General features: G+C 44.0%; 1 protein-coding gene, 1 long non-coding RNA gene and 1 other non-coding gene across 3 annotated transcripts; all 3 read right to left on the minus strand.

The window, feature by feature from the left end:
• Window positions 1–11,159: 11,159 nt before the first annotated feature.
• TRNAI-AAU (transfer RNA isoleucine (anticodon AAU)) lies at window positions 11,160–11,233 on the minus strand. Its single transcript has one exon. It is a non-coding gene; the product is annotated as a tRNA-Ile (tRNA).
• A 16,678-nt stretch (window positions 11,234–27,911) lies between these two features.
• Window positions 27,912–38,369, minus strand: LOC135984075 (SRRM2 protein homolog rsr-2-like). The gene is made up of 3 exons (XM_065598516.1): window positions 37,424–38,369; window positions 36,113–36,355; window positions 27,912–28,138 (listed from the first exon to the last, which is right to left on the minus strand). The coding sequence occupies exons 1-3, from the start codon at window positions 37,968–37,970 to the stop codon at window positions 27,912–27,914; spliced, it is 1,017 nt and encodes a 338-aa protein (XP_065454588.1). The 5' UTR covers window positions 37,971–38,369.
• Window positions 38,370–53,945: 15,576 nt separating this feature from the next.
• Window positions 53,946–66,623, minus strand: LOC135983772 (uncharacterized). Its single transcript, XR_010601550.1, has 3 exons — window positions 65,654–66,623; window positions 55,676–55,888; window positions 53,946–54,818 (listed from the first exon to the last, which is right to left on the minus strand). It is a non-coding gene; the product is annotated as an uncharacterized LOC135983772 (long non-coding RNA).
• Between the last annotated feature and the right edge of the window lie 5,466 nt (window positions 66,624–72,089).

A 72,089-nucleotide genomic window follows, 5' to 3' on the forward strand; every position in this document is an offset into this window, starting at 1 on the left:
ATAAGCAGCTATTGTGACTGGCCCTGTGCAGGTGAGTAAAGGAGCAGGGAGGAAAGGATTAAAAGTTCCTCCCCAGATAGGGTTTGATTAGAAATCCAGTCTTTGTGCTCCTCTGACAGCTCCTCCAAGTGAGCACTGCAGACTAGTGCTGCTAGCCATGCTAACCACCCCATGAAGGGGTGGAATTATCACTCTGACTTCTTCACTGGCTGATCACGCGTGAGAGCACATGATGAGTCTCCCACCCCTTCAGGAACGACTCAATGGTCCCCATTGTTGACACATCTTGCGATTTTATCACAAGTCTCTCAATATTTGGCATTTTTCTTAAAGCCCCCAGTTCATGGTATTCTGGTTCTGTCAATAAGACACAGAAGTCCCTGAGGCTTCACAGTAACAGACCTTGATTTCACATATCTGAGACGTTACAAACAGGGCTGCAGCACTGACTGATTCCTTATCTTTTGTCACTGTGATCTGCCCTGTGACCCGGTGCTGACTAGTCTACATAGGATGTCTCATAGCTCGGGCCCTTGGAGGTTCTAGCTGCAGCTCCTTCTCGTGGGTAGGAAGCTGTCTCTCGTAACCTCCTCTTAGTCTTATTTGTTTAGGACAGTAAGAAGATGTGGTTCTGTAATAAAACAATAAATACTAAAATGGTACTTCACAGAATTTATGCAACAACTGGTACGGTTTGGGAGGGTTAATGGTTTACCAATCAGTCAGGTCAAAGTCTTTGTACATGGAAGGTGGTTTAATGTCATTTCATGTGTGAATACTTCTCATGGTACCAGAAAAGGCTACTGTATTTAACTTGTCATTGGTTCCACCTCTGGGGTGTGTGTGCGTGTGCGTGCGTGTGCGTGCGTGTGTGTGTGTGTGTGTGTTAGGCAGTGAATTCATTTTATTCCATGTATCATTGTAAGGAGGATCTTGCAGTTCCTCTTCACCCTCTATGTGGTTTCCATTGGCTGTAGGATATTGTATGGGATGGATTAATTTACAGTTCCAGCAATATGTATGTCCACCAACTGCAACAGTACAGGAGCGGGGATTTATCTGCTTCAGGCATGTTGCCCTTTTCCATGTGAGGGACCTGTCCTGAAGAAATACTCACACTCTTACTGGTTCTCCAGATTGTATCTCTGGAAGGCCTTTGGCCTGACAGTCATAGTAGGCTTTAAAACTTTGTTGCACTTCTCCTCTACTTGACCTGTGACTCCTTCCACTGCTTCAGGTTTTAATAGTACATGGTTATCTACAGCCAATGGGTGTGGGTGTCTGGACATTAGATATTGCACAGGTCATGCCTTCAGTAGAGTATTTCTCCACACCAGAATGGCTTGCCACTTGTTTTACTTGTTCTTTAAGGTTTTCTTTAAGAGAGTTTTTGCAATTTTGACGTCTGATTCAGCTTTGCCATTGGACTGACTGTTGTAGGGAGAGGCTGCAATCTTTGACAAAGTGTGCAAATTCCTTGCTGATGAACTGTGGTCCATTATATGAGCATGCTGTGCCTACTGAAGTTGCTATAGTGGTGTTTGATAGTTCATTTCATTCCCAAAATTCAGAGTAGTAAATCAAGTATGATGAGGTAGTAAGTGTTGTTTACAACAAAAAAGGTCAATTATCTCCTTGCCCCAGGGTCTGCTGGGAATGCTATGTATCTTCAAAGTTTCCTTCTGCTGACTTGCTTGAGATTTTGCACATGTGTTGCAGTTCCTTATCAGATCTTTAATTTCACTGATATTTGGCCTGTATACTACATCCCTAGCTTCTGTAGACACACTTCTATCCCACAGTGGCTGCGATGTATTCAAGATAAGGCTTTAAGAAAAGAGACCTTAGGTACACGTTTTTGTTGCCTTTGAATGTAATGTTGTCCTGCACACTGAGTTCACCACAATAGTTCCAAGTATTCACAAGTGGCCTCTGGTGCCTCTTCACGTGTTCAGCCATCCTGTTAAAATAACAGATGTCAGAATTTGTAGCTTTTTATTCTGTAGCATATGCTCACAGACTTTCTGTAGTCCTTGCTGGGAAACAAAGTGTTAATTAAATCAGCTATATTCCTATTTCTTTGCGGATTTTGTTTAAATTAAGTAAAGGATTTCATCATTTTGTTCAGATGTTTCAGATTCTTGTGCTCTGGATGTTTATATACATTTTGGTTCCTTTTTCATAGCATACATATAGGTAGAGCCCTACCAAATTCGCAGCCATGAAAAACATGCCACGGACCGTGAAATCTGGTCTCCCACCATAAAATTTGGTCTTGTGTGCTTTTACCCTATACTATACAGATTTCACAGTGAAAACCAGCATTTCTCAAATTGGGGGTTGCAAGGTTACTTTAGGGGAGTCATGGTATTGCCAACCTTACTTGTGCGCTGCCTTCAGAGCTTGGCAGCTGGAGAGCAGCAGCTGTTGGCCGGGAGCCCAGCTCTGAAGGCAGCACCCTGCTAGCAGCAGCACAGAAGTAAGAGTGGCAATACCATACCATGCCATTCTTACTTCTGCGCTGCTGCCTTCAGAGCTAGGTGGCTGGACAGTGGCAGCTGCTGACTGAGGGCCCAGCTCTGCAGGCAGCAGGGCAGAAGTATAGGTGGCAATATCATACCATGCATCCTTACTTCTGCACAGCTACTGGCGGTGGCTCTGCCTTCAGAGCTGGGCTCCCAGCCAGCAGCCGCCACTCTCCAGCTGCTCAGCTCTGAAGGCAGCACTGCCACCAGCAGCAGCACAGAAGTAAAGGTAGCAGTATCACAACCTCCCTACAATAACCTTGTGAGACACCCCCCACCCTCCCGCACAACTCCTTTTTGGGTCAGGACCCCTACAATTACAACACCGTGAAATTTCAGATTTAAAATAGCTGAAATCATGACATTTACAATTTTTAAAATCCTATGACTGCGAATTTGGTAGGGCCCTACATATAGGTGATAACATTGTACTCTTAATAGCATATGTTGGAGGCTTTTTGGAGTTGTTAGCAGTGGTTTCTTGAAAGTGACTTCAGGTGGCTTGCAGTCACTTTCAATATGCATGGATTTTTGACCTCATATGTACTGATCAAATTTTTTACAAGCAAATACAATTTCTAGATGTTCTTTTTCATTTTGAGCATATTGTCTTTCTGTGGGAGATAAGGACCTTAATGCAAAGGCTAACAGTTGTGTGTTTTGCAGGAGGGCTGCTCCAAGTCCAGTTTCACTGGCATCCTGCTGTATGGTAACTGTTCTTTCACATCATCATGTTTTAGCACAGGGTGTATGGTGACCAAGACTTTAATGCGGTTGAAAAACTGTGTCATATGGGGGTAGCCAGTTCCACATTGCACCTATATCTAATAAGCATCTAAGAGGTTCAAATCACATATGTCTGAGAGACAAGGTAGGGATTTGGTCAGGTAATTTACAAATCCTAATACCATTGCAGAGGCTTGGCATTAAAAGGTTTGGGAATTTGTTGTGTTACTTTTACCTTTTCTGGATCTGGGTGCAGGTCTTGTGAGGTCAGCAAGTGTTCCATGTAAGGTACTTCAGTGAGTTGCAGTCATATCTTTTGCTTGTTCTGTTTTAGGTTGACCTCCCTGGCCCTTTCTAGGAGATTAGTGAGACTACACTCATGATCTGATATTGCCTTTTCCATTGTATCACCACACCATTCACTAAAATGTCATCAGCTATTACGCTAATCCTCTTGATAGCTTGCTGGCGGCAGTGATATTCTTCTGCAAACGGTTTGATTCCAAATGGTATTCTCAGCCATCTGTATTTGCCTACTGGTGTCCTGAAGGTGGTAAGAACTGCTTTGTTAATCTAATAGGACTCACCAGGATCCATCTTTTGCATCTACCACTGAAAATATCTTTGCTTTAGCAAGGTCAGGTAGGATTTCTTCTATTTTAGGTATCTGGTAATGAGCCCTCAATAGTGCCTAGTTTAAATTGCTTAAATCCCACTCTCACACCATGTTCTGATTCTGTCAATAAGACACAGAAATCTCTGAAGCTTCACAGTAACAGACCTTGATTTCATATATCTGAGATGTTACAAACAGGGCAGCTCTGACTGCTTCCTTATCTTTTGTCACTGTGATCTGCCTTCTGACCTGTCTCCAGCTATTCTATAGCCTGTCATACAAGATGTTGCACAACTCAGGCCCCGGGAGGTTCTAGCTGCAGCTCCCTTTTGTGAGTAGGAAGCTCTCTCTCATAACACTTGGAGTCGTGAATACATGAGACTCTCCGCTTTCTTTTTTTTTTTTAAGTAAGTTTCTAGGCCCTCATCGCTGCAGAGAAAAGACTTAAAAACCATGACCTGAGTACACCCTAAAGGCTCGATAGAAAATTAAAAGAACTTAAATGTATTGGTTTTACTATGAATTTTAAGACAATCTCATGATTTTTAGAGGGGTGACTTTGAATGCTTGATGTTGGCAACATGAGTGGGATCTCCCATTGCTTTTACTACTGCAGTGGGACATCAAACAGAAACTGCTGCTTCCCTGTGTAACCTAGCTGTGATGCTCAGGCACATGTTGATGAGCTGTTAGTGACCCCTGAATGCAAGAAGTTAAAGCAGGAGATGAATCTTGATTTGAAAAACCTGCTTTAGATGGTGACGGTGGTCAGGGGAAGGGGGACCCTCTCTCTTGTGTACATAAGCCCACTTCACATGTTCTACTGAGCCTATTTGAATAGCTTTCTTAATGAACAAGTCATTCTGGTTCACGCTGTAAGAGAGAACAGCAGCAAAGAACGACTACAGTGGGAAGAGAGAGCCGGGAGTAGCAATTTAAAGCTGACTTTTCCTGGCCACTTTCAATTCACATTCCTATTATATTATCCGGTAATTGTCAGTGTTCCCAGTTTTGTTTCCATAATAGGAAGTTTGAAGTGACTACTGGGAGGATGGAAAGAGGGAGAAGAGACTCATAAGACCAGAAAATTGGTTCAACAACAACACCACCCAAAAAACTCCACACTAAATATTTTACAATCTATACAGTAAAAATTGTGGAGAAATGGGATGCTAATGCCCTGCACCATGTAAATAGTCATTTACATGGGCAAAGTGGATGCAAAATGCGATCCCCTTTTGATTTGACAGGATTGTATTCTCCCTCCCCGCAACTTCACAGAGGTGTATTAGGGCCTGGTGTTTACAGTTTTCTCCCTACATTTTGTCTTAATCTTCCCCCCTCCATGAATTACATTGTCTAGCAGAATGATATGCTGCAGAAAGTGTCTGTTTACTATTTTTTAAACTATGAAATAAGGACCCAATTCTCTACTCTGGTACACCATTGGTGAACTCTGTTGATTTCAGTGGGGTCACACCAGCATGAAACCAATGTAACAGTTAAGTGTTTTTAAAATATAAAAAACACTATTAATTTTATATTTTTTTAATTCATGACGAGAGTCTCAGCTGTTACTAATTTAAATCAGTGAAGTTCAGCTGGCATGAATCAATGTAAAAGCTGTTCTTGACATTTTAAACCAATAGCAATGAGCCACTTGAAGGTGTACATTAGATGGTTGTTGCTGTGCTTCTTGGGTGGCTAAATGCACTTTAGCTTTATCCCTTATAGTGCACCTGAGGCATTCACCCATAGCCTACTAATGCATCCCTGGTGTAACTTATTGCAATAGTCATCTAGCTACTGCATAATGGGATATTTCTTGGGAAAAATCTTTTTAGATCTTGCCAAAATTCAACTTCTGTCCCCACAGCCTTCTGTTTGTGGAGTCCCCTCTTATCACTGTCAATTCCCTCACCTGCAACTCTAGGAATGACTTCAGATCAAATCAAATTTCTTCAAGGCAGTTGGTGTATAGCATTTGGAAGGGGTTTTCATGTATGCAGCACAGCATGAAGTATGTTGTAATATAATTACAATTATATTTTAGTCCAACTCCTTATAATGTAGTTCTAGGGAATTCTCCATACAAGCTCTCTCATTACACTGGCTGTTCAATCACAATATACTTTTGTTGCTATTACAAATCAAATGCATTTAAAACAACTTACCAAGATTTGCTGAGCATCCACCTTCTAAAAACCAGGCCCCATTAAGGTACCTCAAGTTACTGCTGAAATTTTTGGCTGTGTGTTTTTTTTTTTTTTTTTTAAACTAGGCAAATTCTTCTATAAATGTGACCAAACCAAACCTTAGTGGGTGGAGGAAGATTAGAATATTGTACAGGAAGAACTGGATGACCTAGAGGATTGGAGTGATAGAAATGGGATGAAATTTTATTGTACAAGGTCATGCACTTAGGGACTAACAACAAGAATTCCTGCTAGAAACCAGGGTTTCATCAGCTGGTAACAGCAAAGGAAGAGACTGACCTGGATGCAAACACCAATGTAATGCAGCTGTAAAAAAAGGGAAATAAATATGTCAGGTGAGATAGGGAAGATACTATTGTAAAAGACACTGGTAAGATATCATCTGGAATACTGTGTACAATTCTGGTCAATTCTGTGTTCAAGAAAGATGAATTCAAACTGGGACTGCGGCAGGTACAGAAAAGGGCTACAAGGATGATAAGGGGAATGGAGGGCCTGTCTTAGCAGAGGAGACTAAAAGAGCTTGGCCATTAGTAAAATGAAGGGGAGGGAGGAGAGGGGGAGATGATTGCTCTCTGTAAATATGCCAGAGGGTTAAGCGAAGGAGAGAGAAGAGCTATTTAAGCTAAATGACAATGCTGGCACAAGGACAAATGGGTACCAATTGGCCATGTATAAATTAGAAGAAAGTTCTAACAAAAATGGACCAAAGCCACTGTTGTTTCCTTACTATCAGCTAATGGCTTGATTTGCTCCAGTGATAGCTCCTGAGATGGCAAGGAGGCATGGGGAAGACAGCAAAGGCTGTGCAGCTCATATTTCTTCCTGGGAGTAAGTGATTGGGAAATGGACAGAAAGAGACAAAGAATTGATAGAGCCATGGCTCTGTCCCCATAATATACACAGCAGCTAGTGAAGCTTGCTGACTACAAACAGGGGAATATATTGTGCCCTGAAGAGTGCTGTAGTAAAGTAGTCCTCAAAACAATCCACCAAAGCAGAAGAGGATGGAGGGCATAATTGCACCCTGGAGCTGTTCAACTAGCCAATGCCCTTAGCTGAGCCTAAGGCCTCAAGCTAGCCATAAGTGAATGTTTGTAAGAAGGACCCGTATGTGTCTCCAGTCTCCAGCGAGTTAAAGTAAGAATGCAATTATGTTGCTTTTGGAGGAAAGGTGTTAAAAAGAAAGCTGTCCCTTCAACCCAATTGGAAACTGCAGCCACTTTGTTTTTCCTTAGAATAATAGTTCTCATGACACACATTTGGAATGGGAGACTGGAGTGTTGCTCAAAGTCAAAACATCAAGTTGTAGAGTGCTGTGGAGAAAGGTACTATAGAGAGAGAGAGAGAGAGAGAGAGAGAGAGAGAGAGAGATACCTATCTCATAGAACTGGAAGGGACCCTGAAAGGTCATTGAGTCCAGCCCCCTGCCTTCACTAACAGGACCAAGTACTGATTTTTGCCCCAGATCCCTAAGTGGCCCCCGTTGAGCTCACAACCCTGGATTTAGCAGGCCAATGCTCAAACCACTGAACTATCCCCCGCACCCAAGACAGAGGCCCCTTTGCTCAATTAAAAGTTCAGACCAGTCTCTATCCCAAAGTATCAGAAATTAGTTCTTCTAAGATATTGCTGCTTTATTTGCTTTTTAATAACAAAGAGAAATCACCAAGCAGAAAGGACAAATAGTTAGGAAAAATACTTTTCCTCCCCTTTTCTTTTCAAACAGACTAAGGCAATAGAATGAACATTTTCTGTGGGACACAGACTACAGCACTGACGAAAATTGTTTCTGCTACTTTGTCAGCAGGTTGAAGGCAAAGCTGTGGAAAAAACAGATTTTGCTGAACAAACCTTGAAGCATGAAAAATCAGATTCTGGGACCATTGCTCACCCCAAGTAGTATTCTACACCCATGAGTAGTTCTATCAAAGTCAATGGGCCAGATCCTCATATAGCTCTATTGACTGCAGTGGACCTAGGACAATATACATCGCCTGAGGATCTGGTCTTATAGGACTAATTGTGCAGTAAGCTGCTTTTTGATGAGACTAAGAGGATCATCATCATAATTTGTCTTGAAAAAAACATTTTTTCTAGTGCAAACTTTTGCAGTTTCAATGAAGCCAAGATTTGTAAATTTCACAATCTGGGTCTGTCTTGTGGGTTTTCTGGTACCTGTTATCAAGTTGTGGTCTTTTAATTTTTATATATAAAACTTTCAAAATGCTTTACACATTGTTGTTACCTAGCAGCTCTGTGTTCTTGGGCAACCAGGCTGCAGTACCCAGCCTGTCCGACTCACAAAAGACCCTCCCCCCCAGCCTCTGCTTGAACCAAAACTCGATCAGAAGAAAGACTTACAAAAAGCAATGAAAAGTCCGTGGGAGACACACCTGAATCCTTGGGATAAGGATGACAGGATTAAGGAAACTCCCCTAGCCTCATTTGCATTGAAGATGAGACAAGGAGGCATCGCCATTAGCATACAGAATGGAGAACACAGATTCCAAGACAAGAACCGCACGGAACTCTGGGACCAGGAAAGCAGGGAAGTACTGCATGATGGGGGAATCTCTGCTCCAGATGTTAATGAACCCGCGCCTGTACACACCTAGCTCAGTAGTTATCAGACCAATTCTAGTAATAAATCCTTTTGGTATACAAAATACTGAAGCTGCCTAATTGCATTGTGAGCTTCCTCGAAGGAACACCGCCCATAGCTAGGAATGATCAGCTCCCATTGTCTAGCCTGAAAAAAACAACTTTGGTATACTCTCTTGAGCCATCAGTTTACACATAAACAAATCTAGTGTTCTCCCTTGAACCATTGTTCTTTCCCTACATAACCCCTACCCATGCTCAAGTAAGTGTTCTGATGCCTGGTTCCAAAATCTGTATCAATTCCACTGGGACTTCATCTTCTCCTGACTGATCGTGCTGGGGGCTCTGCCTGTCTCCAGCACTCCGGACCCTCAGCTACCACCACCACCTGGGATCCCTGATCGATTCAAGTTTCACGGAGTGGTGAGAATCTCTCTCTTTCACTTTCTGACTCTAACTTGTGTGATCAGTTATAGTTTTCTAAACCTGACTTTTATAATCAAGTTTAACTTAGATTTAATATTATAACTGTTTTGTTTGTTTGGCTCCCCTATGGTTACTACTTGGCAATAAATAACTTTCATGATTAAGCTGGTTGCTTCTCTCTCCCTCCCTTCTCCCCCGCCCCCATGGGTGTTTTTTGGTTTCCTCATTTGCTCTGCAACAACGCTCCTCATACCTAAGCTAAAAGATCGCTGCATGGTCCAAAAATCCTGTGGGGTTTGCTCATCAAGTGGATTACTACCAAAACAATTATAATGTGAAAGTGGGGATAGGAATGTGCTGAACCTGGGACATATGACGGTGACAGCTTGGAAGTGCTGCTCGACCCAGCCCACTGAGTCCAGGGACATATAAGGGGTCAGCCTGGGAGTGCTGATTAACCTGGTTCTCTCAGACACGCTCTGTTAAAGTGTGTGTGCGTGTGTGTGTGTGTGTGTGTGTGTGTGTTCATCTGAGTTTGGGGCTGGAAGAACCTAGCCTTGGGGAACCTAGGTCCTGCAGGGTAGCTCCATTGGGAGGAAACTTGCAGCAGGGAGAAGTAGAGTTCTGTATGAGAACACAAGTGACACAAGCAGTACATTAATAGAAGTACAGAATGCCCCCTGAAGAGTAACCCTAATAAATGAGCATACCCTAAAGTAACAGGCAAAGCTGATAACATTATGCAAACACTTACAAAACTGCCTTTAAAAAAAAAGTGCAGCAAAAAGTCAGACTTCCCCAGTGTTTGCTTTTGGTGCCAAAGTTCCAGTTGAATGAGATATGAACTTTCTCCAAACACCTCACTTAGTGTTCCTTGATTTTCTTTTCTGAAGATTTCTTGTTTTTGAATTGTAAGCAGTAAAACTGTATCTGGAAGGTCACCTAATTAGCTTTGACAATCATGTATTATCTTTGACGTAAATATGATGCTATTCCACTTTGTTTATATTACAGTGGTGGTTTTTTTTTTTTTTTTGGCATTGACACCATAAAGAATAGCTACTTTGGAAGAGAATCAATTAAAGATTCCAATAGAAATTCTATGAGACATAGGGTTTATCCTGAGAAAAAGAAGGTACAGTATGTGCCATAGATAAATTAATCAGGATTTCTGCCAACTATGAGCAAGTGAAAGCCGTATCTGACAGATCAAGTCTGCTAGAGAAATTGAGAGAAACACACAGGTGTAGACTGAGACCAAGAATAACATGAGCAGAGCAGAAAAAAAAAAGATATTAAGGAAGTGTCCTATGCTCCCAGTGCAGGAAACCAGTAGCTCAAATTGGAGTTAACTGGTATAATTGACAGATATGGCCTTAAGAGATTAGAAAACTAAAAGGAGCAAAAGGAAAGGAGCAAAAGGAAACAAGCAAAAGCAGCTTTCTTAGAAATGAGGCCAGTACCACCAGAACACCCACAATTAAATCCAGAGACTGAACAGCTGGTTGAGAATATGAAGTAAGATGTAGAATCATAGAATATCAGGGTTGGAAGGGACCTCAGGAGGTCATCTAGTCCAACCCCCTGCTCAGAGCTGGACCAATCCCCAAATAAAACTTCCCAGCCAGGGCTTTGTCAAGCCTGACCTTAAAAACCTCTAAGGAAGGAGACTCCACCACCTCCCTAGGTAACCCATTACAGTGCTTCACCACCCTCCTAGTGAAAAAGTTTTTCCTAATATCCAACCTAAACCTCCCCTACTGCAACTTGAGACCATTACTCCTTGTTCTGTCATCTGCCACCACTGAGAACAGCTGAGCTCTATCCTCTTTGGAACCTCCTTTTAGGTAGTTGAAAGCAGCTATCAAATCCCCCCTCATTCTTCTCTTCTGCAGGCTAAACAATCCCAGTTCCCTCAGCCTCTCCTCATAAGTCATGTGCTCCAGCCCCCTAATCATTTTTGTTGCCCTCCGCTGGACTCATTCCAATGTTTCCACATCCCCCCCTCAAAGAGCAGGAGTCACCCTCTCATTTCCACACATGGAGTGGCCAGCATGGGGCTTGAACCCATGACCTTTTCATTATTAGCACCACGCTCTAACCAGCTGAGCTAGCTGGCCCAAAAGGGGGTACATATTTTGGATTCCATTCATGACATTTGATCTTTATTAAAGAAAATTGTATCTGAACAGGAGTGGATCAGTTTCACTAGGGATGCTGGGGGGCTTACAGACAGGCCTCCAACCTGAAGCAAATACTTATCAGCAACTACACACCACACAACAAAAACACCAACCCAGGAACCAAACCCTGCAACAAACCCCAGTGCCAACTCTGTCCACACAGCTATTCAAGGGACACCATTCATAGGATCTAATCACATCAGCCACACCATCAGGGGCTCATTTACTGGCACATCTACCAATGTGATATATGCCATCATGCGCCAGCAATGCCCCTCTGGTACATTGGCCAAACCGGACAGTCTTTATGCAAAAGAATAAATGGACACAAATCTGACATCAGGAAGCATAACATTCAAAAACCAGTAGGAGAACCATCTCCTGGTCCCTCAATAACAGACCTAAAAGTGTCAATTCTTCAACAAAAAAACCTTCAAAAACAGACTCCAATGTGAAACTGCAGAACTGGAATTAATTTGCAAACTGGACACCATCAGATTAGGCCTGAATAAAGACTGGGAGGGTTGGGTCATTACAAAACCTAAACCTATTTTCCCCAATACTAATTTCCCCCTACTGTTACTCACACCTTCTTGTCAACTGTCTGAAATGGACCACTCTCATTACCACTTCAAAAGTTACCTTCCCTCCCTTGGTATCCTGTTGTTAAGTGAATTGTCTCGTTAGACTGACCTCACACTTGGTAAGGCAACTCCTATCCTTTCATATATTTATACCTGCTACTGTATTTTCCATTTCATGCATCTGATGAAGGGGGTTTTAGCCCACGAAAGCTTACGCCCAAATAAATTTGTTAGTCTTTAAGGTGCCACAAGGACTCCTCGGTTTTTTTGGATAAAACATGCAGACAGGATTTAAACTAGGTCACGAGAAGAGTTACATTAGAGGTTGCCACAACAGCTATAATCAGCTGGGGAAAGGGCGGCAAGCTATATGGTCCCATGGTGCCTGGGCTCCAGCAATATTCAGGGCCCAGATTCACCAATGTTTGGGGCCAGGTCTCTCCCCTGGCCCCACCTGCCATCCCCGCATGCCTTCCCTGAGTGTTCCCTGGCCCCCACTTGCTGCCCCCGCACGCTGGCTCTAGAGCGTCCCTGCTTCAAGCTGGTGGCTGCCCCCTGCAGCTCCGCGCTGCACTCCGCTCTGCTGGCTCCCGGCATCAACTGCCGCCGCAGGTTCCTAGTACCCCCTCATCCTCTAGTGCCAGGGCAGGCTGACCCTGACCCTGCCCTTCCGACTCGGACCCTTCCCTTTTCCAGCGGGACCCTCCACCAGCACAGGAGCCTCCCCGCTGCAGTCACCACTCCTGCCCCATGCTGGGCAAGGGGCAGTCCCACCCTCCACCCCCAGTGAAGCTACAGTGAGGAGCAGCAGCAGGGGAGGAGGTGCACATGTGATGGCATGCCCCCCAGCATCCAGCACAGGGGAGGTGAGGGGGCTTCCTGGCCTGAGAGGGGCCTTAGGAGCACATGCAGTGACAGTGGTGTGAGGTGAGTGCTGGTGTGGGGGGGGGAGGGTCCCTCCCCCAGAGAGGGCTGGGTGCAGTCCTCCTCTCTGGCCCCAGTCCCGGGTTAGCCTGCAAGCACCCCAAACTCCTCATACCCAGAGCCCGCACCCCCAGCCAGAGCCCTCATCCCCCACACCCAAACCCTCTGCCCTAGCCCTGAGCCCCCTCCTGCATCATGTACCCCTCAACCCCGTCCCCACCCACAGCCCTCTCCTCCTCACCGCAACCCTCTGGCTGAGCCCCTACCACTCCCCAAACCCCTCATCACCAGCCCGACCCCAGAGCCCTCACATTTTTACAATATTTAAAAATATATATATTGGTTTACAAGGCAGATGTCGGGGGGCAGGACTTGGACCTATTCTGGGCACCACCAAAAATTATAGAAACCTGCTGCCCCTGAGCTGGGGCACTTTTGCTAGCAGTCCCTCAATTTGAGTGCTTGAGGAATGGAGACAGGGCATTCCTTGACTGAGAATGCTCGACTGAAATTTGCTTCTACCTCAGACCCAATAGATCTATTAGAACCCAAAGGCCTGATGCAGTTAAGAAACTATCTGGATTTGATTTTTATGGGTGCACTTAGCACTTGTTGGATAAGCATGTTTTAACATTTAAAATATAAATGTGTATATATATATATATATATATATAAGTGTATTATTCTCTTCTAGGGTCAATAATTCCATATTTTCCTGCATTGTACCTGAATTAATGGTTGTACTTCTGTATCGTGCTTGGAGTTCAATTTTATGTTGAATTGCTGGGGAGCTAACCAGTAAAATGACTGTTCTTAACTGTTTTTCCATATGTCTGGTGTTTTCTTACAGTCAGATTCTCACCCCATTAAAGTCAATGGGAGTTTTACCAGGGACTTCAAAGGAAATAGAATTTGGTCCTAAAACAAAGAGTTTCTATTTTTTAACTGACTGGATTTACTCAACTACACATGTGTGGTTATGCCCATAGCTCTTTCATTGTTAAAAGAATTACATAATTATGTTTCTGTGATGCTCATAATCTGGCTCTGTCAGGTGTTAAGGCATTCCAGCCATCTCAAAAAAAGCTGAGCTCCATTATAAAACTCCTGCAGTCATCACTTCGGTAGAGCAATCCTCTCAGACTGTTTAGCATATCAAGATGTAGTTATACAGAGGAGACTAAATATTGATGTGATGCTGCACCCTATATTCTTCATAAAACTATTGTTAAAATATGAATATGGCATAACTAAGATATGTTTCATGCAAGATGGGTCATGTGAGATATCATTGGAAAGGTTATGATTTACTGAATGTGATTATCCAATTTGTATGCATGTATCATTTCTGTATCTAAAGTTAGGAATATTGACTATGTATCAATTACAACTGTGTGTGTACTTGGGGGAACACCCACCAGATAGAAGGCAATCAGCCTTCATGGGCCATTAAGAAAGACAATGGGACTTTGAAGATACTAATCTCCCACCTTCCTGAGAAGCTTCTTGGGATGCTGCTTGGACACTACAAGGTCATGTGATCATGTCACCTGGTATAGGGTCCCCATCTTGAGCTAGTATTTTTCCACTGAAAGGGAGTGGGCTAGGGAACAAAAGATTCCCACTATATATAAATCCTACTTAAGTCTGGGGAGTGAGTTAATCTCTGGGTTCTTCTTCACTGCCTCCCTGCCCAAGAAGGAAGACTGTTGAAAACACCTGAAGAAGAAAGGAACTAAGCTGGGGGCAGGGGGCTGAGTCCAGGTGAGACAGATCAGCCCATAAAAGGAATCCCTAGAGATTTAAGATGCAAGCAGTGCAGTTTACCTTCAAGAAACTCTGCAACCTGTTTGAAACAACATTTAGGGTGAGAAATTACTATTTGTAGCCAATTTCTTTAATGTATCCAGCTTAGTTGGTGTGTTTTGTTTTATTTGCTCAGTAATCTGCTTTGTTGTGTTTGCTCTATCTTATAGTCACTTAACATTTACCTTTTGTAGTTAATAAACTTGTTCTTTGTTTATTCCAAAACCCAGTTTGTGCAATTCATAACTGGGAAGAGGGGGGCAAAAGCTGTGCATATCTTCCTCCACATTAAGGCCTGGTCTACACTAGGAGTTTATGTCGAATTTAGCAGCGTTAAATCGAATTAACTCTGCACCCGTCCACACAACAAAGCTATTTAGTTCGACATAGAGGTCTCTTAAATTCGACTTCTGTACTCCTCCCCAACGAGGGGAGTAGCGCTAAATTCGACATGGCCAGGTCGAATTAGGGTAGGTGTGGATGGAAATCGACGCTAATAGCTCCGGGAGCTATCCCACAGTGCACTACTCTGTTGACGCGCTGGACAGCAGTCCAAGCTCGGATGCTCTGACCAGCCACACAGGAAAAGCCCCGGGAAAATTTGAATTCCTTTTCCTGTCTGGGCAGTTTGAATCTCATTTCCTGTTTGGACATCGTGGCGAGCTCAGCAGCACTGGCAACGATGCAGAGCTCTCCAGCAGAGATGGCCATGCAATCTCAGAATAGAAAGAGGGCCCCAGCATGGACTGATCGGGAAGTCTTGGATCTGATCGCTGTGTGGGGCGATGAGTCCGTGCTTTCGGAGCTGCGATCGAAAAGACGGAATGCAAAGATCTACGAGAAGATCTCCAAAGCCATGACAGAGAGAGGATACAGCCGGGATGCAATGCAGTGCCGTGTGAAAATCAAGAAGCTGAGACAAGGGTACCAGAAGACCAAAGAGGCAAACGAAGGCTCCGGATCCCAGCCCCAGACATGCCGTTTCTACGAGGCACTGCATTCCATCCTAGGTGCGGCCGCCACCACTACCCCACCACTGACCGTGGACTCTGAGGATGGGATATTGTCGATGCCCGCTTCCTCGGAGATGGTAGTGGACGGGGAAGATGAGGAAGGAGATGAGGAGGATGAGGCAGTCGACAGCGCTTACAACGCTGATTTCCCAGACAGCCAGGATCTCTTCATCACCCTCACAGAGATCCCCTACCAACCGTCCCCAGGCATTAACCCGGACCCAGAATCAGGGGAAGGATCAGCCGGTAAGTGTTTTAAACATGTAAACATTTATTTAGAACAGAACATTAATATTAACTGTGGGTTTTTCATGATTAGATTGTCCTAGGCACTTAAAGTTTTAGTCTTGGGCAGTGCAACTGCTTCAAAAAAATCTAACAATGTCCGGTATATCTTGATTGGTTTGCCCTAGGCGCTCTACTGTTTAGTCCTTGCCAGTGCAGCTACAGTAAAATTCGGTCTATATGTCCGGGGATAGAGCAGAAATCCTCATGGGACATCTCCATGAAGCTCTCCTGGAGGTAATTGGAAAGCCTTTGCATGAGGTTCCTTGGGAGAGCGGCCTTGTTGTGTCCTCCGTAGTATGAAACGTTTCCGCGCCAGGCTATCATCAAGTACTCAGGTATCATTGCCTTGCACAGCATGGTGGCATACGGCCCTGGTCTTTGCAGGCTTTCACGAAACATGCGTTCTTTGTCGCTGTCTGAAATCCGCATCAGAGTGATGTCGCTCATGGTGACCTGCTTTGAATTAGGGGAATGTTAGTATTGGGACTGCTTGCCTGTTCCTTTACAGAACTGTAACTGGTGGTTTACAGCCATGCGGTGGAGGCGGGAGAGGGGCAGCATAGAGGGATCTTTCCCGGGGACAGCCGCGAGGGGTTGGGACAGGGGCAGAGTTCATGCTTGCCGGATTGCTGGCAGCAGGAACTGGCCAACGCTAAGAGCATTGCTTTGAACGTGAAAGTAGGGCAGTGCTATTAGTAAAGTTTTAAGGTGCCACAAATCTACAGCTTACCATGTCAGCTTGCTACCCAAATTCTGCTGACCTGTTCCGCTTCTGTGATCTGCACTGCAAGACCCCAGGGATTGAATGCGAAGGCCGAAAATTCGACCTTGTCCTGAGTGCGCATGTGATAGGTGCTGTGAATGGTCTTGTTCACATAGAAATACTATTTTCTTTGTTCACCAAAAAATTTATCTTTCTGAGGAATTCACTCCCTTTTTCCCATCCCACAGCTGTGACTGTCTCCCGACCTACCTGGTCATCAGACTCCCAGAGGCTGGCTCAGATTAGGCGTAGAAAGAAAAGGACACGGGACGACATGTTCTCAGAACTTATGGGCTGCTCCCGAGCCGAGGCAAACCTGCAGACTCAGTGGAGGGAGAACATGTCCCAATACCAGCGAGCACACAGCAAACGGGAGGAGAGGTGGCAGCAGGAAGACCAGCAGGCGACTCAAACGCTGCTTGGACTAATGAGGGAGCAAACGGACACGCTCCGGCGCCTTGTGGATGTTCTGCAGGACCGGAGGCAGGAGGACAGAGCTCCGTAGAGTGACCAGATATCCCAATTTTATAGGGACAGTCCCGATTTCTGGGTCTTTTTCTTATATAGGTTCCTATTACCCCCCACCCCCGTCCCGATTTTTCACACTTGCTGTCTGGTCACCCTAGAGCCCCGCTGCAGTCTATCTGTAACCACCGTCCCCCGCCACAAAGTCCCATACCCCCCTCACCCAAAGTAACAAGAAGGAGGGGCTGCAGAGTCCGTGAAAACTGTCACTCTACCCCTGCAGACTGCTCAAGTGGCAGAAGGCTGTCATTCCCCAAAATTTGATAAGTCCTTTCCTTCCCACCTCACCCAAGCCCCCATCCCAGTTTCATCCCCTAACTGTCTAGTTGCTAATAAAAAATATGTTTCTGTTAATTACTGTTTCCATCATGTTTTTTTAGAGGACAGTCTGTTTGAAGGGGGGGAAGGGGGTTGGTACAGACACGGGGGCAGGTTCAGCAGCAGGTCACACACACAGTGCAGTCACTAGGCACCCTGGTCAGTCTGGGAGGTGGTTTTCAGTTTCGGGGGGGGGGGGGGGGGCTATGTAACTTTGTGGCGGGGGAGGGCGGTTAGAGATCTTATGCAGCGGTCCTTATCCTGGATCACAGAGCCACGCAGCAGCGGATCTGTAACCGTCCTCCCCCTGCCACAAAGTCACATAGCCCCGACACACAGAGTCCCGAACAGGAGGGGTGGCAGGCTCCGTTGAAACAATCAGTCCACCAGTGTGGACCACTGTAGAAGCAGGAGCCTGTCATTCCTCGAGTTTAGAAGCGTCCTTTGCATCATTACAGTACACCCGCTCCCCACCACAGTCTGCGTCCCAGTTTCAACACTTTACCGCGAAAACAGTAATAAAGAAAACGTTGTTCATTAACAAATTTTCAGTGATTTTATTTTTAAACGTGGGTTTGAAGGGGGTGAACGGGGTGAACGGGGTATGAAACTGGAGAGGATAGTCAACATTCACTGGGTAAAGAAATAGGGGCAGGTTCAGCTTCTCTGTAAACAAACTAAATAGTCAGAGGTTACCCTGCTCACTCAGGAACCTAGCTTTCAAAGCCTCCCGGATGCACAGCGCGTCCCGCTGGGCTCTTCTAATCACATGGCTGTCTGGCTGGGCGTAATCAGCAGCCAGGCGACTTGCCTCAACCTCCCACCCCGCCATAAACCTCTCCCCCTTGCTCTCACAGAGATTGTGGAGCACACAGCAAGCTGCAATAACAATGGGGATATTGGTTTCGCTGAGATCAGAGCGAGTCAGTAAGCTTCTCCATCTCCCCTTGAGATGTCCAAAAGCACACTCCACCACCATTCTGCACTTGCTCAGACGGTAGTTGAAGAGTTCCTTTTCACTGTCCAGGCCGCCTGTATAGGGCTTCATGAGCCAGGGCATTAGCGGGTAGGCTGGGTCCCCGAGGATCACTATAGGCATCTCCACATCCCCAACAGTTATTTTGTGGTCTGGGAAGTAAATACCTTCCTGCAGCCATCTAAACAGACCAGAGTTCCTGAAAACACGAGCGTCATGAACCTTGCCCGGCCATCCGACGTTGATGTTGGTAAAACGTCCCCTATGGTCCACCAGTGCTTGCAGCACCATTGAAAAGTAGCCCTTTTGGTTAATGTACTGGCTGGCCTGGTGCTCTGGTCCCAGGATAGGGATATGAGTTCCATCTATAGCCCCACCGCAGTTTGGGAATCCCATCGCGGCGAAGCCATCTATGATGACCTCCACGTTTCCCAGGGTCACTACCTTTGACAGTAGTACATCAATGATTGCGTTGGCTACTTGCATCACAACAACCCCCACGGTAGATTTGCCCACGCCAAAGTGGTTCGTGACTGACCGGTAGCTGTCTGGCGTTGCAAGCTTCCAGAGGGCTATGGCCACTCACTTCTGGACAGTCAGGGCTGCTCGCATCCGGGTGTCCTTGCGCTTCAGGGCAGGGGACAGCAGCTCACAAAGTTCAAGGAAAGTTCCCTTCCGCATGCGAAAGTTTCTCAGCCACTGTGATTCATCCCAGACCTGCAGCACTATGCGGTCCCACCAGTCCGTGCTTGTTTCACGTGCCCAGAATCGGCATTCCATGGCATCAACATGACCCAGTGCCACCATGATGTCTACGGCGCGGGGTCCCATGCTTTGTGACAGGTCTGTGCCACTCTCAGACTTCATGTCCTCATCGCGCTGCCGTAGCCTCCTCGCCCGATTTCTCAGCATCTGCCTCTGGAAAATGTGGCTGATAAGGTGCAAGGTGTTGACAACGGCCATAACTGCAGCGATGGTCACAGCAGGCTCCATGCTCGCAGTGCTGTGGCGTCCGCGCTGTCACTCAGCAGAAAAGTGCGCGAACTGATTGCCGCCGGCGCTTTCAGGGAGGGAGGGCGGGAGTGACGGTTGGATGACGACAGTTACCCAAAACCACCCTCGACACATTTTTTTCCCCAGCAGGCATTGGGGGCTCGACCCAGAATTCCAATGGGCAGCGGAGACTGCGGGAACTGTGGGATAGCTGCCTACAGTGCACCGCTTCCAATGTCGACGCTTGCCCCGTTAGTGTGGACTCACACAGGAATTACTGTCCTTAGTGTGGATACACACGTTTGACTTTGTAATATCGATTCCACATATTCGATTTAAGTGAAATCGAACTACTCTCGTAGTGTAGACATACCCTAAGGGAGGAGGCAATTTTCATGAGCTTACACTGTATAGATCTCTACAGTATATAGCGCCAGACAATACAATTTTGGGTTTACACTCCAGAGGGTTTGTGCACCACAGTGCTGGGCAATTCCTCGAGCTGATCTCTCCCACCCAGAGCTGATTGCAGACTCTGTGTGATTCTATAGCTGGGCATGTCCCTACTTGTGTATGTGCTAGAAAGGGGGCTCGAGAGCTGACACAGCAGCACAGAGTGGGGGGGAACCAGGCTGGTGGGACAGGTAGTCTTAGTGGGACCCCAGCATATCAGGTGGCACCCCAGAAAGGGGGTCCAACCCATCACAATTGGTATTTAAACAAGAACATACACTATGTATGACAAAGGGGTTTGCTATCAATTAGTCGACTAATGCCGCTGAATGACTTTGAAGATTAAAAGCACTTTATAAATATTAAGCATAGTAATTATTATCATAATTTATTTTCACAAGCTAGGAATGACAAATTTGCAAGAGAAGCAGAATAGCAGATGGGTTAAGGAAAGCCATCTTTAATGAGTGACTATGTCTCCAATAGCATAGCCTCCTTTATTAATTGTGCTTTCATGTCCATTAGCTTAAAATAGTAGACTTTTAGCACTATTGCTACCCACAAAGATGCCCATCCTTTGCTCAGCCAAGGAGCAACTCAGGGTAGAGTGGTATAAAGGTATCTCTAATTTGCATGGACTACTAGTGATCCCAGAGGGCCAGCACAGCAACCAGGGGCCTGGGCATCAGGGAGACCAGCCCATGCTCCCTTTTGTCTAGCCGCACCCTGATGTTGACTGCAGAGAAGGGGGGCTTGTTACAGGAGCTGGCGAACTGCTATGGTGTTAGTGCTATGCCATTCGCCTATACTGGTAATCTTCTGGTGTTCCAGTAAACTCATCTATTTTTAAATGGAGAATGTTTCACTTTGGAATAACTACTACACCTCTATCCTGATATAACGTGACCCGATTTAACACAAATTCTGATATAAAACGGTAAAGCAGTGCTCCGGGGGGGTGGGGCTGCACACTCCAGCGGATCAAAGCAAGTTCGATATGACGCGGTTTCACCTATAACGCGGTAAGATTTTTTGGCTCCCGAGGACAGCGTTATACCGAGGTAGAGGTGTAATAATCCTGGATTGTGACTGACTAAGGTGAACCTGGTGTGTGATCACAGAACCTGATCCTGCAAATATTTAGTACCAGTGCTTCCTACTGAGAGTAGTCCCATTGAATTCATATTAGTAAGCATAACTCCTGAGTTCAGCTGAATTACTTGTGATAATAAACACCCAAACTGTCAAAAGCACCTAAATCACTTAGGTGCTTAAGTCCTGTTTTCAAAACTGACAGTTGGGCCCAGATCCTCAAAGGTATTTAGGTGCCTAACTCCCATTAAAATTCCTTTGAGGTTCTTGGTCTTAGGACCAGATTTTCAAAGGGATTTATGGACCTGAAGCTGCAGACAGGCACCTAATGGTGTATGACAGTTCCAAAAATTTGAAAAAAAAAAAAAAATCCACCCTGTTTCAGGTGAAACTAAAGATTTCATGTTGATTTAGAGCATTTAAAGTTTTTATTTTTTTTAAATAAAATGTTATGGAAATATTGAAACAAAGTTGTTTCAAACAAAAAACATCAAAATGGGTGGTTTGTTTTGAAAATGTTAAAACAAAACACTGATTATTTTCCCCAACAATTCAGTGAAAAATGACATGATTTGGTAAAAAGTTTTGGTGAAATCAAATCTGCCATTCCTCCTCCCTCCCCCGACCCCCCCCCCCCCCCAAAAAAAAGTTTTGGCCTAAAAATGTCACCAGTTCTGGTGCTGGGATCCCATGTAAAACAATGGGAGTCAGATATCTCTAAGAATTATTTTGAGGAATAATGGCCTGGGTTATATAGGAAGTCAGACAGGATGATCACAGTGGTCTCTTCTGGCCTTGGAATTCATGTATCTATTAACCTAATCTTCTGCGGTGCTTTTAAAAAGCCCACTAGGTGCCTATCTGCATCTTTTGGTACCTAAATGCCTTCAAATATAAAGCCCTTCGGCACATTTGCAAGTGTTACCTCAAGTCTGGTTGTATGGGTTTGCATGATCAGCCCTACTATTTGCAGAGGTGCTAGAACAATTTTTATAGTGGGGGTGCTGGAGCCATTGAAACAAACTGTAAATACTGTATATAATGGAAATCAGTTCAAGCCAGGTGGTGTGACAACACCCCCTGCACCCCCAGGTCTAGCACCTATGACTATTTGTTACCCTAAGAGGAAATAAGTGAATTTTATTTCAATGGAATGGTGTCCACTTTTGCAAGGGCTGAATCTAGCCCTTTGGCTTTTAAAATGTTCATATAAAATAAATGTTTAGGTTAAAAGTTTTGATGGATCATCTCAAGTGTGTTTATATTTTCTACAACAGCATTAATTTGTGTACCTAATTTGCATATGGAAACAGATATTTTCATACACAATTTCCCTCTGTATGTGAGTACGCATTTGGAACACAATTAAGGAAAGTTGCTTTAGAATCTTCTACAAGCATGTATGTACAGCTATTTATTCTTGGTAAATATACAGTATAGTTTGATAATACAGCTCTGAAAGAGAAGAAAGCAATGAGTGTGTGTGGGCGGAAACAGACAATCACTCCAAGTAATCCTGTCTTAGGTCAAAATTTTAGGTTGCTGTGTGCTATAAATTCATGAGCGGGAGGAATTTTGTGACAGGCCAGAGGCTTTAGACCTTCATTAATGTCATGGAAATGATAGATTAGCAGTGCACTTGTTTTATTTCATACAAATGACTCTCTCATTCACCTTTGTTACCTATTAACTGCTGTGCATTAAAAACCATAGCAGCCATAGACATGACATTATAATCCTTAAGAAGATATTGTAGGTTATCATTTTCAAAGCTCTCCTTAAGGAGATTTAAGTATCCAAATCCCAGCAATGGTTTCATTAGATATCACTGAAAATCCCAGCTGTAGTGCTTTGTTTATTCTAGGTTGCATTGGATCATTTTAAGGAATAGCAGAATTACTAGCATTAAAATTAGAGCTGTGTGAATAACTGATTTTTGGTTCACTGGCAGTTCCAAAAAGACGAAAACTTGCTTCGACTTGACCTGAAAAACTAAATTTTTTTCAATAAACTAAACAGTCAGAAAAAAATGGTTTTAAGTCAAACAAAATATTTTTTTTTTTTTACTTTAGAGCTTTTAAAATATTTTTAAATAAAAAAAATGTGAAGGACATTTCAACACAAAAGTGGTTTTGAATCAAAATATTTCATTTCAAAAATGTCAAAATGAATGATTTTTTTCAGATTGTATGTTTGTTTTTTCAATAGAAACAATTCAGTGCACAAATTTGGGAAATGTTTTAATGAACCTGAATCTTCATTTATTTTTTGAAAAATTTTGATCAGATCTAATTAAAATACAGCCAGATTTCTAATTGTGGGAAATACATGATCTTCGGCTGGCTTCGGCAGTCTTTGATTTTTCTGATTCCCTCAACTGACTGAGCACTTAGTCAGGAAACCATGTCTCTTTGGCCTTCCTGTTTGTAAATTACTTTTATTGACAGTATGTTATTCAAGGAGGTGAGAGAGCTTTTATCAGTAAACAACGTAGGTTTGTTTCCCATTGTTCTGCCTTCATGCCAGCTAAAAGAAAGTATAAATGAGATGGGGTAGTCAGTAGATCTAGCTGAAACCTGTGCAGTAGAAGCTGAAACCAGAAAGTGAACTTCTGGCCAGGTTATTGTCATGAACTTGGACTGATTTTGAGCTTGACTGCAATAGCATCTAAGCTGGGTAGCAACCCCACTCAGCTTGGATATTACATCTCCTTCCAACTCCCCTGCCCCTTGGTCACTTAGGCTATGTCTACACTACGGGCCTTACGGTGCCACAAATGTACTGCTTCACCTGTGCGGCAGTAAGGTCTCCTGTGTAGCTCTCCTGCCAGCATAATTAAACCACTCCCCAAGGAGAAGTGTTAGCTGTGTCCTGCTGACATAGCACTGACCACACCAGCATTTTTGCGGGTGAAACTTATGTCGGTCAGGCGAGTGTTTTTTCATATACCCCTGACCAACAAAAGTTTTACTGACAAAAGTATTAGTGTAGACAAAGCTTTAGCCTCTGGCTTTTAAGCCCTTTTCTCCTAGGTCAGCTCTTTCCCCCACCTCATTAGTCACACAGAGGGAAGGTGATCACAAGGCTGCTCAATGATCAAGGGAACAAAGGCTTAAACAGGCCCCAAACAAACAATCCCAACTGACACAGTAACTTAAGGGCTTGTCTACACTGGCACTTTACAGCGCTGCAACTTTATCACTTAGGGGTGTGAAAAAGCACTGCTGGTAGCTACTCCCCTGTTGGAGATGGTTTATTTATAGCGCTGGGAGAGTCACTTTCTTTCAGTGCCGTGACTACAAAGCCACATTAAAGTGCTGGCGTGGCAGTGCTTTAATGTTGCTAGTGAAGACATACACCTGGTAACCTGAAAGAGGAAAAATAAAAACAAAACAAACAAGCTCACTCGTCCCAAGATTCATACTCACACATTGTTTATTCAGGGGGCTCTCCTCCTCAAACTCCCCTCTTTGCAGTCCCATGGTCACTTAGGGCATGGCTACATTTGCGAGTTAGGGTGCATTAAAGCAGCTCAGTGCGCTCTAACTCACGACGCGTCCACACTGGCAAGGCATGTAGAGTGCACTGACTCCGTGGCTAGAGCGCTCCTGGTTCTCCACCTCGGCGAGTGGAATAACATTTGATGCACCCCCGCTGGAGCGTCATGGCACCAATGTGGATGCCCTAGTCTGTTAATGCGCTCTGATCGGCGTCCAGAAGTGTCCCGCAATGCCTGTTCGAGTCACTCTGGTCATCAGTTTGAACACTACTGCCCAACCATCAGACCTGCCCTTTAAATTCTCTGGGAATTTTGAAAATTCCCTTCCTGTTTGCTCAGCCAGGCGTGGAGTGCTCTCAGCGAATCTTTCCAGGTGACCATGCCTCCTCGCACCAGGTGATTCCCCAGGATGGAGCAATGGCGAGGTCCTGGACCTCATCAGTGTTTGGGGGAAGGAAGCTTTCCAATCCCAGCTGCGCTCCAGCTGTAGGAATTACGATACCTTCAGGCTATATCAAGGGACATGATGGAAAGGGGCTATGACCGGGATGCACGCAGTGCAGGTTTAAAGTGAAGGAGCTGTGGAATGCCTAATGCAAAGCCCACAAGGCAAACAGCCACTCTGGTGCTGCCCCCGCGACCTGCCATTTTTACAAAGAGCTGGATGCAATACTTGGGGGCGACCCCACCTCCACTTCGAGTACCACCATGGACACTTCAGAGCCCAGTCCAACAAGGCAGGAGGAGGAGGAGCAAAGCGGGAGCAAGGGTGCTGAGGACGAGGAAGACACCCTGGCATCCCTAGATGCACGCAGCCAGGAGCTGTTCTCAAGCCAGGAGGAAGGTAGCCAGTCGCAGCGGCTGGTGCTTGGGGAAGGACAAACACCAGAGGAGGTTCCCGGTAAGCGGCTTTATTTTGGGAAGGAAGTTATTCAGTGCAGGCTCTTGGGGCAAGGAAGGTTAGGCTGCATGAATGTGTAGATGCAGAATAGGGCATTGATGTGCTCGCTCACATCGTGGTAATTGGCCTCAGTGATGTCTTTGAAGGTCTCAGACAGAACTTGGGCAATGCGCTTGGCAGGTTTTGTGGGAGAGCCAATGTGGTCCTTGTCCCAGTCAGGCTTACATGTCCGCGCCACTGTGCCGTGAGCGGAGGGGGGACCAGTGCTGCACACAGGCAAGCTACATATGGGCCAGGGCGGAAGCCGCATTGTAGTAGAAGCCCTCCCTTGCTTCCCAGGTCACCCTCAGCTGGGAGATATCTTCCAGGACGAACTCCTTTGGAAAATGTGGGGACAGTGTTCAGTATAGGGGCCCCCTGTAGCTGTTGGCTCTCCCCAAGGCACAGAAACCCAGAGGACAGTACAGCTATGAAACAATCATTCCCCCGGGACCCTGTGCTTACTCACCATTTTGGGGTTCCCGTGGGTTATGTGCGCTCGCTTTGGGACGGGCAAATTATTCTATTGTGTAGACTGTGCTTGCCCTCCTTAAGTACGGGGGAATCATTGCTCTGTCTGGTGTGAACAATGCTGCCTCTGTTAAGTGTTACATTTTGCCTTTACAGATGCAGCCTTGAGATCTCAGCTGTCCGTGTTATCAACAGCCGAGAGACTGCAAAGACTCAGGAAGAAGCCATGGAGAAGCAAAGAAGACATGCTGCATGAAGTAATGCAGCAGTCACTTAATGAGAATCTAAAAGAGCAGAAGTGGGGGGAGAGTGAAAGGAGGATCGCCAGCAGAATGCGGATTGCTGGCACAAAAGCACAGAGCTCCAGCAGCAAAGCACAGATCAGATGATAAGCATCATGGAGTGCCAAGCAGACTCGATCCAGGCGCTCGTAGCCATGCAGGTGGAGCACTACTGCATTTGCCCCACCTTGCCCCCATGTCACCTCCAACCCACTTTCCCCAACATCCAGGTTCTTATCCCCACCAGCTGCCTCCAACACCTGTAGCTTCACCACCCAGCCCTGAAAACTACGACCCTTACCCACTGCACTCAACCCCCATCATCATGCAGTACAGCCATCCTGAAGTGCAGCACTCATTACACAGCATTCCAGACAGGAAGGCTGAGTATGATAACAGGACATATGCAAATCTGTGATTGTACCATTCCCTTCCCCACCGCCTTGCCCTTTCTGTTTCCCAAGCAGTTGTGTTTCTTTTCAATAAATGATTTTTCTTTTTAATAAATGGACTTTTTGGCTTTGGAAACATTCTTTATTATTGCATAAAGTAAAAGATACCTTAGCCCAGGAAAGCTCAGGCACTGCAAGTCAGTGTAGCGAACACAGATTCCTACTAACATTGGAACCACTGCACTTCGCTCTCATGCAGGGCACCAGACATTACTGGTGGCTTTCAGCCTCATATTGCTCCCTCCAGGCATCCCTAATCCTTGCAGCCCCACGCTGGGCCCCTCTAATAGCCCTGCTCACTGGCTGTTCAAATTCAGCCTCCAGGTGTTGAACCTCTGAGGTCCATGCCTGAGTGAAGCTTTTACCCTTCCCCTCACAGATGTTATGGAGGGTACAGCACGTGGATATAACCGCGGGGATGCTGTCATCGGCCAGGTCCAGCTTCCCATACAGAGAATGCCAGCGGCCCTTTAAATGGTCAAAAGCACACTCCACAATCATTCTGCACCAGCTTAGCCTGTTGCTGAACTGCTCCTTGCTGCTGTCAAGGCTCCCTGTGTAGGGTTTCATGAGCCACGGCATTAAAGGGTAAACGGGGTCTCCAAGGATCACAATGGGCATTTCGACTTCACCTATGGTGATCTTCTGGTCTGGGAAAAAGGTTCCTGCTTGCAGCTTCCTGAACAGACCAGTGTTCCGAAAGATGTGTGTGCATTATGCACCTTTCCGGGCCCGCCTGAGTTAATGTCAGTGAAACGCCCATGGTGATCCACAAGCACTTGGAGAACCATAGAGAAATACCCCTTCTGATTAACGTACTCTGAGGCTAGGTGGGGTGGTGCCAGAATTGGAATATGCGTCCCATCTATCACCCCTCCGCAGTTAGGGAAACCCATCTGTGCAAAGCCAGCCACAATGTCATGCACGTTACCCAGAGTCACTGTTCTTCTGAACAGAATGTGAGTAATGGCTCTGCAAGCTTGCATGAACATGATTCCAACTGTCGACTTCTCCACTCCAAACTGGTTAGTGACAGATTGGCAGCTGTCTGGAGTTGCCAGTTTCCAGATTTCAATAGTCATCCACTTCTCCACTGTCAGGGCAACTCTCAGTCTCGTGTCCTGGCACCACAGGGTGGGGCGAGCTCATTACACAGTCCCATGAAAGTGGCTTTTCTCATCTGAAAGTTCTGTAGCCACTGCTCATCATCCCAGATTTGCACGATGATGTGATCCCACTACTCAGTGCTTGTTTCCCGAGCCCCAAAATGGCGTTCCACGGTCGTGAGCAAGTCCATGAATGTCACAAGCAATCTTGTGTCGTATGCGTTACTTGAATCGATATCATCATTGTAGTCCTCACTGTCAATTTGGATCTTGAGGAGTAACTTGACTACCAAACGTGACGTGCTGGCAAAACTCATCAGCATATTCCTCAGTAGTTCAGGCTCCATTCCCCGGAGACCTAAAGGGAAGACAGAGCACGCAGCACAAAAAACGTTGCAAGATGATACCAAATGTGGACGGAAGCAGAGGGATTGCTGGGATGTGAACCGATACATCATGGGGCATTGGGACAGGACCCAGAATGTCCCGCATCCTGCGCTCCCTTCCCACAAGCCACAGTGCCAGAATGGGAAGAGGTGCTCTGTGGGATAGCTGTCCATAATGCACTGCTCCCAATGCTGCTGCAAGTGCCACAAATGTGGTCACACCAGTGCGCTTGCAGCTGTCAGTGTGGCCAGACTGCAGCGCTTTCCCTACTGCGCTCTCCGAAGGCTGGTTTAACTCAAAGTGCTCTATATCTGCAAGTATAGCCATACCTTAGCCTCTGGCTTTTAAGCCCTTCTCTCCTAAATCAGTCCTACCCTCTGTTAATCACACAGAGGGAGGGTGATCACAAGGCTGATCAAGAATATGCCCCTGCTGAATAAGGTGCTTGGGTTTTTTTTGTGGGGGGGAGGGTGTTCTCTTTCAGGTTACTTAAAGTTACAGTGTCAGTTTGAGCCTTTGTTCCCTTAATCATCTTTGATCAGCCTTGTGATCGCCCTCCCCCTGTGTGATTAACAAGGGAGTTGGGCTGACTAGGAAAGAAGTGCTTTTGTATTGCATAATTCCATTGACTTCGGAAATGCCTGATGTACACCAGGGTAAGTGAAAAGAGAGTCAGCCCCTTGAGCTCTTAAATGCAACTTTGGGAGAACAAAATCTTTTTAAAATAGGTGGAAATCTGGACAGGCAAGATTTTTTCCAGGCATAATAAATATTGGTGCTTGCTTTATTTGAATGCAGGCCAATCATAATAGCACAAATATTATCCAGCTGCTTTACTTAGATTACATAAGAGTAATTAAAGAATCTTTTATATTTAACAATCGAATGAACAAATGTTGGAACTGTGTTTTTTTATTCCATTAATAAATGCCTCAGATTCTACTTCAACCAAAGAAGTTTTTTTGTTTTGTTTTTTCTGTAATATTAGCTAATGTCTCCTGTTTTCTCACAAAATGCAAAGTAAACAATTGCTCTACATCTTGTAGATAAAACCCAGCGATAGTTCTATAGGAAGCTAATTCTGCCAAAAAGTCCTATAAGCTTCTGAAAACTTGTATCTGGATGAGTAGTCAAGTAATTGTTTTCGTTCAGTAAGTTAACAAACCTTATACTTCCGTTCCATTTCTTTGAATGATGATACTATATATTCTTTCCAACTGCAACTTGGAAATCAAAGCACAGCTGAGTCAATGGATTTTCTATATCCCAACTGCTTCATGTTATATAAAGAACTGTTTATTTGCGATCCGTTGTGTTAAACCTGAAGCTTGCTGATGAATTGGAAAGACTTTTCAATGAATGACAAAAACTTTAAACAAAATAAAAAATTCAAATCTTAATTTTTGGAGGCTACATTTAATAAGGCTTCTGTTGTCTCATCTCTTCTTTAATTTTGTCTGCCTTTTGATCTATTTATTTCTATTGCTTCTATAGCCATGGTGTCAAAGGGCTAGTCTACACTGGCAACGTTAAAGCACTGCGGCGGCAACGCTTTAACGTAGCTTGTATAGTTACAGCAGAGCGCGAGTGCTGGGAGCGCCACTCTAAAAAACCCACCTCCACGAGGGGCGTAGCTACCAGCACCACTCCCAGCACTAGTGCACTGTCTACACTGGCACTTTACAGCACTGAAACTTGCTGTGCTCAGGGGGGTATTTTTTCAAACCCCTGAGCGAGAAAGTTACAGTGCTGTAAAGTGCCAGTGTAGACAAGCCCTAAATATCTCTCTAGCTTTGCCCCCACTCTTTCAGAACATGTCAAGAGATGATACTCTATGTTGGACAGCTACAGTAGTTGTTAAAGCAATTAAACGACAAGATAGGAATCTACTAGCTTCAATTTTAATCTTGGGTAAATCTTTTACTCACGTCAAATAACACCTACTCAATCTAAATCAATGGGACTATTCATGGGAGCCAGTACTAATCAGTGTGAGTAAGGTTTGTGAATTTGGGCCCTTAGGCCTTGTCTACACTACAAAGTTTTGTCGGCAAAAGTTATGCCGCTTTAATTAAAGCATTTTAATTAAAATCTCTATTGCATGTTCACACTAGCTCCTTTTGTCAGCAGAGCGCATCCACACTAACAGCTTTTGCATGAACACAGAGAGCAGTGCACTGTGGTAGCTATCCCACTGTGCAACTGGCCCCAAGGTGCTTTGGGAAGGGTTTGCAGCCCGAGCCTTGGGGAGAGCGGGCAGTTTGATCCAGCAGCCCGAGCCCTCCTGTCAGCAGGGAAGCCGGCAGCCTGAGCCCCAGGAAGAGCGGGGCCAGGCAGTTTGAGCTGGCAGCCCAAGCCCCTCCCCTGTCAGCCAGGGAACCGGCAGCCCGAGCCTCGTGGAGAGCGGGCAGTTTGAGCCGGCAGCCCCAGCCCTCCCCTGCCAGCGGGGGAGCCAGCAGCCCCGAACCCCAGCACTCCATGCGGGGTGCAGGTGGCAGCTCGGATCCCTGTCCTTGTCAGGCAGGGGAAGTTTGCATCCAGGGCAGTCAGCAGGGGACCACGCTGAACGTGGGGGGTGGTCCAAGCTAATTTGTCCCTCCCAGGGCACCTTCCTCGGCGGAAGAAAAGCTGTTTGCGAGCCAAACCAGCCAGAAGCACGTTGTAGCCAGTGTGGGAGTGTTAAGGTGTCTCAGTAATTGTCCTTCTCTCTGGAATGCTGATTTGCTTCAGTGAGTGAATCTTCTCAGTTTCTAGTTTGTTGGTTGTTAGCAGTCTCTCTCTGTTATTTTTATTAGAACTTTTGTACACAAGTTCAATGGATAAGTGTCTGAAAAAGGAAAGTGTAAAGATGCTGGAATCAGCTAGTGTTTCCTCAAGTCCACACTGTGGAAAATCTAAGTCTAATGATCATGATGGTCCTGGAAAGTCATTTACAAAGAAAAGAAAATATGACGATGATTATATAAAATATGGTCTTACATGCATTGGTGATCAAGAACATCCAAAACCACTGTGTGTGATTTGTGGTGATGTTCTAGCAAACAGCAGCCTCAAACCTTCTCTACTTTGGCGCCATTTAGAAACTAGGCATCCTGCACAACTCGACAAGCCTGTTGATTTTTTCAAGCGAAAATTAGCTGAGAAGAAAAGTGAAATTACCAGTTTTATATCCAAAGCAAGTACTTATAATGAAAATGCACTTAAAGCATCATACCACGTGAGCTACCGAGTAGCAAAAGCATCAGAAGTCCATACCATAGCAGAGAGCTTGATTGGTCCATGTATAAAAGACGTAGTTCATTGCATGCTCGGAGAAAAGGCTGCAAAAAGGATTGACATGGTACCTTTGTCCAATAATACGTTGTCACGAAGAATTAATGACATGTCAAATAATGTAGAGACCACAATTGTACATAGAGTGAAAAATAGTCCATATTATGCTATACAGTTGGATGAATCAACCGATGTAGCTAATCTAGCTATTTTGCTACTGTTTGTACATTATGTGAATGAAGGTATGGTTGAAGAAGACTTGTTGTTTTGCCGACCATTGGAAGAACGTACAACTGGAGAAGATATCTTCAATCTGACTAATGCATATTTTCAAGAAAAGGAAATAGATTGGTCTCGTTGCCTAGGCATTTGCACTGATGGGGCCACATCAATGCCGGGGAAGTATACTGGATTTGTAGCTCGAACAAAAAAGGTTGCATCAAAAGTCTCTTGGACTCATTGCAGCATCCATAGACAAGCCCTTGCAACAAAACGCATGCCAGAGGGACTGAAGGAAGTGCTGGACAATGCAGTGAAAATGGTGAATTTCATAAAATCATGGCCAACAAACTCCAGAATATTTCACGTACTTTGTGAAGAAATGGGTAGTATACACGACTGTGTGTTGGCCCATACTGAAGTTAGATGGCTCTCAAGGGGTAAAATCCTTGTGCGCTTGTTTGAGGTTAGAACGGAAATCCTATGTTTTTTTCAACAGCCACCGTTTCCACCTTGCCAGCTGTATGGAAAATAATGTCTGGCTCCAGAGCCTAGCTTATTTAGCAGATATTTTCTCAAGAATTAATGACCTAAATTTATCTCTTCAAGGCCCCAATATAACAGTTTTCAATGTGCAAGAGTGAGTTGAATCCCTGATAAAGAAGTTGCAGTTCTGGAGAAGTTGTTTGGAAAACAATCAAACTGAGTGTTTCAGTAATCTTCATGACTTCCTGGCAGAACATAAACTTCAGTTGGATCAGTGCACTAAAACCAATATAATTGCACACCTAAAAGGACTTTGCACAACTTTCAGAGATTACTTTCCAGTTATGTCAGGCAATAATGACTGAATTTGCAACCCTTTTGATGATACCACTTTCTCAACACAGATATTAAACACCAAAGAAAAAGAGAAATTGATTGAGATCTCCTGTGATTACGAACTGAAAAGGAGTTTCAGAAATCTATCATTGATCAACTTTTGGCTGAGTTTAAGAAACGAGTAGCCCTTTCTGGCAGAAAAAGCTGCTGCAGTTTTGTTACCATTTTCAACAACATACTTATGCGAGAAAGCATTTTCCTCGTATGCACATCTGAAAACCAAATACAGAAACAGACTTGATGCCGAACCAGACCTGAGACTTTATCTTTCTCCAGTGGTTCCAGACTTCCAAGAGCTATGCAGAGCAAAGCAAGCGAATCCATCACACTGAGGAAATTTAAACTTAAATCCCTGGAAATATTCATTTTTAGGAGGGGGTTCACGAGATGTCACAATTTAGTGAAAGGGGTTCGCGGGCTGTTAATGTTTGGGAACCACTGTTCTGGGGGGATCCTAATAGATTGTCAGCTCCTTTTCAACTGAAGCGTGTGGGGGAGGGGAGGCAGGGAGAAGAGAGGTTTCATGTGTCTGGAGAGAGGGAGACAGCAGGCTGACCGACCTATCCTGGGAGAGGGGGATACCCCCCCATATCAGCCCCCAGCTGTGCTCTGCACAGCAGTCTCTCCCGAAGCAGCCTGCTCTGCCTGCCTGCCTATAGTTCCCTCTGAGATCTCGCACCGCCTCCTCGGCTGCCAGAGCAGCATTCTGAGCAGTGCTGTGAGCTCTCCGTGCTGAGGAATGGCAAAGCAGCACAGAGTGTGTCCCCTCCCCCCTTCACAAACACAGATTCCCTGCAGCTGCCATCTGCCTGCCGCTGTGTTCCTAGTGCAGGGCAGAACAGGAACATTCCACCTTAATGATTTGCTCTTTGTTCCCTGAATGGGAACAGCACGCTCAACTGTCAGATACTTCCCAGAGCTTCGAAAGAGGGCAGAGGAGAATGCCTGCAGGGCAGAGAGAGATCAAAACAGTGAACAGAGCGGTCAGGGCAGGCATTGTGGGATACTGGTGGAAACCAGATATATTGACAAAACAAACAGCAGCATCTACACTGATGCTTTGTTGCTTTAACTTTCCATAAAAAGCATTATGCCTCTCGTTGAGGTGATTTTCGTTTGTTGGCAAAACAGCAGAGTTTTGCTGCCAAAAGTAGCTTTGTAGACTATACACCTCCCTGTTTTGTCGGCAAAAGGCCACTTTTGCCGACAAAACTTGGTAGTGTAGCCAAGGCCTAATTGTGTAATCGAGTGCAAGTCACTTTACCACTTGTATGTAATATAAGTAAAGCAGCCTTGTGATCTAGGAGTAGAATTTGCTCAGTATGGGTATGTCTACACTACGGGATTAATCCGAATTTATATAATTCGGATTTGAAAAACAGGTTGTATAAAGTCGAAATGTATGCGGCCACACTAAGCACATTAATTCGGTGGTGTGCGTCCAAGTACCGGTGCTAGCGTCGATTTCTGCACCGTTGCACTGTGGGTAGCTATCCCATAGCTATCCCATAGTTCCCGCAGTCTCCCGCGCCCATTGGGATTGTGGGTTAAGGTCCCAGTGCCTGATGGGACAAAAAACATCATCGCAGGTGGTTCTGGGTACAGCCTCACCTCCTCCCTCCCTCCTCCCTCCCTGCATGAAAGCAACGGACGGCAGACAACCATTTTCGCGCCTTTTTTCCTGGGTGGGTGAACACTGCAGACTCCATACCACGGCAAGCATGGAGCCCGCTGAGCTCAAGACAGCAGTCATGAACATTGTAAACACCTCGCGCGTTCTCGTGGAGTTTATGCTCAGCCAGGACCAGAAAAACGAGGCGAGGAGGCAGCGGCGGCGGCAGCGCAGCGACAAGCATGATGAGGACATGGACACGGACACGGATACAGAATTATGTGAAACCACGGGCCCCGGTGCTTTGGAGATCATGTTGTTAATGGGGCAGATTCTATCCATGGAACGCCGATTCTGGGCAAGGGAAACAAGCACAGACTGGTGGGACCGCATAGTGTTGCAAGTGTGGGACGATTCCCAGTGGCTGCGGAACTTTCGCATGCGTAAGGGCACTTTCATGGAACTTTGTGACTTGCTGTCCCCTGCCCTGAAACGCCAGACTACCAAGATGAGAGCAGCCCTCACAGTTGAGAAGCGCGTGGCGATAGCCCTGTGGAAGCTTGCAACGCCAGACAGCTACCGGTCAGTCGGGAATCAATTTGGAGTGGGCAAATCTACTGTGGGGGCTGCTGTGATGCAAGTAGCCAAAGCAATCACTCAGGTGCTGCTACGAAAGTTAGTGACTCTGGGAAATGTGCAGGCTATAGTGGATGGTTTTGCTGCAATGGGATTCCCTAACTGTGGTGGGGCGATAGACGGAACCCATATCCCTATCTTGGCACCGGAGCACCAAGCCACCGAGTACATAAACCGCAAGGGGTACTTTTCAATGGTGCTGCAAGCACTTGTGGATCACAAGGGACGTTTCACTAACATCAACGCGGGCTGGGCGGGAAGGGTTCATGACGCTCGCGTCTTCAGGAACACTACTCTGTTTAAAGGGCTGCAGCAAGGGACTTACTTTCCGGACCAGAAAATAACCGTTGGGGATGTTGAAATGCCAATAGTTATTCTTGGGGACCCCGCCTACCCCTTAATGCCATGGCTCATGAAGCCGTACACAGGCAGCCTGGACAGGAGTCAGGAGCTGTTTAACTACAGGCTAAGCAAGTGCAGAATGGTGGTAGAATGTGCATTTGGCCGTTTAAAAGGTCGCTGGCGATCATTATTGACTCGCTCTGACCTCAGCCAAAGAAATCTCCCCATTGTTATTTCTGCTTGCTGTGTGCTCCACAATCTCTGTGAAAGTAAGGGGGAGACCTTTATGGCGGGGTGGGAGGCTGAGGCAAATCGCCTGGCTGCTGATTACGCGCAGCCAGACACCAGGGCGATTAGAAGAGCACACCAGGAAGCGCTGTGCATCAGAGAAGCTTTAAAAACCAGTTTCATGACTGGCCAGGCTACAGTGTGAAATATCTGTTTGTTTCTCCTTCATGAAAACCCGCCCCCTTTATTGACTCATTTTCTGTAAGGAACCCACCCTCCCCCTTCCCCCAGCTTTCTTTCAAACCAAATAAAGTCACTATCATTTAAAAATCATTTATTCTTTATTAATAGATTAGAAAAAGAGGGAGGGAACCCGGGTGGTATTTGGGAGGAGGATTGCTGGGAAGGAAAAAGCCACAAAGAAAAGGTTAAAAAAATGACAGCCTTTTGCTTGGGCTGTCTACTGGGGTGGAATGGGAAGGTGTACGGAGCCTCCCCCCCCCCCCCCCCCCCGTGTTCTTACACGTCTGGGTGAGGAGGATACGGAACATGGGGAGGGGGGAGGGTGGAACAGGGGCTGAAGCGGCAGTCTGTTTTCCAGCAGCCGTTCCTGAAGCTCCACCAGACGCCGGAGCATGTCTGTTTGCTCACGCAGCAGCCCCAGCGTTGCATCCTTGCTCCTCTGGTCTTCCTGCCGCCACCTCTCATCTCGAGCGTCCCTCCTGTCTTCACGTTGGTCCCTCGTCTCCTCACGTTGGTCCCTCCTGTCCTCACGTTGGTCCCTCATGTCCTCACGTTGGTCCCTCCTGTCCTCACGTTCACTGGCTTCTTTCCTATACTTTGAAACTGTTTCCTTCCACTCATTCAGATTAGCTCTGTCACTGCGGCTGGATTCCATAATTTCAGAAAACATCTCGTCTCGCGTTCTCTTCTTACGACGCCTTATCTGTGATAACCTTCGGGATGGAGGAGGGATGCTTGAGGAATTTGCAGCTGCTGTAGGGAGGGGAAAAAAGAGAGAATTGTTTAAAAAGCTACATTTTGCAGAACAATGCTTATACTCTTTCACGGTGACCAACACTATTCACATTACATAGCACATGTGATTTCTGTGCAAGGTCGCATTTTGCCTCTTAATGCTGAGTGCCTGTGGCTTTGCTGCTAGAGATCACAGGTCTGGGCAACAGAATTCGGCTTGCATGCGGCCATGGTAAGCCATTGTTTTACAGCTTCTGCGCCCTCCTTTCCCACATACCAAGCATAGCCTGTAGAGTGCTGCGGTTTTTCTGTTAACATTCAGCAGCAGCAGCAGAAAACAAACTAACCACCCCCCCTCTCGCCATGAATTCTCTGGGATGATCGCTGTACCCCTCCCCCCCACCGCGTGGCTGGTATCAGGGAAGATCCCTGCAGGCACCAAACTAACCACCACCACCCCGCCGCCCCCCTCCCGCCATGAATTCTCTGGGATGATCACAGTACCCCTCCCCCCACCGCGTGGCTGGTAACAGGGAAGTTCCCTGCTAGCCAAACGTGAAAAACTCAGGGCCAATTTCCCATCTGCGCTTGGCTAACTGCAGGAAAGGATTTATTTTCCGCCACAGGCAAACAGCCCAGTAGGAACGGCCACCTCTGTCCCCTTAATTAAGTTCCCGTATTTCAACCAGGTTACCAGGAGTGATATCACTCTCCTGAGGATTACACAACAAGATAAAGAACGGATGTTGCTTGAATGCCAGCAAACACCAGGACCATACGCTGCCAGGCTTTGTCAGGCAATGATACCAGATTACTTGCTGCAAGCATGGCGTGATCAAGTGTCCTACCATGGAGGAGGGAATAAGGATGCACTGCCCAGAAACCTTCTGGCAAGGCTTTCGGAGTACCTCCAGGAGAGCTTCATGGAGATGTCCCTGGAGGATTTCCGCTCCATCCCCAGACACGTTAACAGACTTTTCCAGTAGCTGAACTGACCGCGAATGCATCCCAAGTCCTCAGGGCAAAGTAATCATTAAAAACCGTTTGCTTTTAAAACAAGTTTTATATTTTAAAAGGTAAACTCACCTGAGGTCCCTTCCATGGGGTCAGAGTCTTGGGTACTGGCTTGGGAGGCTTGGGAGGGTACTTCAGTCAGCGTGAGAAAAAGATCCTGGCTGTTGGGGAGAACGGAGTGCTGTGTGCTCTCTGCAAGCTCATCCTCATCCTCCTCCTCCTCCTCTCCCCCATCGGCAGAATCCTCAGGCGTCGCTGATGAGACTATCCCCGACCCAGAATCCACGATCACAGGTGGGGTAGTGGTGGCAGCCCCCCCTAGAATTGCATGCAGCTCAGCGTAGAAGCGGCATGTCCGCGGCTCTGACCCGGAGCGACCGTTTGCCTCCTTTGTTTTTTGATACGCTTGTCTGAGCTCCTTGACTTTCACGCGGCACTGCTCAGAGTCCCTATTGTGGCCTCTCTCCATCATGCCCTTGGAGATTTTTTCAAAAGTTTTTGCATTTCGTCTTTTAGAACGAAGTTCTGCAAGCACTGAATCCTCTCCCCATACAGCGATCAGATCCAGTACCTCCCTCACGGTCCATGCTGGTGCTCTTTTTCGATTATCAGCCTGCATGGTTATCTGTGCTGATGAGCTATCTGTGGTTACCTGTGCTCTCCACACTGGGCAAACAGGAAATGAAATTCAAATGTTCGCGGGGCTTTTCCTGTCTACCTGGCCAGTGCATCCGAGTTTAGATTGCTGTCCAGAGCGGTCACAATGATGCACTGTGGGATAGCTCCCGGAGGCCAATACCATCGAATTGCGGCCACACTATCCCTAATTCGAAATGTTAAAATCGATTTTGGCGCTACTCCACTCGTCGGGGTGGAGTACAGAAATCGATTTAAAGGGCCCTTTACATCGAAATAAATAGCGTCGTTGTGAGGACGGTTACAGGGTAAATTCGAATTAAAGCTGATAAATCCGAATTAAAGTCGTAGTGTAGACCAGGCCTATGTCTGAAAATCAGGCTACTTCTTTTTGTGAGCTTAATTTTAGACACTCAGGTTGGAAAATTTTAGCCATAGCCTCAAGATTACAAACCATATTGTCAGTGTATGCCCAAGATAGCTGTCAGACACTTTTAGAAGAGTTCTTGGAATTATCCACTATCCAGTTAGGAGACAGCCCAAAGTTCTTTCATTTGATGGAAGATAAGGCCTTCAACTGAGCAAACTGGAACTTTTTTATTTGGGAAGAAAAAAGACCAAGAGTAAATGCAATTATTATATTGGTCAAGACCATGCATGCGGGTTAAAAGATCTAATATACTGAGGACACTCAAATCCTAGCAAAAGTTGGGCTTTAACAATAAAATGGCATGGAAGAATTTTTTTAAAAAGTTTCCTTTCCATTCTACTAATGCTCTCTACAACCATTCATTTATAAATATATTATAATGTAATTTAGAAAGGTATCTTTATGGACACGATATAATTGAGTTAAACAGGATAAAAGTCTGTGGAGCCCTCATCAAATGGTCCTCCTTACCATAGTTTCTGAGCAGCGCAAAAAAGATTGGATGGTGAGATATGGACAATAGTGATAAAAATAGTAATCAGACTTTCATTGCACAACAAACAAACCAAGACTTTAGAACTCTGAAAAGAGTAAAAGAAAAGGATTTAGCTTACAGCTGTAAGCCAAGAGTAATAAAGCTAGGGTGACCAGACAGCAAGTGTAAAAAATCGGGACAGGAGGGTGGGGGGTCATAGGAGCCTATATAAGAAAAAGTCCCAAATATCGGGACTGTCCCTATAAAATTGGGATATCTGGTCACCCTAATTAAAGCCTAGGATACCAGTGATAAAATATAGTTAAATGGCAGGTACTCCTCATTTAGATGTTATTATACTGATATAAGCAGAGTCAGAATGAGCTCTACCCTGACATCTGGTGATGAGCTGTGGAAAAGGACTTCAGAGGCTGATCTCGTTTGCCTGGGCACACCCACGCTGCCTAGCGTGATGGGACTGCTTGTCCAAATGGTCACTTTGGCTGCTGTGGGATCCCCAGTCTCTTTGTTATTGGGGCAGGAGTAATAAAGTGTTGTTATCCTGGTTATGTGAATCAAGGAGAGTAGAACTGTACTTGGCATTTTATGATAGAAGGACTCGCCCTCAACTAAGTAGCACTCACTAGGCAAGGCACATGGGTTCCAAAGTCCAGTGAACTGAGAGAGGTTGGAGACAGGCATTTGTAGTGTGGGCCCCTTCTGAGGGCCCTAAACACCATTTTGTCCCTTCATCTCTCCACTGTGTAATAGCAGAGTTAATTTTGAATATGAAGACATATTGGTGAGTGGGTAGCAGGACGGCTAGCGGAGCGGCGTGGCTGGCAGTGGAGACTGCAGCAGAACTCGGGATTGGTCCTGCTTTGAGCAGGGGGTTGGACTAGATGACCTCCTGAGGTCCCTTCCAACCCTGATATTCTATGATTCTATGAACTCCATGGAGAGCCCTGGCAATTAGCAGTTGACCTGAGCAGTGGAGCATATAAGTGCCCCGATACCTCCCCCCACTTCCACCTAGGCTGGCAGGTAAACTCTGCAGATGAACTTCTTAACTCTGGGGGCTGCACTGACCAAGGACAGAAACCGTGGGTGGGGTGACTGTTGGGTTGCTGGACTTAAGACCCTCAGGGGAAAAGGACACTGCCAAACTGACTTGGGGGTGGGTCTTTCGCTCATGGTTTGTGTTATAAATCCTGTTTCCCCAACATAATGCCACATTGTTTCCCTCCTTTATTAAAAGGCTTTTTCTACACTCAGACTCTGTGCTTGCAAGAGAGGAAGTATTGCCTCTTAGAGGAACCCGAGGGGTGGTATGTAATTGTCCCAGATCACTGGGAGGAGCTCGAGCCAGTTTTGCATTGTGTTATCGAAATGGAACCCCTAGATACTGAACCCGGCCCTTGTTGCTGCCAACTCTGATGGGCAGAAGGGTTACACTGAACTCCCCCCCCCCACACACACACACACTCTCTCTCTTCTCTCTTTCTCTCTGAGCTTAAAGAACTCAACATGAATTCCCTGATTCTGCTAAGTACACTTGGTTTTGAAAACAATGCTGCTAAAAACTGGAAAGGTGGTTGCAAATGTTAACATTTGTCTGTGCTGGTGGTCTCAGTGAAAAACAACATGTGAGAGCTCCAGCAAAGGATTTCTACATATTGTGATGAGAAGGCAACAAAATATTGAATTCCTTCCAGTAAGCTCAGGAGGATAAAATAATTCAGTCATACTGTAGCCTTCAGAAAAAAAACTGATATGGGAAAAGCATCTGTACTTTAATATTAATGAGATCATGGGTGAAACACAGGCTAGTTTGCAGCTGAGTTAACAAAAGAGCAGGTTCCTGAAAATTGGAATAAGTCACTGATACTTTAATTAAAACAGAATGGTTGGGACATAAACAGTAACAAAGAAAGAGCAAGGCTACGAGAGAACAATCAATTAACAGCTACAGAACTGAAGAAACAAGTAATGGATAGCTCAGGGTGACAGTGTTGTGATCAGTACACTTGAATGTAAAACAATAATCAAAACCAAATTAGGCTGAACAAAAAAAAAATCCACAAACATTACAGTAACCTATAGTAGCTGAGGTACTTGCCATACTTAAAAAGCAAGAGTGTATGGCATAAGATGTATTTAGAGCAAATCTGAACATTCAGCAAAAATGTACCATTCTGAGGCATCAAGTAGCACCAAAATAGTATATGCACATACAGTAGGGAAGGACTAGAACAAGCTAGTGATGCACAAACAAATTTATCAGTCATCTCTGCAAAATACTTTATTGGAGCTCTGAACAAAGAAATCATGGGTGGCAGAGAGCTTGCACTGTAACGCTTCTCATTTCCATTCCAAGAAGCTCAGGACCACAATGAAATAGATTACAAATGATGCACAAAAACTGATTGAACTTAATATGCAGAAAACCAAAAGTTGTATCCAAAGAAGCATATAAGGTGAATTCTTGTGGAAAAGTAGTGGCCTGTAATTATAAAAGACAATATAAAATGCTAGGCCAAATCCTCAGCTGGTGTAGATTAGTTTAGCTGCAATGAAGCTATACCAATTTACACCAGCTGAGAATATGGTGTGGTTTCAAACCCTGAATCAGTATATTTCCTTCATTTTACATCTCCCTGTATGAGTATAACTAGAGAATTTGCATTGTGAAGATCGAACTTAAGGCATATTCAACCAGAATATGAAGATGATTTTACATAGACTAAGTTGTATAAATGGAATAAAATTCCTCACATAAAGTGAATTCTAGTATCCCACTAATGGTACATAAAGCAAGTATTGATAATTAGGGGAGATCTAAGGGTTAGTATAGCTTGCAAATACTGTCCAACTCACACTGTCCTCGTGTAAATAAAATACATGTTGCTAGAAATTGTATATATTTGTTGTTTGAAATTGTTTTTTTGTGGGGAAAGCCAATTGCAGGTACACTATGTCTTTCCCAGGATCTATATCTGATGTACCAACTACACAGAAGGACTACTAGGATGATCTGAGGAATGGAAAACCTACCTTACGAGAGGAGACTCAAACGGCTTGGCTTATTTAGCCTAAGCAAAAGAAGGCTGAGGGGAGATATGATTGCTCTCTATAAATACATCGGAGGGATAAATACCTGGGTGAGAGAGGAGTTATTTAAGTTAAGCACCAGTGTGGATGCAAGAGCAAATGGCTATAAACTGACCATCAACAAGTTTAGGCTTGAAATTAGATGAAGGTTTCTAACCATCAGAGGAGTGAAGTTCTGGAACAGCTTTCCAAGGGGAACAATAGGGGCAAAAAACCTAGTTGGCTTCAAGACTGAGCTTGATAAGTTTATGGAGAGGATGTTATGATGGGATTGCCTATGATAGCATGTGGCCAACTGGTGACTGCCAGTAGCAAAAATCTCCAACTGCTGGAGATGGGATGCTAGATGGAGAGGGCTCTGACTGAGTTACTATAGTGAATTCTTTCCCAGACATCTACCTGGTGGATCTTGCCCACACACTCGGGGTCTAACTGATTGCCATATTCGGGGTTGGGAATTTTCCCCCACGTCAGATTGGCAGAGACCCTGGGTTTTTTTCGCCTTCCCTGCAGCATGGGCCATGGGTCACTTGCGGGTTTAAACTAGTGTAAATGATGAATTATCTGTAACTTGAAGTCTTTAAACCGTGATTTGAGGACTTCAGTAACACAGCCAGAGATTAGGGGTCTATTTCTGGAGTGGGTGAGGTTCTGTGGCCTGCAATGTGCAGGAGGTCAGACTAGATGATCACGATGGCCCCTTCTGAGCTTAAAGTCTATGAGTCTATGTAGTTTAGCTTGAACAGACTTAGGGTAAAAGATTGATACTGCTGAAGTCAATAGCAAAACTCCCCCAAGCTCCCCCTCCCACCTCCCTAGTGCCTCCCACCCAGTGGTGGCCCTGCCGATCAACTCCTCCCCCTCCCTCCCAGCGCCTCCTGCACACCATGGAATAGTTGTTCAGCAGCATACAGGAGGCGCTGGGAGGGAGGCGGAGGAGCTGGGATGGGGTGCACTCGGGGGAGGGGGTGGAAAGAGGTGGGGAAAATGGAGGGCAGGAGTGGGGCCTTGGGTAAAGGGGTGGAGTGGAGCTAGGAGTGGGGTAGAAAGGGGATAGGAAGAGGCGAGGTGGGAGTGGGAATTTGGGGGAAGGGGTGGAGTGGGGGCAGAGCTGGGGGTGGGAGCCTGGGGAAGAAGTGGAGTTGGGGCAGGGCTGGGGCTGAGTGGGGGTTAAGCACCCCTGGAGAAATTAGAAGCTGGCGTCTGTAAGGTTGAGGTCAGGCAGGAATCTGACAAGTATTTGTCAGTTTTCTATTGGATAAGTAAGCCTTTCTGATTTTGAAATGGACCCGATGTAACTTCACTGAAGATTTTAAACTCACCATTAAAAGTTCAAGGACACAATTCCCTCAGGTGACACGTCAAAGCATGCTTTTAAACATGCTGACTGAGGTCATTGAGGAATATCCCTATTTGAAAGGATTATAGGAAATGGAGATTGTGTCGCTGACACAATCTCACTGAAGCTGTTTGTGGCAGTACTGGAGTCGCTGTTCAAAAAATTGAACTGGGAAGAAGGAATCAGAATTGACGGAGAACAGTTAACGCACCTTCTCTTTGCTGATGACTGCGTAATAATGGCAAAAGACACAGCAGAACTGGAGAACAAATTGCAGCAACTGCAAACACTTTCACATGATGTCGGGTTGGGAGCGAACACATCGAAGATGAAGTGGATGCGGAATGAGCATTGCGCAGAAAGAATCATCACTGTAAATGGGAAAGAAATCGAGGAGATCGACAAATATATTTACCTGGGTCAGCAGCTGAGCAGAGACAACTAATTCGAAGGGGAATGCAGTAGGAAGCGAAAGGCAGGGTGGGTAAGTTTCAACAAAATAAAGACGTCTCTAATGGATGATGAATTGTCCATGAAGGAAAGGAAAGAACTGTTTAACTTCACTGTTCTGCCAGCAATGATATACGGAGCAGAAAGCTGGTCAACAACAAAAGCGGAGGAAGAAAAATTCGCAGTCACTCAGAAAGCAATGGAAAGGCAAATGTGCAATATATCGCTCCGTGATCATATACCGAATGAGGAGATCAGAAGGCATATAGAGGTGACCGATGTAGTGCAGGTGATGTACGACGCAAAGCAAAGATGGGTGGGTCATGTAGTCTGCAGGTAAGACAATAGGTGGACAACCCACATCAGTGACTGGATCCCCAGAGACCACAAGTGACCGCTGGGCTGACTGAAAACATGCTGAGCCGATCCCATGACAAAACTCTTTGGCCAGAAATGGAAAGAACGTGTTCACAATGAAACTTGCGTTCGTGGAGGGACGGACAAGGGCATGCCAGACAAAGATGACAAAGGTGATACGAAATGGAGGCTTAGATGGAATTACCCAACATTTAAGGTGTGTCTGGACCAAAGCATGATGTAATTCCATAAACAAGTCTCCATTTGAAAGGGATTAAGGTTGGCTAACAACCCCCAGGGATGGCAACATCCCCCAGTACAAAATCTTAAAAACAAGTAACTGCCAAGTTATGGGACCTCGTATTCATACCCTAATATCCGCCCAACATATTTTCACTGAGAATGACAGACTTTGCATCATCACAAGGAACTTACTCCTTCCTTCAGTTGCTCACAAAACACATTACACGTTAGTCCTTACACACTACAAAGTAAACCCACAGCAAAATTAGCAGCTACTTAGTATACACTATAGGCATAGGTTAAGTGTGCCACATGCTGTTAGATTGTGGGGTAAGTAGGAGGACTTAACATTATTAACTGAATGGTGTATGGAGAAAATGAATAAGGAAGCGTTAGTTACCCCTTCACATACCACAAAAACCAGGGGTCACCCAATTAAATTAATAGGCAGCAGGTTTGAAACAAACAAAAGTACTTCTTCACACAATGCACAGTCAGCCCGTGGAACTTGTTCCCAGGGAATGTTGTGAAGGCCAAAAGTATAACTGGGCTAAAAAAAGAATTAGGTAAGTGTGGCACTCTGTACCTCAAACTTGCATCCTGGAACTCCCATATTTACCACTGTCATATAATTATGATATGTTTTATATAAAGTATGCCTTGTGAGGTATAATTTTAAAAGTCTCGATCTGTATGTGCTATCAGTATATGTCAGTTATGAAGCATTGCTATATGTGTTACTGAAATATATTGTGAGATTGGGAGACACCCACAGCCAACCTTTCAATTGCAACAAAGCACCAGCCAGAAAGGTGCTGATGGCCCATTAAAGGAAATCCACTCTCCCAACAGCCATCCCAGAGACTTCTCAGAGAGAGCACCTAGGCAATGGAGACTGCCTGACCAATGGGGGCTGCCTAACCCCTATGTCATAGCACGGATCTTTCTAGCAAGTTGGAAGAAGGTATAAAAAGACAGACAGTGACATCATCACTTGGCCTCTCTCCCCACCCAATTCAACACCTGGAAGGACATCTGGAAGACAAAAACTTTGCACCAGGAAAGGGTAGTCCCATGCTGAACGGTAGTCCCAATCTGTGTATTAAGGAACTGTAACCTGCTTGTATGATCTGTCAGGTTGAGACATTATTTGATTCAACTTTTGCTTAAACTAAAAGTTTACGATTCAGAATGCATGTTTACTTTTTATTTTCTTAAGGTAACTATCTCCGACGTTTATGCCTATCACTTATAATCACTTAATAACTATCTTTCTGTAGTTAATAAACTTATTTTAATGTTTTATATTTAACAGTGTGTTTTGGTTGAAGTACCTGGGAAATCTCAGCTCAGATTAACAAGGGCTGTTGCACGTCTCCTACCGTTTTGTAGGAGTTGCAAAGTCGGTAGCGATGTGCTTACACTGGCCCGGCTTCTGACCCATGCAAGGCAGTACAGTTCTGGGGTGCAAGACTGAGGGGCCAGCAGGAATTGGCTGGAGCCTCTCTATTGATGGTTCATGACTGGCTGGGAGATCATTCATATAACTCAGTTGAGTGTGTCCCTGCCTGTGGATGTCTGTGTAAGTGCAGTGCCTGTCAGAGGCTTGTAGCTTGTCATCAGCATCACAGTCTGAGAGGCAACCCAGGTTGGTGGATTTGGAGGGCTTAGCAGTCCCAGAGTCCAGGTTGCACCCTGGGGACTCTGACACAGTAAGTTCATGGAGGATAGATCCAGCAATGGCTATTAAACAAGATGGTCAGGAATTCAACTTCATGCTCTGGGTGTTCCAAAGCCTCTGACTGCCAGATGCTAGGACCAGATGATAGGGGATGGATCACTTGATAATTTCCCTGTTCTGTTCATTCCCTTTGAAGCACCTGTCATTGGCCAGTATCAGAAGACAGGCTACTGGAATAGATGGACCATTGGTCTGACCCAGGATGGTCATTCATATGTTCTTATTTAGCTCCAGAAATAACCCAGCTTGGGAGAGGAGTCCTTGGAAAGCATAACATTGAGATACTGCTGTTTCACTTAAATACCAAGATAGAGGATTTATTTATGTTATTGTGAAACTCAAATGCACAATTCTAGGGGAAATTTATATAGCTACATCCAATTTAAAATTATTACTTCTCAGAGAGGCGTTTTAAAAACCTTGGTCTAGATTCTGTGCTGGTGTATACCGGCACAGCTGCACTGAAGTCAATTCTTAGCAGAGAGGTTAGTCCTTTATGTTTAATTTCTAGTCAGTGGTGCAAGCTATTAAAAAAAAACTGCTTTTAGTCAATGTTTTGGTTACCTCCCAAGCCTATGACAGCTGCAGAGGCACTGCCAACAGCAAAAAAAAAGAGTTACGAACATGAAGGGTTCTCATTTCCTTGCAGTCCCAGGCTTCTGTAAATTCGTTTTTACTGGGCCTACCAAAGTATGTGATGCTAGTTAGAAGAGAGACTTAACACAAGATCCAGTGGTGGCTGCCCAGTCTCTTTCTATCATGTCAAGATCACTGAAGACCATTCTCACTAAGTAACAGTAGCAAACTTCTCTATTACCTCAACAACCAAAGGAATATTTATCTATTTGCATATTTAAATTGCAGGCCCATTTCAGTAGGATGTCCATTCCTAAGAAGGTGATGTAGGAGGTGACAAATTCAACCCACAGCCTGATCAGCACATTAGTTGGACAGTTTTGTCTTGACAATCTGCAATGAAATATTATTAGTGATGGAATTGAAATGATCATAATTAATCTTCAAAATGAACACTCCATTAAGATGAACATGGAAGTTCACATCTTTCATTGTTATTTTCTCAGTCTACAGACTCAAGAAGATAACTGTGGATCAATTTACAGTCAGGGTAACTGGAAAAAAACAGAATCTTCTAGACAGAGTATTCTGAAGAGATGCACAGGAAGATTCTGGCTCCATGTTACTCATGGATATTCTGTACTCACAGTATCCTATTGCCTTAATTAAGTTCACACCCATCAAGGTCTTGCCAATTTCAGTTAATTGTCTGGGAAAAGAGTGAGTCTGAGTTTCATTTACAAGGGCAGAACTGATATGAGGCTTTCTTGACAGCTGCCCCTCAAGTTTTCTAAGTTAATGGGCAGTCTTTGTTGCAAGAGGTGTGAAATGTCCTATATAAGTAGTGCTACAGAGACTTCATAGATACCAATTCCTAATTATTATTATTATTAGGCAAAAGTTCTAGGTCACCTCTGTGGCTATAACCCTCCTATGGCTCCCCAATGAGGATAGAAGTGACATCTCCTCATGTAAATTCTGAGATTAGAGTGAGCAGAAGAATCAGAAAGTACACAGAGTCTGATTCTCAACTGTCTTGAACCTTGTGTGTAGTCATTTACTCAAGGGTAAAGTGAGCATGAAACACTGAGCACTACCAAATCAGAATGGTATCATTTTATATCCACTTTGCACTGGTGTTCATGACTGCAGAAGGTGCAGGGCAGTGGAGAATCGGGCCCATAATTTGCAATTCTCTGAGATACAATTTTTTTCTCATTTCCCAAGGAAAATTACTCTCATTTCCCTGGAATACAAAAATGTATTTCTTATTTTTAACCAGCCCATTGTCATCGGTGTCATTGTACAGTGGTGATCATTCACAAACTTCCTCTTACTTTCTAAATTCAGCTCAGTCTGTATCGCACAAAGCTGTTTCACAATAGCACACCCAGTGACAGGACATTTTTAAACAACCTTCACTCATATGATTCATTTCCCTAAGGCTATTTTACATGAGTATTTATATAACCAGAACTTCCCTGACAATGAGAATCAGCTTCTCAACTTAACTTTTTTGCTGAGGTGACCTTCTATTATGCATTTGCCTCTTTACAGCCAATTGGCAGTTACCATTTTATCATCGAAGTCCATCAAGTAAGTGTGCCTTGCCTAGTGCTCCATACACTCTTTCTACTATAGGTGAATTACCTGCCTTCTCCTGGTACAACACTCAAAGTTAGGGGCCTAGATTACGACTTGGCACATATGCACATGTGAGGCTCAAGGAGTCTTCTACCAAAAGCACCCCATGCTAATACTAGAGACTGTTGCAAACCCTGTGTGTTCCTTCAGCTACACATTTTCTGGTTTCCCCCCTCTTCCCCAATACACACATACACACGTCATACAGGCCAAAGAAGTGCACCAGAGGGACCAGGCTGTGCTAAGTGCCATTTAGGCACTGGTTCCTGGTGGAGGCAGTGGAGAGCTGCACCACATCTAGACTGTGTGTGGGGTGAAATGTTTATGGCAAGGAACTATGATGCCCAGGCCGGGATTCAACATGGCCCTGCATCATGCATAATCATTTACACTAGTGCAAAATGGGTATGAATGCTGAATGCAGAATTGCAGCATTTTATGCCTACTGTGCACTGGTAAAAGTGGCTATACAAGGTGCAGGGTAAACTGGGCTCCCATAGATAACTGGGTGTCCATGAGCAAGATCGTAGATATACACATATAAAATAAGTGACAGGCAACAGGAAATTAAATAAATCTTTCGTAGACTGCACAAATACATCCCTTTGGAAGGCATTTAGGTCCTGTCCTGCAAACACTTAAGCAAGTGCTCAACTTTAAGCATGTGAGGGGTCTTATTGGCTTCATTGATGGCTTATAGGATTGAGGTTTTCAGTTGGAATAAGGGGCCCAATCTACCTCCCACTGGAGAAAATGGAAAGTCTCCATTCACTTCAGTGAGTGTCAGCTCATGCCCACTATCAGAGCTGTCTCCTTATGCCCTTCTCTGGTCCTGGTGAAAATAGAAAGCTTTTAAAACTGAAATTTAAGATGCAACAAAGTGACCTACTTATCACTCACCAGCTTGTAGCATACTAGATGGCAAAGGTGCAGATCACACTAAGGGTTTTTCTACACAGGGACACCCAGGAAAATTAATCTGGATTAACTAAAGCTGTGAAAGCCACCCAAATTCAAACCTGCACAGCTCCCTAAGATCAAGGGACTAGCTCAAGTTGCCACCCCCATTGCATCAGCCACACTGCCATTTTTAGTGTGCTAGCTCAAATGGAGCTAGTGCAAGTCTGTCTACCAGGGCTGGGAATCATGCCCTCTGCCATAGGGTAACCACACCAAAAGGTAGCTTTAGGTGTCAGTGATCAGAGAGCCATTCTAGGGTTAATTAATTCTCTGTTCAAACACTGGTAAAGTAGCTGCTCTTCTGTCATTCATTAATATTAGCTGGTACTGAGGTAATGTTATACCACTGTATTAACACATGCCAGTTAAAAACTAAACAAACAGCAAAAAGAAAGGCATTGATAGAGTGGGCAGGTGAGTTTGCAGGTGAACTGTGTGAATATGAATAATTTGTCTTGTGAATTAATCTTTACAACATTTTACACTTCTAAAGTCAGCTTCCTCTGTATCACAGCATTCTTCTGAAGCGGTCTTCACAAGATTCTTATGACTCATTGTTTGAAGAGTTAGAAGTGTTACTGCTCTATGAACTAAATATCCTGCCCCCAAATCCAGCTATAGCCTCTGAAAGGTCACTGCTGTCACCTCTGCTTCTGTTAAATTTGTTGCTGCCATTATTTCTAAGGCAGCAACCTTAGACTTTCTAGTGTGTATCATCATCCATCCTCTTATATTTGCATTGCCATCCCTCTGACAAGGAGTAGCTGGTGTCCTGGGTTTTGCAGGTCAGGTTCCAATTTGAGGAGAAATCAGTGATATAGAATTGGGCATATACTTCATGTAACTTGTTTATTTACATAAGTCCTGGAAGAGGTGGCAAGCAGCATACAGACATAGGGCCAGTTCCAGGCACCAGTGCAGTAAGTAGGTGCTTGGGGCAGCCAACGGAAAGGGGCGGCAGGTCCGGCTCTTCAGTGGCACCTCAGTGGCAGGTCCCTCAGTCCCTGTCGGAGGGAAGGACCTGCCGCCGAATTGCTGCTGAAGAATGAAGCGGCGGTGGTAGAAGTGCCAATTGCGGCTTCTTTTTTTTTCCCGCTTGGGGGCGGCAAAAACGCTGGAGCCGGCCCTGTACAGACAATCCCTTCTTGGAGGAAACTCAGTGCTCAGTTCCCAAGTAGCAACTCAACCTCAAGAATCAACTATAGTTAGAGTGATTGAGGCAGAGAGCAAACTCTCCTGGTGCCTGCCCCACAGTTTTTAGGTATATTTAGGCCCAGCTATTGGTTCTAGGTTTCCTGATTTCCTCTTTGAGTCCAGGGAACATCTAGGGAATTTCCACTTGAGCGTCACAAGGCATCAGTAAGAGGGCACATAAGGGTGGGTGAGGAACTGAGGTTAATACAAAGGGAGTGCTGACAGGAGTAGTGTAGTTTTGTGTGTGCAGTGGGGGAAAAGATTAGAGGTGAGGATTTCGGGGGAGGAGGCTGGCAGGTGGTATTTTTTAAAATATGCACTTTCTTACTTGGGACAGTACAAATGTAGCCAGATCTTTAGCTGGTGTGAATTGATGTAGTTCTTCACCACTTCACACTAGCCGAGGATTTGATCCATGCTGCCTAATACTTTCCTCGCCAGTAAAATATTTTATCTGTCTCAAAAGGGTCTGCTTGATAAACTGAATGGGTGCTAGTTTAATGTAGTTAGTTTATTTGTTAGACAGAATTTAATTTTCACAGTGAGAGGGGTTTTACTTCTATTATTATTTTAAAGAGACATGGGCATGGTTTTTACTTAGATCAAAACTTTGACCTTGACAGTGGCTGCCCATTGGAGCCATCTAATTCCCAGACAATTTATTTATTTCGTAATTGATTAACATACTATCCAAAAGTGAAGCCATAAAGCCCAGGCATAACTTAATGTCATCTCTCTCTCTCACACACACACACAGGATTTATTTATCTCCTACCTTTGAGTAATAGCGATGGAAGTAGGGTTGTCAGTGTAGCTAGGGTCCGATCCAACTCCTACTTAAGTAAATGGCAGAAAACTGGAAGTTGAGATTCTTGTGGCCTGTTCCCAAGTATGTTGCTGACTTCATATGTGGCCTACTTTATGAACCTCTCTATGCCTCACTATGGCCATGTGTAAACAGGTCATTGTGAGGCTTGATAAAAGCACTTACAAGAAGTTTTGAGGTGTCACAGCCTTTCCTGTCATACACTAGGAGCAATCAATGAATCACTCATAATTAACTCAACTGGACTTGCACTAGCTGTGTAGGGAATTGCCCTGAAGTTAATTCTTTTATTAGAGAGTACGCAGTATCAGAGTCTACCATTCAGATGGAATATGACATCTGCTCTGATGAAAATACAAAATGCCACTGTTCAAATGGCATTAACAGCAGACATTTTAGTATTTCAATAGGGTTTGCTGCAGAAGAATGGTTTTTTAAAAAAAACATGTGCCAGACTTTTATTAAGGTTCTGCATGGGTCAGAATAGCACTTCCTCAGCTGAGCTGGATTTATAAAGGCTTTGTGCTATAGAGATATCCTATTTATCTACATGGGGGGAAAAGCCAATTACGGTGATTTCTCTGTCCCCCAAAGTTGCATTTCGCACATTCCTTGTCTCGTACTAACTCCTGGCCATGAAGAGCACTGTAAAATATTCATTTTACATCAGCAGGTTAGTTATGAATTGCCCACTAACTCTGCCTGACCTTAAATTATAGTAAACATCAGCCATATTTCTAGAAGCTGCACTTGTGATATATTGGGCATGGGCTGTAGTTTAATTTAATTACAGACCTAATGTGTCCCTCTAGTGAAAAGCACACAGGATGGAAGATGTTTGTAAAATGCTATGCAGGTGACCATGCAGAATGCCTGACTGTTTATCCCCTAAGTGAAGGGGGAAGGGTAGGCCAGCATAAGGGAAGGGGCCATTAACTATACGGGAGTCCACTGATCCATGGAAAATCCTGCCCAACGGAGCTTGGGCATCTGTGCAGAGTCTCTGTTCCTCCAAGCTAAATCTCTTCCTCTCATGGAATCATGGCACATCTCAGAGCATGGCCGCATGGGCTCCCCCATACTAACTATGCATTCATAATCCCTCTGAAGAGGATGGGAGGTTCAGAGAAGAAATTCATGTAGCTCATTTGGTTTTGCATGGTGGCTGCCTCCTTGGTTCTAATTTCCAGTTTCCCCAGACTATGCTGTTCCCAGGGAGTAGCTTGGATGGACTCTAAAGAACCATCTAGTATATCCGTTGCTCTTCTCCTTCCATACAGTCTGACTCCTAGAAACATTTCCCCACTACTTTGTTCCTCTCCAATGCTGCTCAGTGCAGAGGAGCACCTGGGCCTATGCAATTATTGTCACACAGGCAGGGCAATTTACCATTATATAAATATACTTGTGAAAGCAGAGGGATGAGTACAACTCAAAGAGCACACCAAGAGGAAAGTCACAGGAATCCAGCAAAGATATTTATATCACTGTCAATAAAACAAACCGTAACCATACCTTGAGCAAACAGCAGGTTTTATTGATCTTCATGACATATGTGATAGGACTTTGTACAACTGTTTCTTTGTTCACACTTGCACAGTAGTTTCATTGTTCACAAGAACACATTCAAATCTACAGAACTCCACTTGAAAGGTGACCGGCAACTGTTTTTAGAAGCACTGACCCCACACAAATGCCAGAAAAATAGATAAATGATAAAGGAACTGTTGAAACAAGAATAACATTTCTTCACTGAATCCAAGGGTGATTCTCTGGCATATCCCTCTTGGAAACAACTCTACTTCTTCCAACAAACAGAAATTTCTGTATATTGGACCAGCTTCTCAGCTGGTATAAATCGGCATAGAGCCATTGCAGTCAATGGAGCTATTCCAATTCACCCTAGATGAGGATCTATCGGATCTATCCCATTCTTTTTACTTGCACAATTCTACATACAGGATCACAAGACAATGGAAATCAGAAAAGCTCCTGGTGGTAAATGAGTGGATTACAGAATGCTAACACAGTGCCACCAGTGAAGAACAAGTTTAGAGACTGAGAAGATAGAACAAAACTTTTCAAAAATTGGAATGCAGAGCCAGTCAAAAAATTGTGTGACTGAACAGTTTTCCATCGAAAAATGCAACTTAGTCAAAATCATAAGATTTCACAGGAACATCCCGATGTTCACAAACTTTTCAGCAGGAAGACCTTGAAACCACTTCAACTTTCTCATTGTGTTGTGATATGATTAAAATTGTTTTGTTTCAGTAGGGTAAAAAGTGTTTTGTTTTGACTTTACCATTTCAATCACTATATATAATATACAAATCAAAACAAAATTAATTGAAATTATAAAGTTGAAATCAAAAGTTTTCCTTATCAAAATTACACATTTTACCTTATTCAGATGAAACAATTTGATGGTCCTGAATCAATATATACAATTTTAATTTCACAGGAAACTGACTTTTTGCTCTGATATGGAATTTAAAAAAATGTTAGAATTTTCCACAAAACAGAAATTCCAGTTTCCAGCCAGCTCTACTAGATACAGTGCTAGGCAAAAAATGTTCTTTTATTCCTCCCCCCCCCCCCCCCCCCGAGCTAAATTATGTCTGTTTGACACAGCTCCATGCAGAGCCCCACTGCCCTAGAAGGAACAACAGAAAGCTTCCCAACATTCCCTGATTGCCCTAGCCGGGGCAGGAAGTAATTAAACCTTTAAGGAGTGCAGCCTACTCAGTTCCACTAATCTCACTGAGCTGTTAACTTCAAAGCCCAGTGACTACTTCATTAACTATTTCATTACTGATATTTAGTGGATAGAGTAGAGAAAGGGAGGGGAGTGACACTTGGAGCACACTGCATGGAATGGAGAGGGAGGAACAGTGTTTGGAGAGGCACCAGGATGTCAGGCTGTGTGTACTGCTCAGAGCTAGAATGCAAAACTGTGGCTGGAGCAACTCTATAAATAGTTGCTTTAATAAAGAGCCAATTTAGTTCAATGACAAGAATGGAGTCATCCCATGTTACTACCCAGCATGTGAGACAAGAAACACAACCCACAGGAGCTGCTGGAAGGAAGGAAATGCAGAGGGAAGAATAGACTTGACACATAGGGACAGGAAAGAGGGAAAGCGAGAAAGAATGATTATTTATGCCACACTTAACAATGTGGTATCTAAGCAGAAGTAGAGAAACTGTGTATAAATGTCACGCCGCATAGGTGTGTCATGGACACCTGTTAAATTTAATGAATCATCATTACTTCACAATGACTATTCAGCTTTATACAGCAAGGATGATATGCAGCCCTTGTTTTCCCCCTTCTTTCGTTCTGCCCAACTAAAAGAGCTTTTTATCATTTTTGTTTATTAGTTGCTATCTTTCATTGTCGCATGAAGCAGAATCTCCTACAAAGCAAGCGAGAAAGCTGTTTGCTCATGTGATGGTTATACATTCATTCTTCAAGTGAGCACCTGTAAAATAAATATTAGTGACTCAGCCTTGAACGCATTAGTATATAAAGCTAGGTTTCACAGTGAGAGGAAGATTTCTGCTGCCTCATACAGGGTGTATATGCTTTGTTTGTGGAATTATCTTGTGTCACACTGTAATGGTTGCATCACAGAGTACTATGATTGTGTAATAAACAAGGGTGCATACCTGGAAAAAAAAAATCTGTGAATATGCGTTCAAATAAGAAATTGAATTAGCTTCACCTGTATTTATGCCTCTTCAGTGTTTGCTTTCTATTAATATTCTAGCAAATGCATTTACTGTCAGGATTATTCACAGAAATAGTGAATTTTAGGCAAACAGTAAAGAGTGCTCATAAAAAGTGAATTTTGAAATGACAACATGAGTATTCACTCTGGAAACCAGATTCTAAGTGTTTCACTCATCCTATTAGGAACTATGTTATGTGACCTATGTACCCATTCAAAACCAACCAGTTTTCCTCAAATTGTAAATATCAGATACCTGCAATTAACTCCACACATTATATTAAAAATGGGCTAGTTGATAGGTCTCCAAATAACTGCAAATGGGGAATCATCATCAAGTGGATGTGATTCTAGTGGGGTCCCAGAGGCATCAGATCTTGGCCTTACACTGCTTAATGTTGTTTATCAGTGACCTGGAAGAAAACATAAACATTGAAGATGATGCAAAGATTGGGTGCGGGGGGTGGTAGATAATGAAGACGGCAGGTCACTGATACAGAGCAATCTGAATCACTTGGAAAGTGGGGCACAAGCAAACAATATGGATTTCAATATTCAATCAAAAGTAAAATCATACATCCAGGAACAAAGAATGTAGCCATACTTACTAACGGGATAACTATCTTGAGAAGCAGTGACTCTAAAAAGGACTTGGGTGTTCAGGTTGGATAATTAGGTGAACATGAGCTCCCAGGATGATGCTGTGGCCAAAGCGCTAATGCAGTCCTTAGTTGTATAAATGGCAATGTCGAGTAAGAGTAGAGATGTATTACCTCTTTATCTGGCACTGGTGTGACCACTGCTGTGTCCAGTTCTGGTGTCTACGATTCCACAATTCAAGAGGGATGTTGATTGTAGAGAGTTCAGAGAAGAGCCAAGAGAATGATTAAAGGATTGAATAACATGCCTAGTAATGAATGACTCCAGGAGTTATGTAGCTTATCAAAGAGAAAGTTAAGGGGTGACTTGATAAATCTGTAAGTACCTACATGGGGAAATGAAATTTGATAAAAGAAAGCTCTTCAGTCTAGCAGACAAAAGTATAACACGTTCTAATGGCTGAAAATTGAAGCTAGGAAAATTCAGATTCAAGATACGGTACAAATTGTTAACAGTGAGAGTAAATTAGCCAACCATTGGAACAGCTTAGCCAGGATTGTGATGGATTCGCCATTACTAGAAATATTTAAATTGAGACTTTTCTAAGAGATATGCTGTAGTTCACATAAGAATTAATTCAGAGACGTGCTATGGGTCTCTGTGTTATACAGGAGATCAGACTAGATGACCACAACAGTCCTTTCTAGCCTTGGAATCAGTGAAAGTCAATAAACAAAATCACAATAGGCCAGTGGTCTATTGTTGTTATTCATTTCTATTACGTATTAGCTTAGGAGCCCTAGTCATGGAGCAGGACCCTAGTGTTTTCCTCCTTCTTTTCTGGAGGCAGTTTGGGCTGTATTTTTGTCTCCCAATTTATTTCTTCCTGCTTTCTTTTATCTCCCTCATCTCCAGTATTTATTTTCTCATGTCTCTCTTCATTCATTCTTTTTCTTTTTTCTCACCTTCCTACTTTCTTTGTGCGACTCTTAATCAGTCAGAACATGACATTCAAGGCATGAGTTTTACACTTCATTCTGAAAGCAGTGATGTCATTCTAATCTCCTCCAGTAAAGGCTTCCAGAGGCTTGGCCCTGTTATTAAGGAAAGTCCTGTCTCTGTCTCTTAAATTGCCAGTTAAAGGGACACTGTCATGATATTAAGAATATCCTTAACTTTGTCACAACTACACCCATAACATATTAAAATTCAAATAATTTTTAAATCAAATGCTTTTTCACTAATTTTTGCTGTTTGTTTATTTCTCTCAGCTTGGGGAATGAAAATGGATTTTAAAAAAGTCTTGCAAGTTTCACCCCTGTTTTCAGTCAGTTGGTAGTCAACTTCAGAGTCAGGTTCTCAGTTAGTAGCACAGTGCTGTGACATTGGAGATAACAAAACACTGGTCAGAAACCTTTAATTGTTACCAAAATATACACCTTTTCCCACTGGAGTTAAAAACAAAATAAAAAACAATCATGGAAACATTTCTGTAGGTTTTATTTTATTTTATTTTATTTTATTTTATTTTATTTTAAAAGCATTTCTCTAACCCCTACTCCCTCCAAATCATCCCATGTATGCACATCCCTACATTTTGCAACAAATTTGAAAGAAAAAAATGAACCAGAGAAAACGAAATTCGGTATCTGGCTTATGAAGGACTGGATGACTCAGGAAAGTGCTACTAGTAATCCTGACCGTGAATGAATCAAGACCATCTGACAACTATTTGCTGGTTTTAAGGAATTAAGTTGATAATCTCAGTCCAGTTCCTGTTTGGTAGGTATTCATAGCGCATCTGGGTCCTTTATTTGTCTGAAGCTGTATAGGCAGATGGTCAAATTTTTAACTGCCTTCCATCTATTCTTTTACCCCTCTGCAATGTAAATATAAGATGTTGCCATTCAGATCTGATAATGTTTTACACCCAGTTTGCAAAGCAGCAAATGTCTATGACAAGGGCTAGCTGGAGAATCAGGCCCAGACCTAAAGGTCAAAGGTGAGGCAAATTGGTATGGCAGTGAGGGGATACATTCATTGCTGCTGCTCATGTAGTACTAGATTTGTTGATCTATAGAATGCTTTACTTTCCAGAATTCTCAGTGTAGCTGTTTTTTTCCAGAATCTTAAAATCACAGAAAAAGCAATAAAATTCAGTTGACACTGAAAAACCAGGCTAGCAAAACTGTCCCCCTCTGCCCCCCCCCCAAAAAAAACCCTATAAAAATGTTAGTTAAAATCAGAGTGTTAACCTGACTTTTCTAGTCTTATTATGATTTTTCTTGATTCTGTATGTTCAAACTTGTCCCATAATATGATTTTATTTTTCTTCCACAATTTCACACAAAAAGACAGAAATCCCATTAAAGAGAGAAGTCCTACAGCTACCCACATATTAAAGCAATATTACCCCAAGCAATCACTGTGAAATGCTAATATTTTCTATGTGCACAGGATACACAAAAGAAATAAAATCTCAGTTGTTTATCTTCATAATTCTCTATTTAATACTTTGAGTGCACGGTTATAATGCAAGAAGTCAAAGCAAGAAACCATGGCAATTCCATTAAACATAGAATGGAAAATTGAGATAGGCTACAAGGAATATGCCTGGTGTGATTCGAATGATTTCAGTGGAGTTAGATCAAGAATGAATCTGGCCTAGTATGTCTTTATATATAAGGAATGCTGTATGTTTCATTGAGCAATTATTTCATTATGCAAGAAACCCAGATTGAAATCTAGTGGAACTTTATATGCTAATCTTAGTTAATGCAAACTGAAAAGTATTCTGCAAGCAGCATCAGTGCACACAAACCCTGACAATGTTCTTTTCTCTTAGTTAGGGATACACAGGATGTGATAAACTCCTAGAATAAGATGAAATGTTTGATTAAGTTACTCATGAATGGCAAGTTGAACAGATTTATTTCTGTGACGTGTAAACTATTACATCAGTGACAAGCCTAGAGTCATGACTGATCTGGTCACCGAGAGTTTCTTTAATCATTTACCCTTCTAAAGCAGCCACCTTATTTCTTTGGTATTTGACTATTACAGGCATGAACAAGTTGCACTGACGAAGCTGCGGTATAGCAGGTGTTTCAACACACAGAAACTGGAGGGAAAAAAATCCCAATCAGACTGTTATTTAATATCTTGAGGTTTTGGCTGTTAAAGAAAAAGGAAAAGATGATGTTTATTTTAGAGTTAAAGCATTTTTGAAGCTAATATAACTAGAGAAATTAAATATAGGGTTCTAAAAAAATGGCTCAATGTAAGTTGGGTTATAATTGAAATGAATTTATAAGGACACTGTATATCTTAAAATCATATGGCTCTACAAAGCTTTTCAATACACACACACACACACACCATTTCCATTATGTACACCAACTAACAGAGTTATACCCACATTCTAAAAGCTTACATGCAATGTTTTTGTTCCTTTCACTTCTTGACAACAAGAACAAGAACTGGTCAGGATAGAACAGAAGAACTGTAATCCTAGTTGCTGAGAAGCTGATTAAAAAGCTCTCATTTCTCAAAAGGACACAGATAACAATAGACAAGCAAACTTCAGGGAGATCATTGCCAAATATCTGATGAGTTCCACGTTTTTGGTTTTTCTGTTAGAGGTGAGAAAAGAAGGAAGGAGGAAGTTATTTTTTCTTTATATAAACTATTCCCACCTGCTCCTCTACCTAGTCATAACTTGGCCCAGTTCTGGCACCCTCACTCTCAGAGTAGTACGTTTCTTCACAATTACCCCATTCATTCCAATGGAGCTACTTGCTCAGTAAGGTAACTGCTCTAGGTGAGTGAGGGTACCAGAATAATAATACCTAGCACTCATGTAGTGAATTCCATCAGTAGATCTCAAAGCACTTTACAAAGAAGGTCAGTATCATTATCCCAAATTTTACAGCTGAGGATATTGGGCCGCAGGGAGGTGGCATGATTTACCGGAGGTCACCTAGCAGGCCAATGACTGAGCCGAGAACAGGACACAGGACTCCTGAGTCCCAGTTCAGTTCTCTAGTCACTAGGCAGAATTGTTACTATTTAATATTTATGGCCAGACCCTCAATGGCAAATCAGGGTAGTACACTGAAGTGGACAGAGCTATTCCAGTTTAAACCAGCTGAGGATCTGGCCCATAAACTACCTCTTGCCCATAAACTACCTGCAATTGTTGTTCTAGCTACTCCTCTGTCCACAGCTACCCACTCCATGTAGTTAACGTAGGTTAATTCACCAGTATTTATCCCCCACGGTTTCCTGCTCTCCAACTACTCCTCTCCCCTATCTAAGACCTTGAGCTGAGGAAGACACTGTGTTAGCATGAGTGTTGTAAGCAAGACACGAGAAGTAATTTTTCCACTCTAGTCTGTGCTGATAAAGCCTCAGCTGGAGCGTTGTATCCAGTTCTGGGTGACACATTTCAGGCAAGATGTAGACAAATTGCAGAAAATCCAGAGGAGATCAACAAAAATGATTAAATGTCTAGAAAACACGACCTATTAGGAAACATTGAAAAAACTGGGTTTGTTTAGTCTGGAGAAGAAAAGACTGAGTGGGGATATGATCATAGTTTTAAAGTACATAAAAGGAGGAGGGTGAAAAATTGTTCTTGTTAGCGTCTGAGGACAGGACTAGAAACTATGGGCTTAAATTGCAGTAATGGAGACATTAAGAAAAGCTTCCTTACTGTCAGTGTGATTAAGCACAGGAACAAATTGCCTAAGGAGGTTGTGGAATCTCCATCATTGGAGGTTTTTAAGAACAGGTTGGACAAACACCTTTCAGAAATGCCCTTATCACTTAGTCCTGCCTTGAGTGCAGGGGACTGGACTAGATGACCTCTCAAGGTCCCTTCCAGTCCTACACTTCTATTATTGTTTTGTACAATGTACACATACTTTTATGAAACTCCCTATCTGAAGTGTTGTCACTCAGCTAACAAACAATAACAAAATATTATAATGTTCTGCAGAAAATGCAGAACCCAAGCCCCCATACAACCCATGTCCATTGCTTCCTTCCTTCCAATGTTTTGGGACAAAACCCCTCCACACCTAATGTATTCCTTTAATACTTTTCAACACAACACATAATTAACCTGTTGAGCTCTCTTTCACAATGTACCATTGAGACCAAAAGCTTACCAAATTAGAAAAAAAAGAAAAGAAAAAAGAAAAAAGAATTGGATATTTATAGTGCACAATGAGAAAGTTCACAGTTACACTGGACATGATAAAAAACAATTGAGATATAAATCCGTGTGCTGTGGGGCACATAACTGCCCATTACAGGGATTCTTGTACCTTCCTCTCAATTATCTGGTAGAGTCAGGATAATGGGCTAGATGAGCCACTAGTCTGACATGATGTAGTAACTGATATGTTCTACCCCACAGCCTTCCACTCTCTCTCACACCAAGTCTCTCTAGCCCTCCATAAACATGGCAACCACAGGTCTCTGAACTGAACCAGGACAGTTGCCCAAATTTGACACATGCAAAAATGCAAAAAAGGCCATTTTTGAGCAAAAAGTTGAACTAGTGAATTTTGAAACAGCTGCTGGAAAAGGAGATGATATTCCTCCAAAGTTATATGGTCCAGTGGAAGAGACAGAAGGCCGAGAGTGAGGAGTTCCTGATGGTTATTTGCACCTTGGCCACAGATTTTCCCCAACAATACTTAGATAGCACTTTACAAACATTATTTAATTGTTATAGGAAGTGGATTAATTATGTTGCCCATGTTTTACCAATGGGGAAACTGAGGCTCCGGTAAGTCACCTGACCTCTAAGATCACACAGCAAGTCAATGACAGAATCATCATTAGAGCTGACAGGCTAGATTGCAGCATAACTACTGGGTGAGGGGTAGGGAGTAAGGACCTCCCTTTGAGCAGCCCACATAAGGACTGCCCAGAATAGTAGCCTCTGTTGCACAAGGGGGAGAATTGCCTGCCACCCAGAGCAACTTGTCAAAAAGGGGCAGGGAGATGTAGAGAGTAGGCTGAGCCCTAGCTCTGCCCACTTCTCTCCCCCACCTTCAGATACACCCCTGCCAGAGTGTGCCACACTCATTCAAAAGGATGTCACAAATTACTGTCTTCCATTGCAAGCAGGGAGCTCCAGCAAGCATTCTGTCTCTCCTATGCTCCTAGAGGGCAGGGTGGCTCCACACCATCCCTTCAAGCCATTTGTGCCTAAAAGGCCCAATCTAGCTCCAAGGGGTTCTTTAATTTCAGTCCCGTAGTCTGACATTTCCATTTCCATTCCACCAATAGTCACTAAGACAGTTCTCTTATGGTGTCAGATGCTATTCAGTGTGAGTAAAGGTGTCAGGAGTGCACACCCATGTAAAAAAAATTAAAAACAAAAACCATTTTTAACTACAAATTAGTCAAAGTCAGAATCTCCGATCTTAACTCTCAAATCTCAGGATGCCTAGGAGTTCAGCCTACATCCTATGATCCATGTACAAACAGTACAATTTAGTTCTTCAGGGGATCCAAAACTGAAAGGGCTTCATTTACTGATTTTGGTGTTAAAATCTTTGGGAACAGCTCAAGAAGTTTCAGCTTAGTAAAGCCCATCCCGATTCGGCCTTCTACCACACCACAAACCTTAGCCTAAAACTAATATGAGCAAACCTGAATCCAAAAAACTTAACATTTTCAAATTGTGACAGATAAATGACTTTCCTCCTTATTGTTTCTCTACTTTCTCAGTTACAAACATGAACTGAAAGATGTTTTACTTGCAGAAAACCATGTTGAAACTGAGACCATAACTTGTAACAACACAGGACAAAACTGATGAAAATGATTCCATTAGATCTTTTGGCCAGTTCACATTGGGTGGTTTCCAAGGGCCCATCACCTTTATAGATGGACTTGTAAAAATCGAGTTCTACCTCAAAATGTGGTAATTTAGCAGTTAGTTGAGATGGGAGAGGCAAAGTATTTCTAATTCTGGCTTGTAAGTGACACACAGGTTCTCTACCAGCATTTGTGATCCCCAAATCCCCCACCTCCTGAGTCTAGCCAGAGCAGAAGACCAAGCTGAAGTGATGAAACAGCTGCAGTAGAGAGAGCATCTGCTAAGTCTTTCCTCAGTGCGGGAGTAAGTGGTAGCCTAGATGACAGCAATATCCCATTACTGTCATGCTGTTCTCACTCACTGAGTGACCATGGATGAGCCCTGAATTATAGGAAGTTTTAGCTACTCAGCAACAGACACATGCCTACTGTTTCTTTGCACTTCTGATCCTGAATATTTGATTTCAAGTCACTGAAGCATGGTCTGCTCCTTTTCTGGTCTGTTATATAGCCAACAAAAAGCATATTCCTCTTCTTATTAAGATGTCTGAAAATAAGTACTCAGCCTGTGAAAAATATACTCTTTCTGGTGATAAGTACTCATTGACTCTCTAATGCTTAGGCTATTTCTTCTCTTCTGTCAGCTCTAAGAAGCATTATTAGTGATTCACATCATTCTCTCAGAACAACTGAAATGCAGGTGCAGGATAAATGGCATAAGTGTTTGAGTTTATTGTACAGAGCATATGCTCTTATTGTCTTTTATTTTCACTACTCAAGAGATTTCTCCCCTCAAGCCCCAGATGTTTTTTTCATTACTCGTTTTTAATCTTTGTTCAGCTGATACAATGGCATTTGGGATTGCTAGATACAGTTTTCAAACCCTGATATTTATGAACCTGCAAACCAACTTTAGTTTGCTTGTGGCAGTCTGGCTCTTAGCAATTCCTGTTTTAGGGTGGTACAGAACATACTAGTTCTGATTTGTTGCATTTCAGGTTCATTCAAAATTACAGGAATGTGTCATCATCAACCCCCTTCAAAATTGCTTGGAGCCTCCTTCCACAGGGGTAGAAATTCTTTAACTATACTATTACTTTTTTATTATTTGTATTACCACACCACTTGGGAGCCCTGATCATGGACCAGGACCCCATTGTACTAGGAGCTGTACAAACAGAACAAAAAGATGGTCCCTGTCCCAAAGTGCTTACAATCTAACTGTAAAACAAGAGTCAACAGATGGATACAGACAGATGGATGAGTACAAGGAACACTGAAAATATATTGTCTAAATATTCAAGCCAGACACAGAAAGGGGAAAAGAGTAGAACACACAAGCAGAGTGAACAACATGTAGCTAGCAAACATCGAGTTAGTGCCACAGTTATTTATTTATTTATTGGTGGATTTATTTAGTTAGGAGGGAATCCTAAGTAATGGACAGAAAAGGGAAGGAAAGGAGGGACAGGTGCAAAGTGAAGTTCAGGTGAAGAGACTGAGGAAAGGGATGGGTTGGAGCAAACAGCCAATCAGCACAGGGCAGAGAAAGGCTGACAACATTTTCCAGTTTTAACAGGAATGTCCTAAAGTTCCTATTTTGGCTGCTCCTGTTCCCACCTCCTGGAGTTTTTGGCTGGCTGCCCTTTGCAGTTCTGCTGCCCACTGGGGTCCTAATGCCCCTAGAGTGTGTGGGGGGTCTCTCCTGCACATTCTAGGTCCACATTTCTGGCAGATGGGAGAGAGGCGGAACAGCCCTGGCTGGGCTCCATTTTACCTCCTCTTCCTAGTACTGCTGTTGTCTTCTGGGGGAGGGATTCAGAAGTGTTATGCCCCACCCCTATACTCTCCTCCCACCACACATGCCCTTTCCTCACACTATCTTCATGGAGCAGCCAGCATGATGCCCCTTCCAGTGCCTTTGGGGGCTAGCTGATAGGGCCACCTTCCCCTACGTCTACTGTGATGTTCTTCTGGGATGGTGATGGTGGGGAATGGGGAAGGGTAGAGTGGCCTGACTGCTTCCCCGCTGCCTCCCATTTCTGCACCAGTGGCCCCTCACCCCATCCTGCAGTAGTGGATTCATTAACAGTCCTGATCTTAATGCTGCCTCTGCTCCACCGCGAGGTCCCAGAATGAACAGTGCAGTCTGAGTGGTCCCCACGTCTCTCAGACCCAAAATAAGGAAAGGATGGAGGCAACAGCTCCTTTCATGCCCACAGAAACTTGGAGACAAAGCAGAGGACATTTCACTTCACCAGTAAGAGTCACACAGCCTTACTTAAGATGGACTATATAGTCCAGTTTGTCTACCTATTCAAAGTACTTATCTGGGCCCCATCACCATAGGATCTGAACAGCTCACAATCTCTAATGCATTATCTTCATGACACCCCGATGAGGTAGGGAAGTGCTATATCCACATTTTACAGTTGGGGAACTGAGGCACAGCAAGACTATCTGAGTTGCTCAAGGTCACACTGGAAGTCTGTGGCAGAGCAGGAACTTGACTCTTTGTCTCAGCTAGTGCCCTAACAACTGGACCATACTTCCTCTTGGTGAATTCAGCATGAAACTAGGAGTAACCTCAAAATTCTCATCCCACCTCTGTATTTATTTTCTGTGTGGCTTTAGACAAGACATTTAAACACTTTGTGGTTAAATTTCCTCATCTATAAAACCACCATCATATCTGGATAAGGGATATTTGGGAAGAATATACTCTTAATATACTCTTAATACTGAGAGATCTCAGTATGTAAGGACCAAGTAATATACCAAATGGGGGCCAGAGGGAAGTCTGTTGAGACTAAAGAAGTGTGGTACAGATTTTACTAATTGTTTACACTCCATTTTTAACCTTCATTTCCCCTCAGACTATTTCATTTAGGGCCAAATTCTTCGTTATTGTAGCTCCATTGACCAAGGATGAATGTAGCCCTTTATGTAAAACATTTATCAAGCCCATGCATCTCACAGTTAAAGGTAGAAGTCTGGCATTAGTTACAGGTAAAAGGTCACCAGTATTGATAAAGCCTGGTAAGGAACATCTGTGCTACATAATTTATTACTGCAATATTTCCTAAGCCCGCCCACAAATCATCTTAAAGAGCTCTGCATATTAACAAATGAGTCAAACATCAACTTACCGTAACTGCAAGCTCACATCTTAAACCGTTTAAGAAACCCCAAATGCAACGCACTGGAGTTTGGGTCTGCAGTGTAAGGTGGGCTGTTCCTGACTGCAGTCAGCTTAATACTAGTGCCACATCAGAGTCCATGGCAAGCCAGTCTATTCTCTTTTCAAATGCTGGCATGAAACAAAAGGTTCAAGAAAATTGTTTGCTAATATACATCCCAGATCTCTGCCCAAATGAGGAAGAATGTGTTGTTTTCTCCTGTGTGAAAATGTCATTATTTGACATAGATTATATATATATAAACATACAGTACTTCAAAGTCCCCTACATGTAACAAAGTAGACAGTCGTGAAATGAATTTGTTGTTTTTAGACACATGCCCTGAGCACAGATGTTGAGGAAATGAAGTTACACCGCTGTTATAAAGAACAGCATCAATTCTTTGACCTCAAGATAAAAGAAGACAAGGAAACAAAGTCATGCCAGTCAACAGGATATAAAAACAGACAGCCACGGTGCCCTGATCTCATGCACAAGTTTTCCAGGAAAACAAAAACCTCTTCCTTTAAGACCTCTTCTATCAATGTTACTTTCTTCCCAGCAAGTAATACTCAGGAGAAGTGATACTGAAATCACTCTTCTTAATCAAAAAACAAAAATCAAGAAAATATGAGGCTAATGCACTTCCCTACGTCACAACCAACAGTGGAGCTTTTAAAAATATTTGACTTGACTATCCAAGCAATCTGTGGTTCATATTGTTTTTCCGTGCCAACTACTTTGTTAAAACCTTTGTACAGAGTTCAAAAATAAATTAAAGTGTTTCTAAATCTTAGGACGGTTTTGCAGCATTTCCTATCTGATCAAGCTTTTGCACTATAACCAGAGCAACATTGATAAATTTAACTGCTCCCCTTTCTCTCCTCATCTCTGCTAAAAAACAAAACACAACAGAATAAAAAAAAACAAAAAACAAAAACAAAAAACCCACCCTAGTTCAACCAGAGCTTTATATAATATGAAAAGGGAGAAGAGGCAGAGATTCCATGAAGTCCACTAGAGACACAGCTAGTGCCAATCTGTTGTACGGAATATGCTCTGATAGCATGGAGATGGGCAGCAGTACAACCTAAAATATATCGCTAGTCAGTCTTTTTTGTGATTAGGGCCAAACCCCGTTCATATTATTTAGGCAAGTAGTGATATAAGTCAGGTGAATCAAAAGGATTTGATGTCACTACTGTATATAACCAGAAAATGTCAGTTTTCCAATCTGTCAGTCTCACAATACCCAGGCATCAGTGTACACTCAGCATTTATGCTGTCTGCTTTTACAAATAGCTGCTAAGACATGAAGGGTCCAGAATATTTGTTTTAGGCAATTCAACCTTGCTGAAACAATAAACGGATTTGGAGATTTAATAAAGTATAGTTTCATGTATTGGAAGGGTCATTTTTAATACTCTGCTCTTCTTTGAGAGCAAGCAGGGCGGCAGCCAGGGTACTGTAATATGGAGCAGTCAAATACACTAAAGATCTACAAGTGCTGAATAGACTCAGACATTTCATTACACTATTAACAGAAGCACAAATCAGTATATGTACTAAGAGAGCCTTTTGCATAGGGTTTATGAAGCCTGATCTGGCACTCGTTACTCAGACATTGGATTCACTGAACCCAGCTGAGGGGCTGCAGAACTGGATCAATTATCCTTGGAAATGGAAAAGTTCTAATCATTTGGGCCTGGATGCACAAAAGGAATTAGGTACCTAAGTCCTTGTTTTAGGTACCTAAGTCCCAGTTTTGTCTCCACTGCAATGCACCAAACACCTGCAGAACTCTGTATATCCCTAAACTCATTCAGCGTCTATGGTTTTGCTGTAAAAATTCCTGAGGCAGCAGACTCTGAGCATATGAACTGTTGCCTCACTGTATGCATGTGGATGTCTTCCTCCTGCCTAAGCCCTAGAGTGATTCATCAACCAGGGGAAGACAGGTGTTCGGCCACCTAAGTTGCTGGTGGGGCCCAATCTAGTAGGCATGCTGCTCAATGACTAATTTTTTATCCAGAGTTGAACAACTTCAATAGGCAAGACTGAGGGAGCCTCACATCAATGTATCCTATAGCCCAATAGTTAGAGTACTCACCTGAGAGGTGGCAGATCCCTTTTCAAATCCCTTCCCCACCTCAGATGAAGTAGGGGACTTGAACCAGTGAGTGTCCCACATCCCAGATAAGTACCCTCACCACTGTGCTAAAAGTTATCAGGGAAGTCCTCCTCCTCCATCCGCCCACTCAAGCTTCTTGCAAAAACGGCATAGGGCCCCTAACTCCAAATGGGGTTCCTGAATGTGAATCCCTAGCAGAGATAGGCACCTATCTCCATGAGAGGGATGGAACTTAACACACATCCTTCTCATCAGCCTCTCCCATTGCCTAGCTTAGGCAGCTCCCTAGCAAGCATGCTGGCTTTTGTGAATCACAGTCTAAGGCCTGGTCCCTACTAAGCCCCCACTTCGGACTAAGGTACGCAAATTCAGCTACGTTAATAACGTAGCTGAATTCGAAGTACCTTAGTCCGAACTTACCGCGGGTCCAGACGCGGCAGGAAGGCTCCCCCGTCGATGCCGCGTACTCCTCTCGGCGAGCTGGAGTACCGGCGTCGACGGCGAGCACTTCCGGGATCGATCCCAGAACATCGATTGCCTGCCACCGGACCCTCCGGTAAGTGAAGACATACCCTAAGGTACCTTTCTCCTCCCGTTCATTGTATAGGAGCTTAGATGCCTAATTCAGCCTTTTGAATCTCAGCAATTTTCCAGACTCCTCAAAGTTAAGTGCTGTGACACTGAGCATCACAACGCCTAACCCTTTTTGTGCATATGTTATAGTATTTTATCTTTAGGGAACCTGCTTCTGCCATTTCCCTCAGGACACCATTCTGCAATCTAATAGATCTCACCGTGGAAAACTTTTCTTCTTAGATCAAAATTAAAAGAGAAAGAGAAGTCTAGGAGATTCTGTTCTAATTGCAGTTGAAATGTAAGTCACACTGAGTGGGACTGAGATGAAGTGTGGTTGTGGGGAGGGGAACTCGGAGGGTAAAAGCAGCCATTTAAATTGTAAGCTCTTTGGGGTAGGGACCATCTTCTTGTTCTCTGTTTGTATCTAACACAATGGAGTCCTGGTCCAAGACTAGGGCTCCTAGGCACAACAATAATAATTTCTAAGAAGTTCATTCGTTTCTACAATGAATGCAGCTGCAACCATCTACCTTAGGGTTTTGTACTGGTCTGCATTACTGTGCCCAATGACGTGTGCATGTGGGTCACATGGCTAATTACTGCCAGTAAAAAGTGATGTACCATGTCCTCACTTTGTGTTCATTTCACTGGAACCCTCTAAATATGGGCAATTAAAAAAATGCATTTAGATAACAATACCTGACATCAAATTCTCTCTCTCCCTTACAGAACTTCCTCCTCTGCCCCCCGCTGCCCCCCCCCCAAAAAATACTTAGGTCCTGAGACAAGTTGAAGTTCGTATAAATCAAAAATAATTTCTCCTGTGATTTCTTCATCAGTTTTCAATAGTGAATTATTTCCCATTAAAGCATATTACGGTTCAGAAACTCAATTTTCTCTGACAATTCAGTATCAAGCCCTCACAATACCAGATAATTCATTAAGTGTATAGGATACAAGTACAAAGAAAGTCCTTGCTTGCAATGTAAGTTATGGTCAGTATATACATTATCTAGAGATATATGCATCCTGAAATCTTAAGCCACATTCTTTGTCATTGCCAACATATTCCACATTCATGATATTGGTCAAATTATTATTATTATTATTTAATCAAGGGGTATCTATTATTATTTAGTAATAACCAAAAGGTCCAGGTAATCATAGAATTGTAGGACTAGAAGGGACCTCAATAGGTCATCTAGTCCAGTCCCCTGAACTCATGGCAGGACTAAGTATTATCTAGACCAGTGCTTCTCCAAGTCGGAATGCCGCTTGTTCAGGGAAAGCCCCGGGTGGTCTGGGCTGGTTTGTTTACCTGACGCGTCTGCAGGTTCGGCCGATCGCAGCTCCCACTGGCCGTGGTTCACCGCCCCGGCCAATGGGGGCTGCGGGAAGCAGTGCAGGCCGAGGGATGTGCTGGCCGCCCTTCCCGCAGCCCCCATTGGCCTGGAGCAGTGAACCGTGGCCAGCGGGAGCCGCGATTGGCCAAACCTGCGGATGCGGCAGGTAAACAAACCGGCCCGGACCACCAGGGGCTTTCCCTGAATAAGTGGTGGGCCAGCTTTGAGAAGCACTGATCTAGACCATCCACGACAGGTATTTGCCTAACCTACTCTTAAAGATCTCCAGTGATGAAGATTCCACAACCTCCCTAGGCAATTTATTTCAGTGTCTTTTTATTATTAGAGAGAAGGAAATACCTACGTATTGATCTACAGGTTATCCAAAAAAGGGGATAAAGACTTCTCTAAAGACATTTTTTTTTCTTTGATGTCAGGCTGGATCCTCAGCCGGTGTCAATGAGTGTAGCTCCCTAAAGAAAAAGGAACTACAGCAATTTGCACCAGCTATGGGTCTGGGGACAGATTTACAAAGGTCTACAAGGCACTTAAAGATGCAGGATACCTAATGCAATTTTCAAAAGGGCCTAAGTGAGTAAATGGGAGTGAGGCACCTAACCTTATTAGACCCCTTTATAATCCAACGAGGCAAATATCTTCATCTTTAAATGTCTTTTTTTTTTTTTTTTTTGGTAAATCTGGCCCTAGTACGCAGTGTGTAATAAATTAAATGACTGAGGAGCTGTTGGCATCATCTGATGGGGCGACCACATCTGCATGCACTATTCAAGATGTGGTGTACCATGGATTTATATAGAGGCAATATGATATTTTCTGTCTTATCTATCCCTTTCTTAATGATTCCCAACATTTTGTTTGCTATATTCTTATTATTCAAATATGGAATTACTATCCAAAGAGATTCTATGGTACAGTTTAGTCCCATTTCAGATTTTTACTTCATTTGGTTCTATGCTTTCTTTCACATATAGTGCCACTCCCCCACCAGCATGACCTGTTCTGTCCTTCGGATATGTTTTGTACCCAGGTATTACTGTGCCCATTGATTATCCTCATTCCACCAAGTTTCTGTGATGCCTATCACAGGCCAGGGCTTTATAAAGCAGCGCACAAGCGACCAGGGGCTGCTAACAGGGAGTTTCACAAGGGAGTTCTCCAGGTGAAGGAGGAGCAATACAGCACCCTTTTGGGATAAGTGACTGTCTGTAGTGTGTGTTTGTTTGTGTTTGAGGGTTACTTGCTGTGTGCTGAGCTTGTGTTTGTCAGTCTGTTTGTTTGTTTTGGTTGTTTGAAGGACCGTGTGCTGTGGCTGGCAGTTGGAAGGTTTGAAAGCTAGAAGCCTCTGGTAAGTGGCTGAGCCTTCATCAGTGGGCGGGGCATTCATACAGGCCAGGGCTTTATAAAGCAGCGCACAAGCGACCAGGGGCTGCTAACAGGGAGTTTCACAAGGGAATTTGGAAGGGGAGCAGGAAGGGGGCGAGGGTCCCTTGCCAGTTCCATCTGTTTTCTCTTGATTCCCCTTAATACCTATAAAGCAACTACATTCATAACTTTTTGCTTAAACAACCCTTTCAGCTGACAGGGGGCTGCAGACGGGAGTCTGACAGAGGGAGGCTTACGATGGTTAGGAAGACCCGCAACACCTGTGCCAGCACTGCTACTGTCTCCTCCACCTGTGCCTGTAGCCAGACAGAGTGCCTAAGCATGGATGCCTCTACCCAGATCCTGGTGTGGTTTTGCAGAGACTGTAACTTGCAATTTCCACTTACTGATATCCAGGCTGGGGGGACCATCCAATGTGAGAGGTGCCTGCTGGTGGAATCTCTCAGGCAGCAGGTGGGAGAGCTACAGGAGGAGGTGGCTAGGTTGAGGAGCATCCGTATCCATGAGCAATTCCTCGACAGTGTCCATGTGGAGACAGCTGAGGTAGCTGTCCCAGTACACAGGACTGCTGATACACCACTGGTGGAGGAGGGGATGGCTCAGGGTGGACACTGGCAGCTGGTTACTTCTGGCAGCAGGCAGTGCTCCACCCTTGCTCCGAACCCTCCTGCCGTGGTTATAGGTAACCGTTATGCTCTTCTTGATACAGGAAAGAAGGAATCACTCCCTACAGTAAAGGAGGAGAAGCCTCGTACCCCTAAGGCTGGAAAGTCTGCTGCCACCACTGCGAATAGGAAACGTAGGGTAGTGGTGGTCGGAGACTCTCTGCTGAGGGGGACGGAGGTGCCCATCTGTCGCCCTGACATTTCATCTCGGGAGGTATGCTGCCTGCCGGGGGCCCGTATCCGAGACGTTACGGAGGCATTGTCGAGGATTATCCAGCCCTCTGACT

The sequence above is a fragment of the Chrysemys picta genome, chromosome 5, assembly GCF_011386835.1.
Source record: "Chrysemys picta bellii isolate R12L10 chromosome 5, ASM1138683v2, whole genome shotgun sequence".
Taxonomy (NCBI): Eukaryota; Metazoa; Chordata; order Testudines; family Emydidae; genus Chrysemys; species Chrysemys picta.

What these genes read in the sequence shown, in the direction of transcription:
- LOC135984075 (XM_065598516.1), bottom strand. Translation starts at nt 37,970, where the DNA reads ATGCAGGCTGATAATCGAAAAAGAGCACCAGCATGGACCGTGAGGGAG. An exon ending in CCCCATGGAAGGGACCTCAG is followed by an intron (nt 36,356 to 37,423) that starts GTGAGTTTACCT and finishes CCCTCCCTACAG; the next exon opens with CAGCTGCAAATTCCTCAAGC. An exon ending in TGAGGACAGGAGGGACCAAC is followed by an intron (nt 28,139 to 36,112) that starts GTGAGGAGACGA and finishes TCTTCCCTTTAG; the next exon opens with GTCTCCGGGGAATGGAGCCT.